This window comes from Grus americana, chromosome 10, assembly GCF_028858705.1.
Source record: "Grus americana isolate bGruAme1 chromosome 10, bGruAme1.mat, whole genome shotgun sequence".
Classification (NCBI taxonomy): Eukaryota; Metazoa; Chordata; class Aves; order Gruiformes; family Gruidae; genus Grus; species Grus americana.
In genome coordinates, this window is record NC_072861.1 from 22,131,853 (window position 1) to 22,192,800 (window position 60,948).

Genomic DNA, 60,948 nt, shown 5'->3' on the forward strand with positions numbered 1-60,948 from the left:
AGAGATGGGACCTGTGGTTTTCTCATTTCATCTGAGTAACGATTCATTAAAGAGCTTATTTCAGCCAGCCCCGTGTTATGCTGTCCGTGTTGTACATGTCCAGGGACTTGGGTTTGGAAACCAGTCCCCAGCCTTGGCCCGAGACGGCGGGAGGCTGGGAGCGGCGAAGCCGGGTGTCTTTGGGGGCTGGAGAAAGGTGTCATTTAGAAGACTGTCTCTTTAGCGGTTTCCCCAGGAACGTGGGGTACGACAGTGGTTGTCAGGAAGGCAGAGCGCGAGAGGCTGAGCAAACCCACAGTGGTTATCCCTATGCATTTTTGATGTTTGTTCAAAACAGCAGCCCAGGAAGATTCCCATAGCGGTGTCCAAGAGAGACCCCAGTGCAAGGCTTCTTGTAGCAAAGCCAAGTTGCAAGTTATTTCTCCCTCCCTTGAACTCCAGCCTTGAACCTGGCCTTGCAGCCTTACCCGCATGGGAAGCTGCCACAAAATAGCCTAGAAAAGTTGTAACAGCCGTGATTCCGTGGTTCATTAGCACTCCAGAAAGCCAGTGCAATTGCACTCAGGCTGTGCCCGTGATGGTTTGGGTCCAGATCCCTGCCAACCCAGCCCAGCTATCTACACCATAGACCCCTCAGACTTGGGGTCTACCATCTTCTCCCCCCAGAGCTCTGCACATGTCCTGCCCCAGAAATCCCTCCCGTCTCTGCTGCCTCCCCAGCCCCACAGCGGCTGTGCTGGGAGCTGACCCAGCTTGCCGGCATCAGTCCTGGAGGGCCACCAGCAACCCCAGCTTTCTTTCCCTGCCTTGCTCCTATAATACTCTTATAGTACTCATCCTATGGGATGACTTTTGCAGACTGAGTACTGGGAGGGGGTCAATTTGCACATAAGAAGTGTATCTGAAGAGCCTTTGAGGAGAGCAGCAAGGTTTGATACAGCTGGGAGGAGACTACATCAGGTGGCTTAGGCTGAAGTAAGCGTATAGTCAAGTCTTCATATAGACACATACCCTCATGTGCTGTTTTCATGGGATTGGAGTTGGGTGTCACTTTTCCCAAGGAACGTGCCATTCTTTTATGCCAGATGCTATACCGAATGCTTCGCGTTGAAGTGTGTTGTACTGCCAGATGTGTGAGTGGCATTCAGGAAGGAGATCCCTAAAATTCTTCTGATGGTAATACCAGCATGGGCATCCTTCACACAAAGCTACGGCTTAGCCATTTGCTATTTAAATATCTCTCCCTTGGAATGAAGATGGAGGAGCAGTTAAAGAAATGTAAATAGTTTTTAAGAAAAAGAGCTAGTCAATAGTAAATGTTCTTAGCTTTTTTTTTTACAGGTCTAATCCCGAGCATGTTCAGAGCACTCTTGAACTCTTCCTGACTTGTAGAGCCGTGGCAAAATCTGCAAACCAAAGGGCTGCTTTCTGTGCAGCCAGTGTAAAGGTGCAACACAGAGAAAACAAAGGCAAGGCAGTCTCAGACTCTGCATAGCACATGATTCTCTAATAAAAAATGCTTGGCCTCTTCTCAGGAATAACATGGCCATGCTTGTAGCTCCAAAAGAAGCCTTGAATGATATTAATACATTCATTAGAACAAGTTCAAAGAAAATCATCTTAATTAGCTTGCCTGGCTGAAACTGAGGTTCATTAATCTAAAGTAGATTAACCTGATGGTAATGCCATTAAAGCTGGCTGGGATATTAATGAAATATATGCAGTTGCAGAGAGCCCAAATGTCCTCCTGCCAGTCGCGGACTGATAAAACTGCCGACGTTTTCTGCAGTTCAGGCTGTTTTAAGGAAGACCTGCTTATTTTACAGCCGCCGCCCTACTTCTGTAGCTCAGCCATGGCATCGCTTTTGGGACACGTTAAAAGGGGGAGAGCATCCCACAGAGAAACTCGGGAAAACAACTCACTTTAGCCTTTTGTGCAAAAAACTTGCTAGAGCAGAGCGTGCACGTGCATGTTTGGAACAGGTAGGGATTTGCCCATGCAGGGAGCATGCAGGCTTTTTATAAGGCAGACTGTAGTGCAGGACTTTTAGAAAATTTGACCTGCTTTTCAGATATATGTTGGTGCACAGTACACAGTAAGTATCTAAAAGCTTCCAGAAACCCAGTGAAGACCCAGAGGGCTTAAAATGGCCTTCTACTTCTCCCCAGGCTCCAGTATTCTTAATCTCAACTCTTTTTAGTCTTTGACACATCATTAAAGTGACAGTTCAAGAACAGCTCTGAGATCAAAGGCCTGCAGAGCTTCTATCATGTTGCAACGCTTTCGGCAACTCTTTCTCCAGGCCTGCTTCTTAACTCCCTCCCTCCAGCCAGGAGGTTGGATCGCTTTTGCTGAAGGCCAGCAGCAGCTGGGAGCGCTGCCTACGTCCCATCCTGGCCCCTTGGTCTTCTCAGGGCTCTGCCTCTCTGCTGGGTCGCTCCGGGTTTCGCTGGACCAAGGCTCAGCCTGGCTGCTAAATATGGAGTATTCGCTAATTCAGATTTATGTGCGCTACCGAAACAACTTCAGGTTTGGGCATGGCCGTAATCAAATATATACAAATCCAAAATGCAAATAGGGAGGATTTGCAAAATCAGCTCTGATCTGGAGTGCCAAGAGAAGACATGGGATGGAGTAGGAGATGGGGAAGTGGGGAGATCAGGGAGATCTCCCAACTCTTCCCTTGGCGTGTCGTGCTGCTGCAGGGAAACCTGTGTATCTCCGGGAGAGGCTCCCGGGTGTTGCCACGTGTACCTTCGCCGTGCCTACACATTTCGTGCTGTAATGTGCCCAGTGTCCAGCATGCGGTACCGCCTGTGCCGAGCAAAGGAAGCCCAGGCATCCCTAATTTTCTATATACATATCCCAGCCTGCCTAAGTGTTGAGTAAGTTTTGCAGCTTCATTGATATACACTTGTAGAAAGCTTTGTGATCCAGAAGTGAAATGAAATATATATGCACATGCTGTTGTTCTTAGGACAAGATGTAAGGACATTCCTTCTTCTGCAGCGGCTCAGACATGGATTTTCAGACACGGAGGACTGAGCTCTGCCAACCTCACCTCACTCCATTGCCTCTCCCTAATGCTGAATATTCAGTGACTAAGTGTCTTTCTCTTGTTCACCGTAAAATGCTGGGTTGGCGCACAGCTTATTTACAAGGTAACACAGTGTGATGCATCATAAAGACACTTTTGAAGAATTTCTGTTATTAAAAACTGCCCATGGAAAGAATTAGGTCAGGTGTTTACAAGTCAAAGCTTTGGGGATAATTAGGTGGAAGGCAGCAACCTTAGAAAGGAGGGTTATTTTCCAGCCCTCCAAGAAGCATGTAGTAATGCGTATGTTAGCAGCAACCTCTCATCAGTGAGTTTCCCACCTCCTTACTGCAGAATCTCTTACAGCCATTGCTTTGGGGATGGGGAAGAAAGCAGGGCTTAGAAAAGTCTCCAAAAATGCAGAACCCCCTGAGCAAACCTGTTGATGCCTGGGCTTTCTATAAACAGCCGTCAAAGTCCTCTTAAGGGGGCTTCTTGTAAATACAAGCTCTAGCTTGCTACTGCTGCGCTGCAAGGGCGAATTCTATACTACCTTTGAGGGAAGAAAGTTGTTTTCTTTTTTTTTTCCTAAAAAAAAAAAAAGGCCACTTGTTCCTGGTGGCAGAGCGTGTGTGTGGAGAGGAGGGACGGGACAGGGCGCTGGCTGTTTGTGCACTTCAAGCAGAGCGACCTCCTTGAACCCCACCATGCACAATGATGCTTTCCATGGAAAGTCTGGCAGTATTACCTTTGGCAAGGGCTGAGGGAATATTTTTGGAAGCTTTAAAATGCTCTGTGGAACACGCTTCATTTTTGTTCATATACAGTATCTTTATATTTATTCAATAAAAAAAGGTTTCTGTTTTGCTGCAATTGGCTGCCTGACCCTTCCCCTTCAGCTCTTCTCCAGCAGCGCCCAGGGTGTCGGAAAGGCTGATCCTCCTGGGACGAGAAAAAGATCAGGCCTAAACCATCAGCCCCTGCCATATTGTACTGGTTAAAACTCAGTTGCCCCCCTCTCCTAAAAGTTTGTTTAAAGTGGTAAGAATATAACCTGTTCAAAGTGAGACCTCCAAGGGCCTGGTTCCCATTTGCATTTAAGCATTTGTGCGGTGCTGGAGCAGGGTAAAGGGGCCCTCTGTCCTAAATGGGAATCAGACCGCACATCTGCGTTTTTCAAAGTGTCCTTCCTTTCTGCGAGCAAAGCCAGGAAACGTCTCTTGAATGGGAAAGGGACAATTAAAAAAAAAAAAAAAAAAAAGTTGCAAATCAAGGTTCGCAGGGCCTGATGGTGCATGGCGGATAAGTGTCCGGGCCGGCTCCCTGGGATCTCACCCTGGACTACCCCGCAGAGAGGTTGAGGTGTAAAACAGAGGAGGCATTAAACCCAGTTTTAGCTTTGGGGTTGCATTTGGTAGCTGGAAGGAACAGGCTATGAGCAGGAATGTGGGAAGGCGAATGGATATTAGGGCATCCTAAGAGGAGTTTTCATAACTTTTTATTTCACTAGATTCAAGAAATAAACGCGATCTGCTGGCTCTCCCTCCCTTGGGTCAGCTGTGATGGCCAAACCAGAGCGATACCAGGAGGGGAAGGTACCCAGTGCCACCAGCCTGAGCACCCCGAAGCAGGTTGGGAACAGAGCAGGACACGTGGGGAGGCCATACGCTGGCCGGGCTCCGACCTGGCTCACGCTGCTCTGCACCAGGGATTTTTTTCCATGTGTTTTGGTGACAGCAGATGCAGGCAAAGACAGGACTCTTAGCAATTGCTTTAGAATTAGCTCTTCTTTTATGTTTTAAGTATATTTGGCAGTGCTTTAGGAAGCAAGGGAAGCATTTGTGTCCCTGTGATACAGATAGCAACAGGACGGGATCGCAGAGCCGGCTGAGTCACCATCACGGCCAGATGCAGAACCCGCTGTTCCTGGCTCCCGGGCCGGCAGGGTGCATGTACCTGCACGCTTTCCTTTTCCCGAGGGGTGGGAATTGAGCAAATTGCACCCCGTGTGACAGCCACAAACCCTCTGAGCTCAGAGGGGGGTCAGGAGGAGGCTCCTGCCTGCCGAGCCTGCCACCCATGTGCTTTCCAGCCACGCTCCTGGCTGAGACGGGCTGGAGCTGGGGCTGCCTGCCCTTCCCCGAGCCGCAGCACGCTTCGCGCCGCTCTGCCTGATTTGTCTAGACTGGGTGAGAACTTGGCCTCATGCAAAGAGTTTACAACCTGGATGACGGGCGAGTCTGGTCTTGACTGTGGTTTGTAGCCGTACAAGCAAAGGAGACTGGCTGTCTCTTCTGCAGAGGCCTGTAATCTTCAGCAGGCGGGTAATCGCCCTTTGCAGATGATAGCACAAACAGATTTGTGAGGGGTGATCACCGGCGTACAGGTGACGTGGCTCTGCTGCTGTCCTTGGGGCGGCATCACGGGGTCTGTGGGCTAAAAAGCACCTTGGAAAATCCACTCGTCCATCCCCATCACAGGGCAGAACTTGAATCTGGCTGATGTGGCTCTGATATGTTCTTGCAAATATCCTGTGATGGAAATGATAATCCTTTTTATAATTGTCTTAATATCTATCCTGAACCTTCCTTGCTGTAGTTTTCCTTGTCCTGCCTATCCTGGACCCGGAGGAGGGAGTACCCAAATGAGATGAGTACAAGCATCTCCTCTGTGCCTGTGCCAGTATTGAGTTTGCAGGTTAAAATCACCAGAGTGATGTCTTCATAAAATTCAGTTATAATGGGAGAAATCTCTTCCGCTTCACCAAGTTTCAGCCCCAAAAGAAAGTGTGAGGATGAGTTAAACCCCAGAGAATTGGGATCTCTAGTAAAAACAAACACGAACAGCCTCTTAGCTATTGCAACTCCACTATCAAAACCCCTTTTCAGAAAATGTTTAGTTAAAGATTTAGTTTGGAACAAACATTGTTAAAGCATGACCATCGGGCTGCTTATTGGAGCCAGATGTTGATTATAAAGACATTTGGGTCCATTCAGTGATTTTGCATGCCCTGATAGGCTGGGGCGAGCAGAAGGATTTGGAAAGCAGTGACTCAGATCCTCAACTTGCCCAAAAATGCACAGCCCCACTGAAAGTGCCTCACCCTGTGCCATTACAGGGAGATATTCCATAGCGGCCAGCATCCTTTTTTGTCTTTCTTTTTAAGATTTATATATATTTTGTAGGAATGACTAGCCTCTCTCAAGTTGTCCTTCTCAATTTTTCTGTTAATCCTGCATACTTCTTGAACGGTCTTTCAGGAATACTTCTCCCTGAGGGCTGACTTTCTTAACAATTAAAAAATGAGTATCTGTTGACCTAATCCTGCAAGCTGCCTGGGTGTGACCATCCCACGTTAGCGAGTGGAATGGTGCCCTCAGAAGACGTCCAGAAATCTGACCCCTATTTCTAAACCAAAGGCCAGCAGAGCCAAGTGTCCTGCAAGCTACGTGCTGGTTTGGCCAAATCCACGTGCTGAAAAAAATCAAAACCAACAAAAGCTGATTTTATTACTTCTTTTAGAACCGTTTCTTCCATTTTTACTTCTTGAACGCTGATTACTGGCTGCTTTGTGAATGGAAAGCCGGACGGAGATGCTCAGTGAGAGAACAACAAATGTGAGAGTGGGCCAAAAGTGTGCTTCATTTCCTCCAGACCAGGCTCGCCTGTGCTTTTGGGGCCTGATCCTCGAGGGAAATGGGGTTTGGAGCACGTCAGGGTGCTGTGGGCTTGGCTGAGGTGTGGGCTGGGAAGTAGCCACGCAAGGCAAGCTCAAGGGGCTGCAAGCAGGCTGAAGACCCCCCAGGGATGTTGGACCTTCCCCAGGAACAGATCTTTGTCGGGGGACAGTGCTTGTGTGGAGGGGAGCAGCAGCCCCAGCAGCTGGGGACATGTGTGACACATGGAGGACCCTGGTGTTTTCAAGGCTGAAGGATCTGCATCCCTGGGGAGTCAGCCTGACTCTGGCGGGGCCGAGCTTTCCCAAGCTCCATTGGTGCTCTGCAGGGGAGGAGGTGGGTGCCAGCAGGAGGTGGAGGTACAACCGGGCTTCATTGGAGCTGGGTGACAGCTGGAGTTTATTGCAGGAAGGGTTCCGATGTGCAAAACCGTGGGGTTTTTTCCATCCTGGGCTTTCTTGAGATTAGAAGAGGAGAGTAGAATGAGGGGGAAAAAGTAGAGAATAGCAGGACAGATCCTCACAGCCTCTTCTCCTGCCCAAGTGGCCTAGCATTTGGGGCTTGCACCCATTCACACTTGGAGCACATCTTCTGCAGACTGCCCTGAGACGCAAACCAAATGTGGCAATGGGGAAGAACTGTGGGATTTGCTTCAGAAGTGTGCTCTGTAAGTAAAACACCATTGCAGGAGATCCCTGCTCTCCCTCCTCTCCTGCCTCGGAGGGCACAGGATGGACGCTGCTGCGTCCCCAGAGCCAATAGCGATTTGCTGCAGGTAGGTCTTGGGCTTAGTGTTGCTGGAAGGCACAAAAGCCTTTGTGGAAAACATCATGGGATGACCAGGGTGAAAAATTAACTCTGTAAGTAATGTGAAAAAGGAGTCTACGTTGTCACAAAACCATGAGTTTCCTTCTAGTAGCACATCAGCTATTGAAATGTTGCTTTCACTCTTTTACATGGCTTCTTTGCCTCTAGTCAGGAGTGTTTTACAGAGGTGTGTAGCTCCAACTCCTCCAGCAGATAGACGCTAGTGTCCACCCATGGTTGAATGACTGATGCTGTTTACTGGAAGGCTTGGTTCCTTAGAGTTAAGCTTGACAACGCAGCATGCCTAGACAACACGGCAAACTTCGCTCAGTGGGACAATTGTCCAGGGCTCATAAGACTTTCCACTGCCTTGACATTCTGTGACGTGACTCAGAGTTGTAAACATTGGCACCAGCTGCTCTTCTCACTGAAACCATAAACCCATTAAGGGAAATTTGTTTTCTAAAAATAATCTGATCAATGAAAGGACTCTCTCAGCGTCCCCAGCCCCTCTTCCCCGCCTGCCTCGTAATGACTTCCTTCGTAAATACGTTCGGTTAGAGGACCATGATGCCTCTTACCAGTCTCCCCATTGACCCACCTTCAGTCCTCCTAGTGAAGATATTTAAGGCTTAGCGTAGGGCCTTATTAAAAGATATTTAGGTCTTTGGAGTGTAGCAGGGAGAAAGGAAAGGCATGACTGCAGCACAGTTCTTGTAGGGAGAGGCAAACATGGCCCTGGTGCATGGGAAGATTTACAGTTTCTGCGTCATATTTATAATATTGATGCCTACAGATGGTCAGCACTGTGCAGCTGGTGAAGCCAGCCTGGAGGTTTGGCAGGTGTTTTTTAATGAATCCTGTGGCATTACACGCCCTGGATCAACTCTGCTTTTCTTTTACTGGATCACAAAAGGGAGCCTCAAGTCATCCTTCATGGTTTAAAGGAATCGAAGGATCATCTCCATATTGTTTCAGATGTCAGCGCAATCTGGATGAAGGCGCGTTGAGCTGGGAGTCAGGCGGCTCTGTTTTCTAGTCCAGGCTCTTCACTTTGTACTCTGGTCCTCTGTCTGCTCTCTAGCTGTCAAGTGAGGATTGGGCTAATGCGAGGCCATCTGGCAGGCAAAGGCGGATTGGTTGGCTAATACTGTGGAATGCCAAATATTACTGTGTGCATGCTAGTAATTTTGGAAAGCCAGCAATAGTGAATCTATAATTTGCTCTTTGCTTAAGTAATACTCCACTCTGTTCATGCAGTGTTGCAGAAGGCTCTGTTCAGATACTGCCGTGATTGGATTGTGCAAGAATCTACTAGAAAAAAACAATGCTGAATTCTGCACCAAGGTGCATGGCATGAACAGCTACAATTGAAGTTGGATCTGGCTTTGAACATCCCTCAGCATGGATGCTGGTCTCAGATGCCTCCACCTTCATGACAGCTGATGAGGTGATGTTCTGGAAGGGGGGAGCTTTTCTGGTCTTGAAAGGCTGTGACTTTGTGTGTCTGGTGTGAGCAGGAGCGGACTAGAACCCTCAATGTCCATGATGACTCTCATGGACCACCCAGCTCCCCAGCCCTTCCCAGGCTTGCAGCTGTGCTCTTCCCAAAAAAACAGTATTACCAGTTCAATGACTAACCTTACTCCTGGAGTTCTGGGTCACAAATCTTATCACTTACCTTTCAAATGCATTGATATAGTTTCAGAGTAATACATTTATGGTCCAATCTGCTATAGATAGAAGGAAAGGGCAAGGTGCATTTGGCAGCAGCAGAGCTGGTTAGTTATAGCAGCGTGTTTTGTGTTCAGTGGGAACCCATGTAAAGATGACCTGCACTGCTGACCCACCGCCCGCCTCAAGGGGTAACACTCGGAGATCCCCCTGTCTACTGGATGTCGGCTGAATACGGTCATGCTACTGCTTGTGCAACCCTGCTCTGTCTCAGCAGCATCTTAGTGGTCCATCACAGAGAAAAGCTAAGGAAAAAAAATGGAAGACAAGCTGGTATAAGCCATCTTTGTCTTCTTCCTTGCTCCTCCTAATGTCATTTCCTTTCTCTGAATCTGCCCCTAACTTCTGCTGAAGGATCAATACCCTTTTAAATAAATGGAAAGCGATCACCTTGAGCCAGAATCCATGCAGTCATCTGTTGCTGGCTGCAAAGCAGTGCCATGCCATCATTGTTTTCTCCATTATCAAGTACCATCCCCCAAAGGTCAATTGGTGTTTCATTCAGAAAGTCCTGAATTTCATTACTTTTGGTGCTGACCATGTTATTTGCAAACTGCAAGCGTGAACCTGTGTGATCTTACCATTAAATGGAGATGTTGAAATAACACAGAGCAAAACTACTGGCTGAGAGGAGAGGTGCCAGCAATATATTTGTGACCACAATAGAAAGAAACCTATCACAGGATTAATTCCTGGTGCCGTGGGCTGATCTTTTCACGGGGAGGCTTGCAAGATGGCTCTCAGACTTCATTTGGCTTGGCACACACGCCTAGTAACTGGACAGATCTTCTCACCTTTTATCTGATCATGCTGCCCTGTACTTTGCTACTTGGGGGTTTATTATTTTAATAAACCTGCTCGGTTTTGCCTAAGGCTAGCTTTGAAGCAAGCTCCATCCCTGTAATTGGGGTCTGTGGTAGTTTGGGAGTTTTTTCGTGCTATGCTGTTGTTCAACAGACGCCTGCAGCTCACTCATGTTATGCTGAAGACCTCAGTTGAACCGAGGTGCAGTTTTTCTCTTCCTGTACAGGGTCAGGTGAGCCTACCTCCAGTCCAGGAAGGTGAGCACACCTGGGGTGTCAATGCACGCTCCCGTGGGTCCCATCAGCTACCCGTGGGTGCCGTCTCCCAGGCGAGCACCCTGGGACAGACAGGGAGTTGCCGCACGGGTGCTGCCTTCTTCAAAGCACGTCCCGGCGTGACTGGGAGAGGTGGGAGGTTGGTAGGCAAGCGAGGGAGGCTGTCCAGGACAGGACGGGGTGGGGAGGAAGAGAGCTTCTATCACTGCAGCACGAAGGCTGTGCTCCCCCCATATCCTTCCCCACAGATAAAGGACTCATACTTTGGGGAAGGGGAACGGTGTCTGCAGCCAAGCAGGAAGGAAGGAAAGAGAGAATATGGAAAGAATAGGGGAGTTTCCAAGAGGAAGATGGGAAAGGAAGGGATGTCTTCAGCAGGGGAGAGGAGGAGCTGGAAGATACGAGGGTTTGGAGCGGGGTGGCCTTAGGCCAGTGGAGATAACCCAGCGTTGGGCATGAAGGGACGACAGGAGGAGCACAGGACCCCTGAAGCGGGTGCGGAGAGAGGCCCCAAAGCAGCATCAATGAGGTCCCCTCAAATCCCTGTTTATCTTCCTGGAAGTTTCCATTGAAAGCCCTGGCCAGGTCCCTCCACGCCATTCTTTTGCAGTAGGACAAGCACCGTGTGGGGGTGACCTTCACCATCCCCAAAACCATCCCTTGGGGGAGGCAGGGGGGCAAGGTGCACCCCGAAAGCCAGGCACCCAACCAGCCAGGAATGTGGGTGCAGTCCCGACACGTAAAGGGATCGTTTCCACATGAGTTTTACCACTGCTGTGGCACTGACGCTGTCCTGATCCCAAGTCTTGCCAAAAATAATTAGTTTATTTTTAATGAGTGCTGAGATTCTTGCACAATCAAATCAAAGGGACTTTAAGATAAAGTTAAAAAGTTACTAAATTAAGAAACTAGGGCTTGTGATCGGTGGAGATCTTTGGAAAGCTGACATAAATGCACGCTGGGGGTTTAAAAACAGAAGAGAAATAAAAAATAACTAATATTTTTATTTTTTATTCTGCTGCTGCTGTTAGTAATAGCAGAAATCATAGCACGAGCATTTTAACTCCTGCTTTTTAACACATGCCATGGTTTGGGAACGGCCTGAAGAGTGATCTTTGAACTCCAGGAGCTGGCAGCGCTACCCGTGCCGGGACCAGGCTGGCTCCTGGCGAGGCAGCAGGCAGGGTGCAGCTCCCAGACCGTGCCTCTGCCTCTTGTTTGATGCTACTGCGAGATTTCAGTTGTGCTTTGCCGTGAACAGCCGCAGCCCTTTCTTTTCTAAACATGTGTGCTTTGAAAGGGAAAAGGTTGTTGCCAGCATGTCTGACTCCTTCGTCCTGACAACATCCGACCATCCATGTTATCAAGCCTTAGTGGGACCTATCAAGAGACATAGTTAAACAAGCTCCTGTTTATCTGAGGGAAGCTGTATTAATTGCGCAGTGGGATAAAGAACTGGCCGGCACCAGGCAAATCTCTCACTGGCATGGGAAAGGGACAGCAGGCCTCTGCTTAACAATGGGCTGCAGCAAAAGAAAGTCGCTTAGTGCTGGAGGCTTTTTTTCTTTGCAGACTTCAGTATTTTTTTTAACAGCTCTTACTCCCGTGTTTTGTTTGCCCATTTTTAAAATAAGAAAACAGTAACGGCTCTGCTGGCTTTCGGCTGAGCGGTTCCCTTGGAAGCGCCGTCGCAGGAATTGCTGTCGCTGCGGGCTGGGGCTCAGGTGCTGTGACCCCTCCATCCTGTTCCCTGCGCCTGGCGTCTCCCGTTCGCCGACTGCCGCCGTTGGTGGCGACAGCCACGTCTCACCGTAATCCACCCTGGGATTGCTTTGGGCAGCAAGCTGCTGAGTTTCCAGCCAGCCGTCCTCAAAGGCTGTGGCACAGCGCTGCTCAGTGAGCCCCTGAGAAAGCGTGTTTGGGGCTTGCTCAGTGCCGGAGGGGCTCGAGGATGGTGCTGGGTGTTGGGTTTCCTGTAGGGGTGCAGAACAGGCTGGGGAGCAGTGTTCGCTGCGGGCCATGGGGATGGCTCCATGGTCCAAGGGGATCTTCTCAGTGGGGAGTCCTTAGAGAAGATGCTGGCTTTCCTGAGGGAACAAGACCTGACAGCACTGTTGTTACCGCTGTCTCAGAGCAAGTACAAAAGGAAGCTTTGCAGCTAAAGCCCATCAAATAATCAAACGGTGAGGAGTGAATAAGAGCGCTGCGTTCAGCGTGGTTTGTGGGCTCGTGTTGTTCATTGGATACCTAGAAAACTGAGATGGGAATCGTTCCAAATCCCCTTGTTTCACAGGTTTAAACTTGAAAATCAGTACTCAAAATAGTGGTTTGCTGTTTTTTTTTTTTTAAAATAAAACCAACTAACCCTCACAGTTGGAGAAGCATAACAGCACTGGGTGAGCTGCATGGGCAGTGCTGCCGCACGCCAGCCGCGCCACAAGCTCGGAGCTATTGATTAATACTCACAACAAGCCTCTTGCAAACGGCCAAGAGGAATGGAAATGACCCGCCTCACCCAGCCAAAGGGAGAATTTCTCCCTGATGGCAGAAACTGGCTCAGTTTGGGCATGATTTGCTTATCAGATAAAGGAGCTGCATTAGCCTGCAGAGCCTAACTGGGCTGCCCGTCGGGGAGGGAGAGAAGCCTCGGCCATGCTGTGCCACGGAGGCAGGCGAGTGACTGCACCGGCACTGGAAAGCAGCATGGACCCTGGATCGTGTCTTCTTGTGAAGAACCAGGTTATTGTTGATTGCCAGCTTTTGTCTGATGATGCTTTGCTCAAAGCAAGATGTAAGAAAGGGGAAACTACCAAATGAATCACATCCCTTTTCTAATCTTATTTTCTCCTGGGGGTGGATTTGGGCATGCTCCAAAGCCACAGCCTAATTTAAATCAGGAGAAAGGTGGCTGTGAAGAGCGGAGAAGCAAGAAAGCTGGGAAAAACAGACAGAAATATTTGTCCTTCCATGAATGAATGTCTGTCCTGATGGGAAATGGCCACATCTGGTGATAGAAAACAGAGGTTTCTTCTAGACTCTAATCGCTTGCTTTTTATCTGGGATTCACGAGCCATTTTAAATACTGTGTTGTGATGTGACTGGAGGCTTAAGAGGGGGAATGGTTCCTGGCTTCCCCGCGTCTGCTGCCCTTCCTAGGGGATGCTGACAAATGTCTTGGGGAGATAGCGAGCAGCTTGCAGGAAGGAGCCTCTTCAAAGTCTTCTCTCCCTTATCTCCCCGCTGGAGTTGTTTTGACAGCAGCTAGTTAGAGACAGGAGCCCTTGCTGGGATGAAGTCAAGATTGCAAGAAAAAAAACAAACCCGAGAGACTGCATCGGCAGCACACGCTATAACTCTAATTTGGAGTGGGCAGATGGAGACTGTGTGATTGCTGCTAGGCCAGGAAAGCTCAGCCAGTCTAAATAGTACTGGAGGTAACATGAAAGGTCATGCCTGGTGTAGTTCAGCAGTTTTGTGCTGCTAACGCTCAAATTCATGTTTCAGCTCTGAACAGACTCCTAGGTTCATGGTGGTTTTTGTGATAGCGACAACAGCAGCCCCTTGCTTTTCCTTGCCCTGCTGGCTTGGTGAACGGCTCGGGGATCTCATCTGGTTTCCTTGCTCCATGCCATTTGCAGACGTGTGTTAGCTAGCCCCCGTGCGTGTCCCTGGCTCGCCTCTCTGCACCGTTGAGCTCCCTCAGAGGTCTCACACTGGCTTCTTTCCCCACCTCCTCTGCCAAGTGCAATGTGCCTGACCCTTCCAGCTTGCTACTGAAATCACTGACAGTAAGATCCCACGGAGGGAGGCTGGCTCAGGGGTGGAGGGGGTCTGCGCTTTCGACAAGCTGCACAGCGCTCACACAGCCCATCAGTCCCGGGGACGATGCTGGGAGCACACAGCAGCCCATCGAGATGCCCCTCACTTGGCTGTGCCAAGGGCTTGCAGCCATGTAAACATGCCCCCAAATTTTACTGTGGCTTTCCAATCGCATTTGCTGACCAAAGCCACGCTTGCGAGCAAAGCCAATGCGTGCCAGTCCTAAAGAAATCCAGTTTTGATAAATGGTAGCCAAAAGAAGTTTGCTCTGGTGGCTCTGCCGCTTCTCCCACCACCATCTCTGCCAGGTCTTCAACACGCAGGTGAAAGGCACTTTGGCAAAAAGGACCCGTGCCAGGCAGGAACGAGGCTTCATCCCGATGTGTTGTAACCACCTGGGCCCTGCCCCGACGCCCATCTGTCCAGCCATTTCCATTTCTCGGTGCAGTTAAAAAAATAAAACTGCGCCTCTCTTTTTAAAGCTTTTGGCAATATTTTTAGCCCCTCAAGCTATGTAAGCACAGCTCCATGACACAAAGAGATAAGCTAAGTATTTAGGAACACAGATGGGATCTGGGATGTGGCCCAGCTAGTCTTGTACCCTCTCTCTGACAGTAGCCGGCAGGAAATGAATCAGAAATTTTTGCAAAAATGGCTGGAAGGATGATAAACCTCTCTCCCCACATGCCGTCTCGTGGACTATTTCGCTGTGCATCCCAGTGCAGCTCCCACCCCTTGCCTCTGCGTAAGACCGCCGTCCTGGCTCCTGCGGAGCTCTGAACCTATGCGAGAAGTCCTGCTGTTATGGTGCACGCTGCAGGACTGCTGGAGGCAGCCGGTTCACCCACCTTGCCACGTCAGCTCAGCCCAGAGCGCTGGTAGGTGTGCAAGCCCCGGCCGTTCGTACCTTGGAAGCTACCGTGGCTCTCACAAGGCTATTGCTCACTAAGCTCCGTCCAGAGAGGTTTCAAGTGCAAAACTATCAGTGGGAGTAAACTTGTTCCGCAGAGGTGGTTGAAGACCCTTTGTAATGGACAAAAAACCCGCCGTTCACAAAATCCCTGTGATTTTTTTACTTGGTCCCAAAATGTCAGCCAGTGGCACTGAATTTGTTGTTCTTGCCGGAGCAGTTTGTATCTATTCATACTGACATGCAAAAAACCCTGTCAGCTGCAATCACAGACAGCTCTCCCTCATGCCTCCTTTGGCCCAAGCGACTCTGCCCAAGAAATTCTTCAAATAATATCATTTCTACATTCTTCAGTAAGAGCTACATCCTGCGGGGCCTCTGGAGCCCCCCGTTTCAGAGCCCTCATCACCCGCTGCCTGGCAAACACCTCGCCTGGACTCTCCGCTTTGCTACGGAGGCGGTGGGATTGGGCAAAGCTGCTGAGGACTTTGATGGTCTGCTGAAAGCCCAGGCCTTCGGGTTCAATGCCTCTGGAGTGCCTTTTAGCAATTAGCGTGCATCAGAAAACCGAGCGTGCAAACAGAAGGTTTGCATTCAAAAAGGAAAAGGCTATTCAATTTTTGGCCAGTTTAAAGTAGCATTGGAGCATCCTTGATGTGTCTATAAATAACGAATTATTATTTAAGGGAACCTTTGCATTAGTGGTTACTATGGCAATGAATCATTCGGTCTCTGCTGGTGCCAGATTGAACATTATTGTCTAACGTTCGTCCAAACAATATTCAGTCATGGTGCAGTTAGTTAAAGACTTAGCAGATGTTCTAAAGTAAATTCTATTCAGAGCTGTGCGCCCTGGCAAAATGCCATTTTCTAGTATCTATGCTGAATATGTAAAGACTACTGAATTTTTCTATTTTAAAAAAAAAAAAAGTTTGTTAATTGTCTGTACCAAGCCTGTCTAATTAATTGCACATGGATCTGCCCTAATGTGCAGGCAGAACTGTAAGTGAATCCATTCTGCCACTATTTCCAAAAGTATAATAAGTGCATGTAAAAGCTGTAATCACTGGCTGTAATGGCTTCCTAGTTGCAGGCTGTTTTGTAGACTATGAAAATATGCTGTGTGGAAATAAACCATTTGTGCATTGGACTGAATTAAAACCAAATGCTTGAACTTCTAATTAAAATTTTTCTTCAAGTCGGGGAAAGGAAAGGCTTAATTACCACCAAAATGCTCTCCTTTTCTTCCTTTCTTTTCTTTTTTTTTTTTTTTCCCCCGTGTTGTTGTTCATAATTTACCTGTGTCCAATAGTTTTTGGTGAATCTTGCATTACTGCCCAAGCAGTCCCTGAAAGCCAGGTTAGCTTTCCAGGATACCTGCCCATGTGGTCCTCATTGGCTCTGCTTTCAAAGTTTACTGCAAACACATGGATTGCTGCCTACACATTCCAGATGCTAAGTAAGCTTCAGGAAAATGAGAGGAAAAAAAAAAAAAAAGAGGGAGAAGTGCGCGTGGGGTGGAGGGGGAATAAACAGAGTTAAAGAGAGATACCGGTTCCTGGCAGAGACAAAGATGTGAACTTCCATCTTGCATAAATGGCAGCGCTGGAATCAGTCGGGTTTGTTATTTCTCCCTATCTTGTACGCCGTATAATAGAGGGCTTTTTTTGAACTTTAACATTTGGACTTCTTAACAGACTGTTCTTTAGTGTGGTTTGGGAAGGACAAAAGAAGACTTTTGTTGATTTGGCATAAATTATACAGTGGGTATTTTTGGCATAAATGTTGGAGTTTGATGCTTTTTGTTGGTTTGGCAAAATATACCTTGAAATCACAAAAATATGCTTCTAATTACAGAATGTATGTTGCAGTGATGTGGGACAGTGAAGTAAGGAACCTTTCAGTATTTATATTAACTGAATCAAAAAATTAACCTCTTCCTGTTGAATGTTTACAGCTGGAACCCAGTCAAAGAATCTGAGGCTGGAGCTAGTAATGCCTAATACGTTTCTGCCTCAACAGCAAAGATAAGTAATTCATTATTCAGACGCTAAGCATTCAGCAGGCCAGTCCCAGCAATTAGGGCTTAGACTTGCTCGAGAGGAGAACTGGCAGGTACCGTGGGCCCCAAATTTAAGCTGCGTGGTGATGTTTTATGAAACCCTACATGACTAGAAATCTTGCAGGGAAATAAAAGGGCGAAAATGCAAGGAAAAATGGGTTCTTGTTTGGACTGAAACCTCCTCCCGCCACGTTTGTCACTCAAGCATTTCGGCAGCCTGCTCGAGTTTGACAGGCAGAAAGCAAAGCTGTTTTCACTGCCCAGGTAGAGCAGAAAGCAAACAAACAGCTTTCACAGTTCAAGCAAAGCCTGGTTTGCTCAAAGATCTTCTCAGTGCCCACGGTCCTTCAGCAATAAAAAGCAGGAAAAAAATGTTTTACCAACTCGAACAGGACTCGGTTCTCCATCCAGCATCGCCCAGCCCAGCTGGATGTCCCTCTGCGAGCTGTCCCACGCCGGTCCTCTCCTGCGCTCTTCATCTGAGCAGGGTGGCAGAGCGCTGACTCTGCCTCGCCGTCCTTGATAAGGATCGTTCCGCAGAGGAGTCAATGACCCTAATTAACAGCGTATGTAATGTTTTGCCTGAAGAGCTTCCTGTGAGTGGCTCTCCCAACATGTCTGTCTTGTTCAGAGATGCTCTTTCTGGAATTACCATTAAATTGCAGTGCTGCGTAATTGCTCCAAACGGTTGTAAATCTCATTTAACCCTTCTCGCTGCACAGGTTATGGAATGTGAGCGCCGCAGAGCATTTCCAAGCTATTGGATCTGAGTGCGCTCTTTATATAGCAAGAAAGACTTTTCTGTGGGCTTTTTTTAAATGTATATATATTTCTTCTCAAGGGCTTTTTATTAAGCCAGGCAGAAAGTACTGAGTAGAAGTGCAAGAACAACTAACTAATTTAGTGCACCCTAGACAACTCTGAAGGAGATTGCAAAGGTTTACTTGACAAAACAGGCACCAAACATGTCAACATTTGGGAATGTTACAGAGAGACTATTATGGTTTCAGGCCCTTCAAACACCCGCAGTAGGAAACTACCTCGCCCTGCAGCATATAGGCAGCAAAATGCAAAAACAATGGCTGTGAAACCCGCTCTGGCTGTATATGTGCAACCTCGACTTCAGCAAATCATATCAGCTCTCACGTCATAAAATATAGAAAGGAATAAATGCTTTCCCCTTCCCGTTTCTTTAGGAATGGTTATACAATTCCTGTGGTAAAATCTGCTTTGCTGTGCTGGTTGCTAAGATAATACGATCGTGTTTTGAACAGGGGGGGAAGCAGTCTTTTTATTACTGTATATAATGGCTTTTCCTGTTTCTTGGTCATTATAGTTATTCTTTTTCTTTTCTTTTTTTTTTTTTTCCCACGTTTCTCAGTCCTTCTGAGAGACATCAAGAAAAGACTGAGTTTTCTAAGGTACTTGATGGCAGGAAGAACAGGAGTCTGTGGAAAATCAGTGGGATGCATGCAAGTAAATTATTGCCACTCTGGAAAATTTGTCCCCTCAAAACACCTGAGAAGTTGGTGGTAGTGGTAATTTTTGTTATTCTTGCCCTTTTCTTAAAAAAAAAAGAAAGGAGTGCCATAAGGAGCTATCATATGTGGGCCAAAAAATACCAGTTTTGCCCATGATATTCACTGGTGATGGTTCGGTCAGAGAGAGGTTGGGTTCTCCCAAAAACACTGGTTCCCCATTCTCAGGCAGCTTTTTGTATGATGGTGGGCAGGGGATGGCGTCTCTCCGGGTGTCTCTTGCCTTACCTACAACATGGAGATAAGGAAATTACAGGATACTGAAAGGACTCGATGAGCTGGAGCTTTAATGTGCTCTATATGGGGCACGGACTATTTATTCCTAATAATCAACCAGCACCTTTTAAAAGTCTCAGTTCACTTTCCCCTTAAGGTTCTTCCTGTATATTCTTAATTTTTTCTCAAATTAATATGAGGAACAGTCTTGCGGGGACGGCAAAACAATGAAATGGAGAACGTGGCCAGCTGTCAGAGGACTGGGGAGCAGAGGTTTCTGAGGGGACCTCTGCTCAGCTACCATCAGCCAAGCCTTTGTCACACCAAGAACAGGTTGACCACCACTCCCTGTCCTGGTGCACGATGTGGCAGCCTGCTTTGCCAGTGTGGGATCTCTCATGGCACACGACAGAAGCTCTCGTGCATGGATAATGGGGTTCTTGTGTTTGACAGCTGAAATTTCAGGCTTTGGCTTCATATAATTGCCATCAGTGCGAGCAATTGATGGCACAAGAGAGGGACCTCAGCTCTCCACCGATTTCTCCACTTGGGATGATTTCTCACGGAGATCTGAAGAGAAAAACACTATACATTTCCCATTCTTTGAAGAGAGACCTTTAACTTCCGTGGATAAAATAATGTGTAAAACAATGTTTGGGAAAACTTCCAGGGGGCTCGTTTGGGCTTTACAAAGGAACCCTCCGCATTTGAATCCTGATGGGAAGATAAGATAATTCTCCAGCACTGTTTAGTTATCACATGCGGTATAAACAGCCATCCTCTCTTCATCTCCTGAGAATGCAGAGCTATTTGGGAAATAGTGTTACGAACAATTAGAGTAACTGGAATAAACTCCACATTCCCCAGGAGATCATGGACTCTGTCCTCATCTCTGCTTGATGGCTGTCAGTAGGGCTTGTGGATCTGAAGGTTGCTATTCATCTCTTCAGGGTGATTTGCTGAGGTCTCTAGATGATTTCAGTCTTTTAAAGTAACCCAAACTTTAATTATATGAGCAGTCATTCCCATTAGATCTTTCCTTGATTTCTGCCTGTTCCCCAGAAGATTGTGAGTGCCGTTGCTGTGCTGAGACAAGAGCTGGGAGGTCTGCGGCAGCAGGTCGGGATAATTCATCACACGCCAGGACGGGCGAGAAGGAGCGCTTAAGAGGGATGACGGACCCCACGCTTGCTGCTCAGTTCACAGCAGTGACATAGCCGCAACAGCCACCTCGGCAAAAGCAGCTTAAGCCTCTGCTTGGCTCGACACTTCCAGCGTGTGCTGTCCCAGAAGCTGCTGGTAGGGCAGCATGACATGGATAACAGGAGGAGCAGGGACATGGCTGTGGATTCTCCTTCATGGGATTTGGCTTTTCTGGCCCATGCAGCAGGGTTGGGAGGGGAGGGAGCGGTGCTGGTCTTCAGAGCTGCGGCATTTTGCTTTCCTGTAGCACCGAGCCTGGGACAAATCAGTCATCTCGTTTCTTTGCATCACGGTTTGGATGGGATTTTAAAGGGAAAACCTTGCTCTGTGGAAGCAGCCGCAGTCAGCAGTAACAGTGATATGCCCTACCCTTTATCTAGAACTTTTTACTAATGAGTTTTAAAGTACTTCACAGAGAGGTCAGAGGTATTATCCTCATTTAACGAGAGGGGAACTATTACTCATTTTGCTCTTGACATTTCTCTCTTGCTCTTTTGTTACCAAGCCCCTATAACAGCAGAGATCCCTTCCACTCAAATTTATCTGCAGGGAAGGATGCTGGAGCAGTGACAAAATGACAGTGTTGGTTGGAGACCTGTGACTGTAGCAGAGCAGTGGTTAAGTCAGCCAAAGGAATGTTTTGCCAGTTTGTCTCTGTTATTTTTTGTTTGTTTGTGTGTTCAGCAGAGCACTCTGTTATCTTCCGCCCGTCCTGACGCCATGCTTTTCCTGTTTAAAATTCCTACTTCTGATTTTCCCTTTGGGTTTTTTTTTTTCTTTTTTGCTTCCCCAATTGTTCTAGTTTTATGTTCCCAGCACCAATCGCCAAACGATATCTAACGAAAGCATTTGAGGACATGAGGATTTGGTGCCTCTGCCTCCTTCTAATATGTATTCCCTGTGCAATTCTGGTTTCACCTCTCTCACTTGCAAGACTGGCTGAATATTTCTCTGTCTCATTAACTGAATTTTACCTGATAATTCCTCTTTGTAAAGGAACCTCATAATGCAAACACACTGAAAGAAAATTGGTGTCACAAATGATATCTTGCACTAGACAATAAAACTGGGGGGGAGAAGCACAAGTTCTTTTCTCTGGTGCCTCATGCAACAGACGCTTGTCACACCATGGGTACGGTGCAATGTGCTGCGTGGTGCTTCAAGCGGGCTTGGCTCAGGGATGGGTTGTGTGTCAGACCGTGCCTTTACGTGGGGATGGACCAACATGCTTCGAAGTTGTTAGGAGGCTCTTCTGACATAAGCTCTCTCGAAGTTAGGAGAAAACTTTTTTCAGGTATATCACTGCATGACTCTTGTTGCTGATAAGTGCATCGAATGCTTTTGAAGGCTTTCGAGCACGCTTTCAAACTCTGCCAGTGAAATACAGGAGGCATTGAGACTTGGTGCTATGCACATATTATACAGTTGGTGTTTTCAGGGCTAATCTTTGTGTCACTTTTTGTACGGAAAAGTAGAAACTCTGTAAAGGGCCAAAACATCCAAAAATGTCCAATGCTGAAGGCTTTGCAGAACCCTGAGACCATGAGAACATCATGTAGAAGGCACATGAGAGACATGGGCATGGCAGAGAGCTTCTGGGTTGGTGTCACACATTTCTTCAGAGTAACTCACCCAAGCTGTGTACCAGAATACCGAGTCCTCCCTCCATCAGTGCTTGGGGACTGCAGCCTGCAGACACTGGGCAAAAAAGAGCCGGTTCCTGAGTTTCTAGCATGCTCTTCATCCCAGAAGATAGAGAAGGACTCTGGAGAAGCTGCTGTGATTACAGCGTTATGGATCTTCATTGCAGCCCAGCACGGGAAGGACGTTATTGCGTATGGAGTCTGCATGGATCGTGCAGAGGGAAAGGATGGGTACTTTCAGTATTTTCTTAGTTGATAAATCTTGATTTTTTAATAATAAGCTTGTGACTCATTTCACACATCATTTTTGTTTTAAAACAGAAAAATATTTTAAAAAGGAAATATTCGGTAAATGTATTTTCTAGTCTAGAGAGGTTGAATTTAGAGGGTTACTCAGAATCTGCAATACCAACTGTGGACACGAAGTTATAGCACTCAGAGGTTTTGTAGAAATGCCTGGCTGTCAGAGGCAGTAATGGGGCACCTTTTATGTAGTTTTGATGATGCCTGTGACAAATTGGGGCTATTTTGTCGGGAACGGTACGACAGAATTACAAGATAGTGTGAAAGAATCAAAAAGTCAACTGTCTGCAAATGAGGCAAAGCAGAAGCAATATCGCTTTATTGAGGATTGAAATAACCTAGGTTCATCAAAAAGATGAGTTACCGTGGTTTGGATCTCTGTGCTATGAATACCAGCAGGAATGCTAAGGAAGCAGTTCTGAGCCTCTCACACACACACAAATACCCTCAGTATTTTGTAAAGATGTTCTTTTGTCCTTCTCTGCATGGGAAAATGCGCTTTCCACCCCGACATAAATTACTGTGCAAACTGCAGCTTACGGTTCAGAAGTCTGCATTTTTAGTGGCGCGCTGTGCAGATCATTTTGGCAACAGCTCTGAGCAAACACACAAGAAAAAAGCACTTTGGGTGAGCGGTGAAGAAGCAAACAACCTGAATTCACTGTAATGAACTTTTTTTTGAAGTCCCAAAGAACGTTGTCGTGGCAGGGACTATTTTAAAATACATTCTGGGAATACAGAGTTTGGAGAAACAAAAATTCCCCCAGCAAAACCCAAACCCAACGCCTTAGACAACAGCAGAAATCCAGAAGCTACTCACACTTGTTCCCAGATCATTAATTGATGCTGGGGAGTAACAACGGGAAGGAATCATGATCCCCTAACCCAGACAACCCCAGATTTTTCAGGCTCCCTTAAAGGATCCTGTTCCAGTATGGTCCCTGATTTGTGGCGTTAAGCTTTTTATAGTTTTGCTTATCCTAGCATTTAAGGTATTTTCAAACTTTCATACACTTTAATTTGTTACATTTGGAATGAGACGCTGCATTTAGCACATAAAAAGGGTATTTTCCTTGGAGATGTGATGAACAGTTCAGTGAGGAGGAACTTCTGACCATGGCGACCTGCCATCCCACAGGTAGAGCAAAGCACAGCAATGCACGTGGCACAGCAGTCCCACCAAAAGTCTTATGTGGACAGAGAACTCCTGGGACCGTTGGCAGAGCTGAGCCCTTCACTGCCAAAAAGCTCCAATCTGCTCGGTCCCTTGGAGCCACCGGGCTGGGAAGCATTTCCAGCCGGGTTCAGGAGACCTCACCACTTAGCTTGGATCTCATCCATTCCTCACTGAGCTGCACAGAATGGAGGAGGAAGCCCAAAGATCTTCTTGGAGGATAAATCTAGCAAAAGATCAAGTTCAGAGCCCATTTCATCAGGTGGATAGCTGACCTCAGCCAAGGACGGGTACCAACCAAACCAGCAATGCTCGGTAACAAGGGACAGTGCAGCTAAAATGGTAGAGAAGGAGTTGGGAACAATGCTTGGTGTCCTGCACCCATCACCAGAGAATCTGGCACACACTGGCACAGGAATATGGAGTTGCAGAAAAGTTAATAAACTTATTTTTTAAGTGTTTGACTTTCCCCTCTTTCTAATTGATTCTGTGTCAGGTCAGACCCTGGGCTGGGGCAATGTGTTTGAATTTACCTCTCTGTAACATCCCGTTACACCTAGTGTTGTCTCTGATGGAAGGATCCAATCCGCTATTTTGGAACAGCAGAACTATTTCAGAGGGACAAATCCCAAGTGAATCTGGGAGGTGTTGTGGAGGAACACTGTTTTACCCACTCTGCTGCCAAGTGTCCCATGCTTCAGCGCTACTCTTCTGCTGAGACAATTGCCATAGAAAGTTCAACAGTGAGAAGATCGTTTGCTGCAGGGAAAGAGTCCAAACTTGGGCAATAAACAAAATTCATTGCACGGTTCTGCACTTCTGTGGATTCATCCAACGCTTATTTAGGCATTTCATTGCATGGGATGCCTGAAGTAGAAATGTAGTTGCTCTTGGCTCCCTCTGTAGTGGAGGAATGCAGGTGAACACCTCCAGGGATTCATTAAGATCTTAGGGAGTAATTAAGGAATTAGGCAGTGCCCACTGGAGATGCATACAGCTCTCCACTTACTGTGGAGGGAGCCTAAGGTGACCAGACTCATAAGCTTGTGAAATGTCTGTGTTAGGTGGGTTGAGTCTTGGCTTGGGACTCACTTACATACCCTTTCCAAGTTGTGCATCATCATAAAAAAAGAAAATGCAAGTTTGTGGTTTGTGTATTTCTCCCACTTTATAGGTTACTGTATAATTCTTCAGGTGGATCACAACAAACAAATAACCAAATAAATCACTGTATTAGAGTGCAAGGCCTTTCTCTCAAGGGTTATTCTACGATGACCAGTTTTTCCCCTACACTGAAGAAAACTGCATGTTCAGGTGCAACAGTCAACTTTGAGGAGCGTCTTTGCCTGTGTCTCATCAGCCCTTGAGGTGATACCACAGGGATTTGACACCAGCAGAGAGGTGGCAAGAGGAAGCCACTAGCCCAAGGCTTCCTGGACAGGCTCCTGGGATCTTCTGCAAGGTGGCAAGGTGACAGCTTCAGCCTGAGCTGGAATTGAAGTTGGGCTGCCTACAGATCAAGATGGATGGGAGCTGCAAGGTGTCAGGGTGGTCCTGAGCTCCAGAGTTTCAGTATTGCACTGTTTGTTGGGTAAAGCAGCCTGCCGAGATCCAGAACCAGATATTTGCTTCTCGCCTCATGACTCTCCAAAATTCTATTATTGTGAGCTCTTTTCAGGAGAAATCCGTCATCAGGACAACTTGCAGAGAAAGCCATCACACCTTTCAGTAAAGTGTTCATTATCATACTTGGTGAACACAATGACAGAGATTGCAAAAACAAACAAACAAGAAAACGAACCTTTAAAGTGGGACAGGGAGTGGTGGCTCTTGAGAAATGATCTTTCATAAGATCAAGAGGTTGCTGCATAAAAATGCATCCTTCCCTATACTACCATTAAAATGCAATGCACCTCAGGCCAAAAAAACAATCTGTGCAGCTATTTTTAGGAAGTGTGTTGGTTTGGGAAAGTCTCAGAGGAATTCCCTTGCTCTCTGTCCTATCTAAAAAAAAAATAAATTGTGGGTCCGCATTCCAGTTCTGTACAAGTGTAGCATTGGGGATGAGGTCAAAATCAGTCATTTCCCGTTTTCTTGATTTGCATTTTCCATCTAGAAAACCAGTAAATAAATACAAATATGTATCAGATGACCTATACTCATGAAAATGCCTTCTGAAGATTTTGTGGTAGATCAGCCCATAGGTACACAAGGATTTGGGGTGAGGATTTGGATGAGGATCTTGCTGAACGAGCACAGAGCAAGGGGCCACTTCTACCTCTGGTAGAACTTGTTCACTCTCAGTTAAAAGGTTTTGGGGACAGGACTGGAGCGGTTCAGCCCTGTTCATACTAGCAAAAGTTTTGCTACAGGTTAGATGTAACATGAACCCTTGAAGTTTGGTCTTTAAACAGAATTTTTACTCAAGGAAGAGCTGGCTCTCAGATAGCACCGGGGACCGTATCTTTTATCCAGGCTCTACAGGACTATCCCATTCTGGGTCCGTTTGGCAAGTGTAAAAACAGGAAACGTTACACACGGGTGAACATCCACGCGCTTTGTTCCGTCTATCTGCAAAATGTTAGCTAGTGCTTATGGTATCATTTTGGATGAAAAGTTCTCCTTGACATTTAATTATTATCAGAATTAGTCATTAGTACTGTCGTCATTACAAGGAGTTTCGCCACTGATGTAGTAGGACCGGACCTTGGAGCCAGAGTTAGGTCAGCACTTCTCATGTGATTGTAGGAAGGTGTTTGTCTTCGGGATGTAGCATGAGAAAAATATTGTGTGGGGGACAATTTTAATTGAGGAAATGTATCGATCCCCAAACTTCTTCTAGGCTCCTTTCTGAGAGCTTGTTGACCTTACGGGAGTGTCCGAGAGCCCATCTTTACTGAAGGGCTAGAGATATTAGACCCAGGATCCAGTCTTTATTCTTGCTGAGCTATTAGAATGGGAATTTGTTGCCCAACTCTTGGTTGTGAAACATGAAATCCAGAAAAAGCACTTTCAAAGGGTGCTGAAAAAACTGGGTTTTTTCCCAAATCCTCCACATTTCCACAATTGCTTACTCGCATGTGATTTCTCCCTTATGAATTTAGGGGCGTTATCATGTTGGTAACACACGCAGGAGCATCTTAGCCCATGGCCGTGCTCAGCTGGCTGGTTGCAGCAGCGTCCTGCGCTGGTGGGTTTGACGCCGAGCACCGTAGAGCCTCTTTTCTTTCAGCAATCGCTGCTTCGCACAGCAACCCGGGGACGGTGGCTCTTGCTAAGCCTGCGGAAGGCCTCGTGCAGGGGCACGATGCTCTGCCCGTACGAGCAGCCCTCTTCCATGCTGGCCGGACCCAGGAGTGCCTCCAGCCCTGCCAGCCCAGGGACTCGGCAGGAGATGATGCCCGGTGTCAAGGCAAGAGTCCAGCATGTCCCTTTGGGAATCGGGCGCTCCTGGCACCCCCTGATCTCCTTCCCCTGCCCCAGGCGCTGACTGTCCCGGCTGAGATACCAGAGATTGGGTGGATTATCTACTGGCTGTTTCCAGACTGCTGTTTGTTTGGAGAAATCATATCGGAGATAAGATGTTAAAATACAGATAATTAAGTTTCCTTGATATGAGTGTAGTTCTGAATTGAGATTTAAATAGCCTGCTTTGAATTATGCCTTACATGCCTCTCCGTGGCTTTGCGTTGGGTCTCTGCTGAAGGAGACGAGGGGGAGAGTCTTGCATTGTTGACATTTGCTCTACAAAAACATTTCCAGCTCTTCTTAGGGCCTTTTTCAGCAAAAGAAACCAGTTCAGCCACTTCCCCATGAACATTACATTCTTTACACAGCCCAAGAGCAGACTGTACTGGCAGGCTGGCTGTGATTCATTCCTTTGCCTTTCTCTCATTAACACCTCTTTGTCTCACACCGGGGAAATTTGGGAGGTTTCATCTCGAACAGAGGGCAAATTGAACAGCGAGGACGAGACCCTCCTTAACAATGTGCAAACCCCTTACACACCAACGTAAAAGAAAATAGAAAAGCCTTCCAAACCTGAGGGCCCTGCTGTCAATTAATGGCAGATGTGAAATGTAATAAACTTTTTAAACAGCATTGATTGATGCCGGATTCTGTTTACTCTGTTGCTCCAGCAATAAACGCTCTGTCACGCCAGCTCCTCCATCGCGTGGTCCGGGCTATCGTGGAGATGCAGAGTTTGTGAGCAGAGGGAGGTGCTGGCAATTCAGGACCTGCTCCTTCCCTCTCCAAAATGCACTGTGTCGTAAGTGGGAGACACAGTTTGGGGAGATGAATAAGCAATGGAAAAATGAGTTCAAAGCAGAAAAGTTTAGACCATCAACCAGTAGCAATTATCCCCAATCTGAGACCAAGCTGTCTCAGACTAATTTGAGTTTTCTTAAGATATTAGTCTTCTGGTTTGAATCATATTTCTGAAGCTGGGTAAGAGGCATCTGAAGACTGGGTAACTTTTAAACCCAGGGCACATTAACACCGCAGCCACCGGCAGTCTCTGCTGAGCAGCTCAGCGTGGTTATGGTGTGACCTTCATTCAGAAGAGCCGGAGACCAGGGCAAAGGACTCACCATCTTTCTAACCTTGGTGCCTGCGTGTGGTTAGCGTCAGTGCAGAGGTCTGGGGCTGCCCGGAGTCTTCGAACATGCCAGGGCCGATGCTGACAGTCAGCAAACGTCTTCGTCTGCTTGGAAGGGCACCAGGTCAGGGAAGTTTTTTGTAGGGGAAGACATCGCCCCATGCTCTGTTTTCCGCCTCCGTTTCAGGCTGTCCGGCTGATTACGGGGAGATTACTTGGAGCAGAGGCAGACCAGCGCTTATCCACTCTGTTTTATCGTTAGGCAGAAGCTTTCTTTTCATTGTCATTAAAAAAGTGTGTGCGTATGTGTGTGCGGGCAAAATACTGCGTGAGGCTGATGGACTTCTCTGTGTAGCTTTGAAATTCGAGTGGGCTCCTCTAGGCTATGTTTACACTACAGCACAATTTGTGTGTGTGAAAGAGCCTCTACTTCTATTTCAGCAACATTACAAGGATGGAAGTAATACCCTGTGACAGCCTCTGCCCCCACTCTGCCGACACGTTTCTGGAGTGTTTGTTCAAGAGGGAGTCCTGGCTACACGACACGGTGCAAGCGTGTCCTGAGCGGATGGGGAAACCATCCGAAAAAGCAGCTCCTGCCCCAAACTGACACGCAAAACCCCTTTTGTGGTCATTGCCCTGCCAGAGCCTTGGGTTGCCGAAGGCTCTGAATCCCTTCCTACTTATTTCTCTCCAAAAAGTGTCATTGTGTCACTTGGCCACTCAAACATTGGTCACATCACACCATCGCAGACATCGGGGATCTTGGGGCAGGAATGTCACAGCAATTCTAGGCACCTGCCTGCTTCCCTGGAATATCTTAACAGGGGGAAGAGAGTTTACTTGATAAAAACGAGCTATTATCTCAAGCAGACCTTTATAGTACTATAAAGCAATTTCTACACTTTCAAAACTGACGCGTCGGTTGTGAAATGGAAGTACCGTAATGGTGTCAGGGAGACCTGAAAACACAGGTATAACCATCCTGACGCCACCAACAATTTTGCTAATGGTCAGTTGTGCAAGCTTCTGCAGAGAGAGACAAAATTGCATCTGTCTCCAAATCAGAGCTATCTGAAAATCTCTGCCTCCTCCACCTCCCTGAAAGAGCATGGTTAAATGTGTGATTAAATAAATTTAAAATTAATCGGAAGTATTTGAACTCACTTGAAAAAAAAATCACTGAGAGATCCAGATCCCATTGAAATTTTATCCTTAAGAGAGAAAAAGAAGAGAAATTCCATGAATGCCATGAAAGGTTTGGGCATTACAAAGTGTTTGATATGGGGAACCACATGATGGGCAACGGTGTAAAAACCTAAGATGGATGGACAGCTTGAAATCCATTTACATGTGCGACCAGACATGGAAGTCAGTTCACGTTCAACAGTGACTGCCTTCCCATTCTTCTTACTTTTACAGTAATGGATTTGAGAGCTTCCAAGTGTCCTGCACTATTGATTGGAGAGTTTAATGAGCTTTAAATTACCGAAGGGATTTATGGGTCAGGTGCCTTCAGCAGAGGAATTGTTCGTAGACACTGCAACTGGGGTTCAAAAGCTGCTCCTGAAGCCACCCAAGCAGGACGCCTGAGTCTCTGGCTGCCAAGCGCCCGAGTGCCCTTGCCTTGCCCTACTTATCTGAAGAGGCTGTCAGCATGTTCTATAACTAGTGGAAACCACTTTAGAGCTGGAGCCAGACACCGAGGTGCCGGGGTCCACATTTCATTTCTGTGCATGGGAAAGTTCGGAAGCAGATACGGCCAGATCCTTCTCCCAGCAACATTTTTCTGCCTATCTAGTTCTCAGCCCTGAGCTGGCACGTCTGAAGATTGACATAGGCCCTGCTGTTTGTAGATACTATTTTTTTTTCTAGGAAAGCGAAAAATGTGGCCATGAAAAATTGTTGCAAAAGGTTAAGCTGTAGCAGTTTTTAGTGCAATCTGAGAATTTTAATCGTACTTTTGCGAAGAATTTAAGCTCCACTGTGGGAAACGAGTCCTGGCGCTGTCTATAGCACAAAATCTAGCTAAACTTCACTTGTGGGATGTTTGAAATTCATGCCATTAACAGACCCATTCGGTGTAATGACATCCAAGAAACATATTGGAAAGTTGTTCTAAACTTGTTCCTTTTCAACTGAGTAATTAAACATGCTGTTCATTAAGAAGTGGCACTAATGAAGCTTGGTTTCGTTGGGATTTGTAGTCTCAGTCTCTTGCATACTTCCCTATCATAATCCTACCTGTGCTGGATTATTTCCCAAGGTCTGCCCATCTCAGTCCCTGCCGCTCCCTTGCACACTCGTGTGCAAACAGGCAGCAGAAGGTGCTAATCACTGCCCGTGTGCTCCCGGCCACCCTTTGGGGACACGAATCTGCCTCTTGTCCCACGCTGCAGGGCAGCTGCTTGAGGTCTCAAGGTCTCTGTTCCTCTCAGTTATGGGAAAGTGGGCTCAGAAGGTGTGCGAGGAGGGACCGAGCGCCTTGCGGACAGACATGCAGGGTGATGGTTTCTTTAGCAGGCAAGCTGAAAGCTCGCTCAGTCGTAGGTATGCCCAGTTACACTGCGGGCTCGGTGGGAAGAGCTTTCCCTTCTCTCTGCTAAACTGAGAGCGCTTGTCTCGCTGAAAGCCTTGCAAAGCCAACCTCATCCTGCTGCCCCAGGCAGCGAGCAGGCAGGTGAAGGTGCCAGTTTTATGGCAGGGACACATTCCCAGACTGAGTGCTGCGTAATTTCTCACATCCTCGGAGCCCTCCCGTCTCGGCGCCCCGAGGTTCCCATGGAAGCCAAGGGCAGTTTGTCATTGACTCCACAACAAACAAACCTTGGTCAGTGGGCTCGACACGACAGGTTATGCTGTCACTTGAAGTAACCAAGATGTATGTTCAAAACGGCTGCCCTGCATTAAAGAATCAGAAACGTAGCAGCGTTAGCATCCTAACTGCTCTTTCTGGATTCAGGAATAGGATAAACCCATCTCTAGGTCTTGCTCCTGGGACACTGATGCTGAGTTTCTTCCTTCATTTCCTTAAAACTTTTCTTTCATCACAACCTTGGGCAAGTCAATTATTTTCGCTTTGTTTTCCCAAGTGTAAGCGGAACGCGCTTTGGAAGGGTGTTGTTGAGGTGGTTACTACAGGGCTTCAGAGGTACACGGCTGGTGCGGTAACAAGATCCCACCAGGAGTGTTCTGTGAGCAAGTGGTCCTACACACAAGTGATCACAAGATCTCACCTAAAGACAGAATAAAAGAACTTTGAGCCATGTAAGCCTCGCAAGTGCAGACATTTGGAGTTTCTTTGTCAGGCGAAGCAATATTATTTTAAGGGAAGGAGAATGTTTTCCTAGGGACAGGTTATGCTCCTTAAGAAACACTTCAGATATTATTACTCCACACAGATTCCTGGTTGGGGAAAAACAGAGTTTAAAACCAGCCAGAACTGTTAAAATTTATGGTATCAAAATATATTCTGTCAAAATATTTATACCATAAACTAGCATCATTAACTGTCCCCCTCATACTGCTCTTGGGAAAGGAGGGAGAGGAATCTGAGATGTCTGATGCGTAAATTCTGGTTTATTGCCTGGCATAGCAACAAATGTGGCTTTAGAGTTTGAATGAATATAGATCTGAAGGAATTCTTGTTGTTGAACAGCGCTTCTGTGGGCTAAAGGGGTGTTTCCTAAGTGACATCCTTCCAGAGGCACCTCCACGCATACTTACCGTCCCAACCCACATGCCAGCACGTTATGAGCCTACAATTACCCTTCAGGAGTTGAGCAAGCAGATTCTGCTCCCACCGAGTTGCGTGGCAGCAGAAAGGGACCTGGGAGGTTTGCATGTGAAAATACGAGGCTGAAATATGTTTGTGCTGAGACCCTGATGCTCTCACCTTCATGGCTTTGCCTTGCCTTTCGTGTCAAGTCGTGCAAAATTTGCGTAAAGCTGTGTAAAGCCAGATACGGATCCTCGATACCAGTTTCCGGCACACCCGTGAAACGTCCTCTCCACCTTTTCTGTCCTACACCGTTGAATTAGAACGTCCCAGGGATAAGGCCATTGTTTTAGAGGCCCCCTCAGTGCGCCTGCCCAATGTGAACGGTGTTGCGCTGACGGAGGGCCAGGCACCCTGCACCCTGCCCCCTGCACCCTGGGCGTGCAGGCTCATAGTTCCCTTCCTGTGGGCTGCAGCAGGTCTGCAACAAAGCAACAACTGACCTCCAGTTCCCACCGCCACTCAGCATCAGCAACGAACTTTTTGCTACCAAATCACTCTAGGGAAAGCAACCAGTACTGCAGTCTTTCATAAAAATTAAATGTTTTGCTTCCTGGAATTATTACTGTCTTATCACTTACCTATTAATTACCAGCGCTTTTGGATGGAAAGCAGCAGATAGATGTGAGTGCGTTACACAGATGATTTAAGACGCAGGGTTACAGTGTCACCTTCTTTTATTATTTCACAGAAGTTTGGGTCTAACGTAAGGATTGTTAATATTTGTGTTCGTTTGACCGTGAATGCCTGGAAGAAAAGAAAAAAAGGCATCTATGAGTTAGTTTATCTTGGCAAAGGCACTCCGATACATACAATGCATCTTTAGTTTTTGTAACAACTTGAAAAACAGCCTGGAAATGGTGATGTCTGGAGACTGTGGTGAAGTACTTCCCAGGGTGAGAACCCCCACTGGGGAGTGGGTGTTGCACTGGACCCTATTTCCAACGGAGGTGCTGGAGCGGGGTCCTGGGCTGCGTTCCCAAGCCTCTGCCAACCCCAACTCACGAGATTCCCTTAAAAATCCATCAAATGCATATTCTTTTAAATTGTAACAAGGGAGTTCTTTTTCTCTGCCTTGTCCCTTTTGCATTATTGGGGTTCCTGGGTTTTATGCTTTTCTCTGTAACCGTGAAGGCTAGAAAATTACTTCTGAAAAAAAATGAAAGTCGAGATTCTGGTATATTCACGGGTCTCCCAGGACTAAGACCTTACAAAAACCATCAACTATGAGGATACGTTTGGCAATGGCAAGATTTTTATGTCCAAGTGTTTGTGCAAGTGAAAGCCCAGATTTTCATTTGTCTGAAAATTATATGGTGTGATAAGGAAACAAAGTGCATGAAATATATGGCCAAGAAAAAGCAGCTTGCAATTTCAAAGATAGGGTGAAAGCCCCGTAAAAATGTGTTCCATTAAGTAAATGAAATGATGATCTTCTACCTAATGCAGGGGGTGATTCAGACCTTTCTATTTTCTGGGATATAAGCACTTGAGGAGATACTTTTCTAGCATGGAGATGTACAGTGCAGGTGTGCAAGAGGTACCTGTCAAAGCAAAAAAAAACCTTCTCTAAATAGCTCAGACCAGTGTCTGCACAAGTGGGTGATCCGGGCAAGTTCATCCATGTTATTAAATGAAAGGAAAAAAAAAAAATCTGATGTTTCTTTAAAGGGCAGATGAAATCCTGCAAATTTTAAGGTATTATTGCATTTTTTGCTTGCAATCCCACAGCCGCTGGGGATGTGCAGGGACCGTGCCAGCAGAGACATCGCGCTCCAGCACCACTGTGTTCCTGCGGGTCGGAGCAAGTCTGTAGCTCATCGGAGGTGACAGCAACGACTACGTGTCTCACCAGAAAATGCCATCACCAGAGTGATTAACCTCAGAAATACTCGGAGACGGGCTTTTTGTCAAAGGACAAAGGTAGTTCCAGAGCTGAGGAGAGACAACTCATAAATAGAGCTGATGGAAAATCGCACTGAGCGTTGCTCTCCGGGCTTCAGGCCAAGAGGCGGTGGGCCTGGCTCTCGGCTATCTTGTTTGACCATTTACACCAGTCCTGTGGGGATAAATGAAGCCACTGAGGTTTGATAGCACGCTGCAAACATTTTGTTCTGATTTTGCAACGTGTCAGCCTTTAAAGACACCAGTGTGTGGAGTGCAGGGTGGTGGAAATACATCTTTGCAACACGCAGAGCCGTGGTTCCCAAACGGCAGCTGCCGGTGACCCCGGAGGCCATGGGAAGGAGCCTGCAGCTCATCTGCAAACTGCCATCAACCAAAAAAGTTACCTCCCTGTCCCACTGCTCTCCCTTAGGGGCTGGCCGGGGCGTGCAGTTGTCTGCAAGAGGCTCCTGATGCTCCACAGGTTTGGGAACCATTGGGCAAAGCATCGGGCAGGGGATTTGGGAACCATCGGGAACAAATTGTTCCCTTGGGGTGGCAGCGGCCGTGCCGTGAACAGCCCCAGCACAAGACTGGGCAAGGGAGTTGTTCGGAGGAGTCTCTACTAACAGCTCTGCCTCTCCTTTTATAGCACACTTATTCACCCCCGTGGCCATCTCCTTCAGGCTGTGAAGGCCCTGCCTGCTCCTTTATGATAGAATAAGCCTGGGATACACTAAGGACAAGCCTAGGGATGAGCCTAGGATAAGCCTTTGCTATGACATGACGATGGGGGCTCACCAAGCCGCTGCCCGCAGTGCCTATGCCTGCCTCTGCCTTCACACTGCGCTCCCATCGCTCCGTCTCCGATACAGGCAGAGGAAATCCCCATGTTCGATGTTCTCGGAGCCAGGAGTCCAAGATGGGCTCCAAAACCCGAGTCAGCAGCTCGGTCCAAGCCTGGCCCTACACATTGCCAGGCAGGACAGTCACCCAAACACGCCTGTCCGCTGGCAGTCATCGCTGCCAGATCCCAGAGCCCCTTTGCAGAGGTGTGAGGGAGCAGGTTTGGCTGGCATGGAGGAAAGGAGAAGCGTGCTGGGATTTCACTGTTACTGATACGCAAGGCCAAACTCTTTTTTTTTTTTTTTTTTTTTTTCCCCCCTCAAAAATGTATATAATGGTTTATGCAGGCAGGGTTTGAATGTCCTCAGGCAGCAGATGTGTCAGTAGTTAGTGATCGCTTGTTACTTTCTGGCACCGTAACAGGAGCGGTGCCAAGGCTTTGGTTGTGAAATCTAAACCCACGTGAGCCAAGTGTCACCGATGTGAGAATGAGGTCAGGTTCAGGAAACCTGCAGAGCACAGGGGCTCGAACCCAAGGACGTCTCGGCCAGCCCCGAGCTGCTCAAGACTAGGTTTCAACTTGCCCCCATTTCCGAACCATTCTGCTTTCGGTGATTGATATAAGCCTGTTTTTTTCAGCTGAGACTACACCTAGGTTTTAAGAAGAGCTGTAAAAAAAATGCCAAGCATGTGTGAAGCAGGGGATCCCAGAGAAGCTGTCTCGGATAATGGCAGCGCTGTAGGCATACCGGCAGGAGATAAACTGACCTGGTGGAGCATGGTCAGGGCTGTGCTGGGGGTGCAGCATCACCTTGCTATGACTGTGCTCAGGAGGCAACCTGCTAGGACCCCCCCAAAATGTGTGAGTAAGTTCCTTTCAGTGTGGACGCAGGTTGTAAGAGGCTTCTCCTGCAACTAGGAACATTTGTCCCTCTGTGCCTGTGGGATGGTGGTGTTAAGAGGAAAGCAACTTGCCTTGAAAAGCTCTGGTTGTGGGCTGAGCTCCCATTTTTCTTATGAAGAGGCTTAGTGGTACCAAGACAGCCCTTTGCAGGCTGATCTATTTTCTGAGAGGATGTTTGAGCATAGATAAGAGTGTTTCCAAAGCTATTTGTGTTCCAGCCAAAGGGCGCTGGAATGGGAGCAGACCTGCATTTTATCTCCCAGTGGGAAATGAGTAAAATTACTTTTCTGGAGGGACAGGGTGAGACTGGATATTGAATAGCCCATCCCTCTGAATTACCAGTCGAGCTAGCTGAAGGATGGACTTCACTGGCCAGGCTTTGTGTTCTCCTTTGCCTAAACTGTCCCAAAGATGAATCAATAAAGTTTCATGTCCAATTGAGCTAAGCACAGATCACAGATCAAGGTCTGAACGGCTCATTGGGGTGTTGGGATGCAGCAGGCATCAACAAAGTCACTGTAATATGAAAAAATCCTCTGAACATTCACCCAGGGTTTTTGCTCGATCAAAATCAGATTTTTAGGGAGGACTGGCCTCCTTTCTCTGTTATTATTTTCCCTTCTCCGTACAAAAGGAATCGGGAAACTGTGTGGCAGTGCGGGACACTGGCAGGGTTTCTAGCTCGCCTGCAGAAGGAGCAGGGTGTGGGAGGAACCAAAACCTTTATATATTAAGTAGGATGAACCAACCAGCCTCCAAAAACTTTTATTTTCAGAAGCACTTAAGGTAATTGTGTGTCCAGATCTCCGGCTGGGGGGATGTGAGCATCTGATTCCAGCTTGGAGAGCTGAGCCATGTGAAGGCTGCAAATCTGATTCTCCTTCCAGACTCCTAGGCTTTAGTGGCAGGCAGGATTTGGCCTTATCCAGTCATCCAAAATACATCTGCTTGTCTCAAGTGAAATCTAATTTAGCACTTTTTTGAGATTTGGCCATCGTTAATTATGCCTGCAATTAATGGCATAATGTAGGCTCTGAGAGCTGATGAACTCTCTCGGTCTGCTGCAGAGTCAGAGCTTGGCTTTGAAAAATGTTTTGCGATGCCATTCTTACAGAAGATGTTTTACCGGGCTCTTTATTTAGGACAAGTCCTAATGGGCATTTGGCTTAAAAAAGAACTAATAGTTACACAGGCTATTTAAACACGACCTGAGTGATTATCGATTGGCCATGTGTGTTAAACAAAACTATATACTTCTGCAAAATTGAAATGAAATTTAATCACGCAGCCAAACCAAGGCACCAAGAAGCAGTGTAACACCAAGCTAGGAGAAAGCTGGTAGCAGTTATTTGCTGTCTTGTTATGAACTCTGGTTTGTTACTTTAAAAATCTCCCTCTCGCTTGATTTTTCTAGTGTGATCTTACAAAGCATAACCCTCCTACTCCTCTTGGAAAAGCAGGAAAGCATATTAAGAGCACTGATAAAAGGTAAACAAACCAGGAGACACAAAGTTTCTTGATATGCTCTAATTGAGCTAGTTTCCTTACTTCGGCTTTGAAAAGGAACAGCCATAAGGCATTCTTGAGAGAGCCAAGTGAACTGTTGTTATCTCAAAAAGGTCTCCTTAATGTCTCGCTCGTGGGGGCTCCAAGTCTGCTCCGGCCATTGCCTGGAAGTCTAAGAAAAGAAGTCTACTGGCCTCTGTGATAAAGCACCCATTTTTAGGCCTTGGGAAGGATGGGGTTGTTGACAGTTCATTCCTGTGAAAATTCAGTGCGGTCCAGTCTCCTGATTGTAAATGGAAGGAATATATGGCAGCACTAATGCAAAAGGTATGTGATTAGATAGTCCCGTCTGCTATCTGCCCCAGCTTTCTGCTGATAGGCAGCTCTCGCTGGTGCTAAATGGGAGCCATCAGAGTTGCCAGACTGACGCCAGGCCCTTCATCAACTGCCTCGCAGATAAGGGGAGAAGGCTGCAATCTTCACGTAACACAATGTTTCCCCAGTGGGTGAACTTGAGTATTCCTGGCTGCATCTTTCACAGACATCTTGTGGAGCCAGTGAGGGGATAATATGTAGTTTCATACTGTAAGGAGTCCAGAAGTTCAGCGTAAGAGATCCTGTCACAGCCACACGCAGCTCGTTGTTATCTGCCCGGGCTTTAACCTTCTCTTGAACAAGACTAGATACGATGCCAGCAGAAGAAGACATACCCCCTTGGACGGTGCCGGCGCTCCAGGCTCTGAGCTGCCCCGCATTCCTCGGCCGGCAGAAGCCTGCCCAGCCACGGCACACCCCGTGTGATAACTTGTCTCAAACCTCGTGCTTGTGGTAGAGGCAAAAATAGAAAAAAATGATCTGCTGTGAAGGACCCACTTGGGCTCCATGGGGTTGCTCCGAGAAAGCGTTGGCAGGGTCCCCATCGGCAGACTGGTGCAGGCTCTGCCTTTGCAGGTGGGCAGCCTCCAGTCACTAATGGTCTGAGCCCTGGAAGGCCATCGCAGGGCAGAGGGAAGATGGCTTCAGCACGTTTACAACGACGTCTCCAAGTTGCATGTTGCTCCAGTTTGTTCTCTGAACTTTGTGTATCATTATATGGTGGGAGTGGGCCAGTTTCTTCCTTACCTTAGACTTTGTGTAGCGGTCTTAGGGTTTGGTCCCCAAACCTGTTGTGGAGATGCGAAGAGATGCTCTTCTATGGGCCTCCCACCCGTATAATACCCAAGTCTTTGGAGATGTGAGCCAGAAAAATCAGCTATCTCAGCCTGCATGGCCACTCCTTATTTCTCCTACTGCTTGGGAACTGGAATAAGTGGCACAGCCTCTCTCTGCCCTTTACATGGGGCATGGAGCAAGCGGAGGGGGATGCTTCTGGTGCCACAGGTGTCTCTGCAGGCTTCCAGGGATTCAGGTAGGCACAGCAGAGGGTCTTCCACCATGAGCTTCACCAGATCCTCTTGGTATGTAGACAGCTCCAGTGAAATACCCTTCTAAAGGCTTTTCCATGTGGCCGTTAGGACTTGGGCAGTACACGAAGGCCTTCGTAAAGCCTGCAAACCCTCCCCAATGAGACGTATTGCAATTAGGATCTCAGGTACACTAGTTCCAGTTAAATAGCACAGAACACGATTTGAAGACACCTCTATGTTATACCATCAAATGCCACATTTCTAGGAACGTTGAAAGCACTAGGTAGACCTGAAAGCTACACAGACAACTGCATTTCCTCCTTAAGCCTTATCTTTTTCCACACCCTAGAAAAATCTTAGAGCTTATTCATTCATTAAAACAGAAGGGAACTTTCCTCTAATCTTTTCCCGGTGACTCATACGCTCTGTCAGAGCTGCCATCGGAGGCGTGACCAGAGCGTGTGTACGTTGACCCAGGTTTTCTCTGGTCTTTGGTGTGCCCCAAACAGTGTTGTCACGGCAGGGTGGATTTCCACACTGGCTACCTGGCCACGTGCATGCCAAGCATTGGGGTAACGCTCGCAGCCGGTCCTGGGGCTAAAATATGAGTTAGTTAGGTTTAAAGCAGGCGTGTGCATGCCTCCTTTTGGTACAAATCATCTCTCGATCAGAAGGCAGCCATCCCCGCAGCCAAACCTGGTGTGACAGCCAGCCAGGCACCTCGCAAGGGATGGTGAGCACAGTGGTGTGCTTGATCAGAGCTATGTGTGGGCTCGCGTTAGTCATTGTTTGCAAGTATTTGAGTGATGGCCAGGACTGATAGAAATGTCTACAAAGCCTTGAAGATTCGTAACTATTGGCGCAGAAGAACCTCCTACTGAAAATCCTTAACCTTAAATCCTTAAATCCAGGAGTCAGGCCTTAATTGGCAGCTGCTTGCTGCAGGCACCCGGGGCAGGGCTGCGAGCGGTTCCCCGTCGATCTGCCGGGAGGTCCCGCTGCAGCCCAGCCTCTTGGCGAGAAGTTCAGACAAGCCACATAGTCGGACGTTACAAGTGGTAGGTGTGAAACTCAGCTTAACTGAACGGATCTGCAAATAGGGAGAAAAATAAGGGGTGACATTTGCAGCAAACATTGCACTTGGTAAATAACATGTCTCGGCTCATTACACTGCATTTATTTGGTGCTTGTTTTGTTCTTCTCTCGCTACGTGCTTTTCTTCCTCTGTCTTTTTTTAAAGCTGTCTTGTACTCATTTTTATTGTGTTTTCCATGGAGTAACTGTACACCAGCAGTTTTGTAGTAATATTACTGTGAGAGTTCACACTGAGTTTGTTTCTGATTTCTTTTAGCTTGCCAATTTAACAAGCTCTGTGAAGCTGGAGAGAAGTCTAAGTGGTTTCTTAAAATGTACAACTCAGGTTTGATGCATTGTTTAATATCAAAAAGAAATGAGCATCATTTTGGGGGACTGATGGATGGCACTAGCTCTAACATCCAATGCACGGATCTCTGGGTCTGGTGCATCACCTCCTCCAGGCAGAGGAGAAGAGCCAAAACAGTGTCCAGAAAGGAAAAACAAATAAAAATGCACTTCTTGCATGCCTGCTGGGAGCCTGTATATCTGCACGTGTTAGGCCAGGTTTTAGAAGCAACTTTAGAGTTTCAACTTTCATTTTCACACCTGAAAGAAGCAGGATGACACATGCTTACCGGAGAAAGCTGTCTCATCAGACGTTACAACCACCCGTATGTTATGGACATCCTGTCCAGTGCTGATGCAGTGGAGTGTGGGCTGTTCCTTTCTGGGAGCAAATTTGAAAGCCAAGTTCAAACACGCAGACCACTGTTTATTTCAGTGAATCATGCATGCTTAGGACCTGATCCTGCTAGCTCCGGAACATCTCCTGGGAGATCTTGAGAGCTCTCACTGATAATGCAATTATCCCTTTTCAACTGGAAGGCTAAGGCAGCAGCTCTGTTGCTTGGAGAATTGCAAGAGAGGTCTCAGTGGTTTGGGTTCTGCTTATGAAAACCCATTAGGGGCTAGCTCACCCCATTAATTGCCCAAGTAGCATCTTACAGCGTGCATGGATGTGCACAAACAAGTGGCTACATGAACAACAGATGCAGTTAAACACATACATAGGTGCACAGCCATGGGTTGTTTCTGCTTGTTTGCTTGCTGCTTATATCACAGGAAGAGTTTAAGGAGCTGACTTCAAGACCATCACCATTTGCAGCAGCAGAACCCACCCACGCAGGAGATGACCACAGCCACAGCATTACATTTTCTCCCATCACGTTGTCTGCTTCCAGCCTGGTGGAAAGCTCAGAGCTGCCAGTGGCAGGACTCTCAGGGATTTCTATGGATTTTGAATCCAGCCCTGATTTACTGTAAATCGTTCATCACCTTTTTCTTTTTATTCAGACATAGCAGATCTTGGCACTAATCATTAGGCAAGATCTGATAAACCCAGCACAGGCAGAGTCCCTTATGAAGCGAATGAAGCGCGTACCTGTATCCAGGAGGTTTTATCTCTTTCTTTCACCGCACCTCCTGTTAGTTGCTTGGCAACTAGAATAATATTATTGCACACACACATGTTATATTAGGTATTACCTGCAGTTAGAATTTATTTATCATTTTCATTTAGCAGAGTCAAACCCTGCCATTTTGAAGACTGCACTAGTTGCCGTACGGAGCAGCTGCCAAAAAGGAGGTAGTTCACAGCATTAAAGGAATGAGTCACATTCTTACACGCTCGACAGGATTAGACATTTCACTCCTTAATGCTTAAATGGAAGGTCATTAAAACAACCCTGTGGTTTGGGGAGGATAGCAATTCCATAATATGCTTATTTTGGTGGCAAGTGAAAAGGTTGGTTTGAATCTAAATTGGTTCACACTGTATCATCGCAGAACGGAGCAGCACTGGCTCTGTTTTGTATCGGAGGGTGCAGTTGGTCTTTGTTGTCTCTGTTCTTGCTTCGTGGTGGCCAAGCAAGAAAAGCGGAGACTTCACTGACACTATTTATGATTTATACCATGGTCCTGGCAGGGTTTTTCCTGGAGCTCAGAAGCTGGTGGTGCCACAGGCAGACAGGCGAGAGCCCCTGCCCCGAGGGCACGCAGTCCAGGGCTCAGACAAAATCAGGGATGTGGGAAACGCTGGGGAGAGGTCCAGGCTCAAGGGAGATTGTTTTACGTACGGTCAGTGGTCACTGTGTTTTCCAGAGAGAGCTTTTAGAAACCCGTTGGTACTCCCCCACACCTCTGGAGGAAAAGCCTTTTTTTGTTAATTATGATGATAAAAATAATTTGCTCCGTGAGCAGCAGAAATAAAGAAGCTCTGGTTTCCCCCATGTTTTCACCTTGTGATTGGATTTCTGGTAACAAAGAAAACGCAGCCTCCAATTCAAGCTTTTTCTGACATAGTATTTCTATCCTGCCAGTGGTTCTTCGGTGTCGCATCTTCTGAGCTTGTAGTTTGGCCTTTCCCCAGCAGCCATGCTCAGAGACTGTCCTCCTCCCGGCTGCGACGTTCATGGAGCCCGTTACATGTGGTACAGCTGAGCTTGCCACCCCGCTGCTAAACCAGATGGTGATTGACCCGTGATTTTAAAAGTTCCTGCCATGGTTGTGGAGAACATGTGCACATATGCACGCATCTGCTGAGAACAACGACATAAGCTTTTCTTTTCTTAGAGGACCAGGTTAAAACAGGAGAAATGCTGTATATTGGATACGGCCATGTAAAGTATTATCTCCCAGTCTCCCAACTGGAGCCCGGAGAAGGGCTTGGAGCGGCAGTTGTGGGGCTGGCTGACCTGACGGTTGAGCAGGACATGGAAAGCACGTGCTGAAAGCAGCGGCCGCTTAGGGCTGGGTGCTGTTACAGGGTACAAAGCATCTGCAGCAGTTTGAGGAAAACCACCGTGAAAATCGTTTTCACAGCTAAACATCCCCATATATCTGAAATATGTCAGTCTGTGTCTCTATCGCGGACGCCGACTGTTGCTTCAGTCTGATGGAGCTATGAGCAATTCATAAAACCAAAGGCCTTTTGCCAGGGAGCCAGCCTTCTCATGGAGTGGTTGAAGCTGAGGGATAGATGATGAAACGTGTTTCTCTTTAATCTGCCTGGATTAGGTATGTTTCATTGCTCGCTGGGAAGAAACTTCAACAGGATAAGTGATGTTAACAGCAACTAATCTGATGGTGCCAAAGCAAGTTCCTACAGATCAGTCACATGAAGCTGGTGGAAGAAGCAAAGCCTCACGCTGCGGTGAGCGAGGGGAACGTTTTCCCAGTCTGTCAGCTGAAATACGTGAACAATATGTTCTGAAGGTCAAGGGCAAGTACAAATGATCATGGTGAAGGTGCCAGCCCTGATCCGTGCGCAAACAATGATTTCATTTAAGAATAGGGAAGAGAATAGAGGTGACCTACCACAGTGTTGGTTATGGGGCTTTTAATGCCAAGGAGAGTCAGTTATTATATCGAAATGAAGCTGCTAGGCTTTCTTGATGGTGGAGATAGTAGAAGAAAGCGAAACCTGTAGTTATTTGGGGATTTTGAATGGAAGACGTGTCGTTTCAAAAATTACCGATTTCTAGGCTCGAGTCTATTTTGGGAGGGGGGGAGGGGGAAAGATGCTGGTTTTAGGGACTGTGAGTGCTTGAACGCTTGGCTTGCACCGTTTCTTGTTTCACCAAGTTGTCTATTAATTTTACAAGTTTTAAAAAGGAAAAGGACTAAACCCCTCTGTTCTTTCAGATCTCCATACCAGAATGGCACGTGTGCTCGGTGTTTAACCTTCTCTGTTGGCCTTACAACTGTGTGTCACTTTTACATGCATCCCATTCCAAAACTGGTGCTAGATTCTGCTTTTGGCTTCTCTAGCACAGATCCAGAGCGACTCCATTGGCTTTAGGTATCACTTGGAGCAAGATCTGGCACACAGTCTTCTTCCTCTTCTGTTCCCTTGGGAGATCTGGTCCTGTCTGTAGGTTGGATGTTGTACTTGCCTTCATATAGTGTAAACATCATCTCATGCACTACCAAAGTAGCTCTTAGCTTCTTCCTGTGATGCCTGTATGTTGCCTGCTGCTGGACACCCTTGGTCGTATCAGAGGTGGCTTCAGCCTGAGAGTCTGATCCTGTGCCTGGAGTAAGATTTGAAGTTGAATGGGCAGCACAGGGTACAACTGTGTTTTCATCCAGATTGGCTGCTTGAATTGGACCTTAGACTCCCAAATAACTGAACTGTTTTTCTCTTAAAACCTAAAGCTTATGTTCTGCAGAACCTGATGGAGCCAGCAGAGAAAATGTTGATACCAAAGGACTGTCTTAACCTCCTGCTGAGATTCCTGACTTCCAGCTCTGTGCCTCAACCACAGGGCCCCTCCTTGTCTGCTTTGATATGCCCATTTATTTGTAGACCTCAAGGAAGCTGATGAAAGCCACCAAACAGCATTCAATGTAGAGAAAGCATCTGCTGTGCATACAGACCTCCATTCAACCAAGCGCCAGGACGGGCAGACTGGACCGTTGTGTTAAACAGCTCCTCTGTGCCACCACGGAGATGGTGGCGTTTCAGCGGTGGATAATCACTACATGCGCTTTGGAAGGCTCTCAGGGATGAAAAACCTCTATGCAATTGTAGATTTTTTTTTTTTCCCCCTCTAAGGCCAGCGTTTGGCTTGGACTATCCAAAGCAGTTAAGTTTATTAATAGTCTGTTTCTGGAGCCGAAGTGACTCCATAGAGGGGAGTTATTCTGTGCAAAACAAAACAGGAAAAGAAAACAATGTCCAACTCCTCCATTCTGGAGGGGCGCTCAGAAAGCAGCATTGTTCCACCTTCTCACGTGAAGCAGAGGAGACCTAAGACAGAGCAGCCATTGCGGGAGGAGTGTGATGTGGTCCAGCACAGAGACGCTCTGCGGCAGGAGGGACATAGAGAGAGCATTCAGGAATGAAATGTGACTGCCTCTTTTGAAAATGAGTCTGTTTCTGGCCAAGTCACTGGCTTAAGCATTCAGCAAGAGAATCAAAGGGGGGAACTTCACAGGCAGCAGCACAGTCTGTTATTTGATGGGATCCAAGTGCTCATACCCTTGGAAGGCAGCAGGATACGTGAATGCGATTCCCATCATCGTTAGCGAGGTGTACGCCGCTCAGTGAGACTTGCTCCATCTATAGAAGTGCAGTGCAGCTTTTAAATGTCTCTTAAACCTGAGGTTTTGCATGGATCCTCTATTTGGGAACCAGTTCGCTCTTTTTTCAGCCCTCTGCCATTGGTTTCCATCCTTAATCAGCACCGCTGGTTTTCTCGCCTCACACACAACTAGCAGCTTGCAGACACAGGGAGAAAGTGCAAATCAGGACAGCAGAGGAGATACAGAAGAGCCAGGTGAAGACAGCAGTCGAGGAACAGTCAGATGGACGGCTGTTCTTCCAGGGACTGTGAAGACAAAAGGAAGCCTCTCAGCTCAGGAGAGCCTGGGAAGACGATGTAGTTTCTTTTTGCGACTGATGTTGTGGTTTTTTGATTATGGCTTCCAAGTCTTCTTCCCATCCTGGCTAATAAAGCTATGCAGGCTGAAAAGGACACCGAGAGCGAAAGCAGATTTGCTCCAGCTCTCCACAGTAAGCAACCTGGCGTTGTGAAACACTGGAGACAGTTGTTCATTAGAAAAATAAAGCGTGGAACTTTTCCCATGGCAGGGAGCTCTCCCTAGAAATGTTGTTCATCACGAAAAACCCAACATCATCCGGCTCCTGCCTTTCCCCTCCTCTGACTAAATATAAAATATTCTTCACATGCCTCGTTCCACTGGGATTCTGCAGCGGTTTGAGCATAGCTGGCTTTTTTCACTGCCATATTTCAACATATGCCCCCTACGACAGACAGCAATGTGCCTTTCATCAGTTTTAGCTCTTGGGTTAATTTTGCCTACGGAGGAAGAATAAGCTGTAAACATCCCTCGGACAGGGGCGCTGAAGCCCGAGACGAGCTTGGGGAATTACAGGATTACAAAACGGCATGAATTTTAGTGACAGTGCAAGGTATCCACTTAATGACAACTTCATGTTCCAGCAGTTCCAGTAAGGAAGTTTTATAACAACATTAAATCTGGGATAAAAATGGATTATTGGCAGTTGAAAAATTTTGGGGAAAAGGTTTGTTCTAGTTCTGAATAAAACAAATGGTTTACAATTTTTCTGGGAAATGAGGATTTGAACAGAAATGTTGGTTTGGTTGAATGCATGGTTGGATTTGCTCTCAAAACTTCGTAGCATTTTAAATATAGAATGAAATGACATTTAGAAATGGAGATGATTTCAACTCAAAGTGTCAAAATGCTTCATTTTGAAATGCTTTGAATTTTCTCCTAATAGAAATTCAGCATCCATACCATAAGGAAGTGACCAACCTTGGGCTGGCGCACGTCTGAGACAGCTAATTTTGGACCTTTGACTTAAAATCACTCATCTGGGTGGAGGAGCACATGACCCATCACCAGCGACGTCTGAAGGAGGGCGAACTGGCGCTGGGCACCAGGTAGGCTGCAAGGCAAATGAACTCATTATACCACACGCTCGTCAGCTTGTTTTGCTCCCTTTGAACACCACAAAATTCCTGCTTGTTAGTCACTATTTATACAGTTGCACACAGATTCTTTCTTAAGCATTCTCATATTTTATGAAGTTAGAAAAGACTTTTAAGATGCAAAAATCCTGATGTTTTTAATGAGTTTAACAATAAACAGGCAGAGACGAAAGCGTGCATAGTCCTCGGGTCAAACCCGCACCAAATTTCCACTGGCCTCAGCACAGAGTAGCTTCAAGCCTGCGCTTTCACTTCCAAATCACGCTGGGCTGGTGAAAATAGAGTTTTCACTGATGCTTCACACATAAATGAAGAATTTTGGAGTACTGGGGGCCACTCAGAGCTTGCTAACAGCTCATCGGCGTGTGCTGGGCGCTGCTTTGGTTTATTTTATGCAGAGGAACTCTTTTGTTTGATGTGTCCTGCTGGCGTCCAGCGCAGCGCGGTGCAGAACTGGCAGCAGAAAACTTTCTTCACATGCCTTTACATTTAACCGAGGCAGCTTAATTGTTACTCAATGAAAGCACAAATCTGCAGCAGAAGCATCGCAGCCGCTCCGGGGAGAGGAGCTCAGATTAAAGAGCTGGCAGGGAAAGACCCTTATGCAAGGGCAGAAAGATCATTCAGAAATATTCATAAAACACAAGGCGAATCTTTAAATATTTATTAAAAACAAAGTTTGAATGTTAATTCCCCCTCACACATCACCCGTGAAAGAGATTCTAGAGATGAGGAAATGAAACCACAAAGCCAGTAAGTGATTTGCCCGAGGCCTCAGCCGTAAATCAGGCTCTGAACTTGAGATCAGCGCTCCCTGCTCTCTCCGTCGCCTCTCCTGACTCTGTCACCTCTCCGCGATAAGGCGAAGGCCGTGCCTCTGCCTGAGTTCCCCGAGTGCCACCTGGGAGTGATGCTCATCGAGGTTTCAGACCTGGGTTCTGCAGCGAGAGATGAACCCTGCAGCTACGCAGGGAGCACCAGGGAGCGGCCGTGATCTCATCACTTCTCCCAAATGTTATCGTGCTGAGGTGGAACGACTTGCCTTCTCCAGCTTCTGAGTCTTTTCATGGCCTTATCAATGAAAACACACCTGAATTTAGTTTGGTAGGGCATTCTGAGTAATTAGTGGGGAAGAATGGTTGGTGTTGGCAGTTTTGTGCTGAAAAGGAGTTTTTAAGTCTCTTTTTAGAGTCTTTCTGATTTTGCCCAGCTGTTTTGTGATTTCTAACTTGGGTGACCCAAGTCCTACATGTGCAACCATGGGGCTACCGACGGACTGAGAGCCCCCGGTCCTCCTCCTGGAGACAAACCCAGCTACCTCGATTCCCTTTACAAGTTGGTGGAGCCTTGGCCCCAGCCCCAGAGAGCATCCATGAGCAGCCAGGCTCCCCAAAACCGCCCGGGCGCCGGGGCTGGCTCACCGTCCCCGCACCGTGCTGTGCCGCATAGCGCAGATGTGCCTGCGGAGCCTCGCACCAGATACGCTTCCTCCCGTGGGACTCTCCAGATAACTAGCTTGTGTATTAAAAGTTGTTTACCCCATCCTTAAAGCAGGATGCTTTCCTTATCTGCGAGCAGAGTAAATTCCTCCCAGTGCCTCCACGCCGTCATTCCTGGCCCGCTCCTGACTCCTGAGCTTGCTCAGCGCTGGTGGTGGCTCTGCGTTATCTCCCGTCTGCAGCACAGACAGACCCTGCCTGGAGCAGCCTCCGGGCTCTGCAATACCAAGACCAATGTCTTCAAAGACTGAAAATTACTCTGTAATTTGAATCTTTAACAGCACATGGAAAAATCTACACGAACTGGCCTGTATCGTGTCTCCGAATGGCTTCATAAATATAACACTAAGGAATTCGGATACTCTCGTGTGTGTCCGTGATGGACGTTTGTATTCTAAGAAATGCATCTTCTGCCTTCCCCTATCTCTCTGAAGCAGCCCAAATCCACTGGGCGGCATTTTTTCCTGTCCCTTCCTTACCTTCAACCCCTGTCCCACGTCACCGGCGATGGCACCCACCCCAGAGGGCAGGGTTTAGCCCCCGTCACTAGTTCCCGAGCCAGCGGGCGCCGATGGCTCCTCCTGGGCCGCCACTATTGTTGTCAAACTCCCATTTCCATCTGCCTGAGACGCAGAAGCCACATGTAGAAAGTTAAGATACAAAAAAGCTCCATGGAATGTATTTATCTGAAAACAATAGTGTGTCTGGATGGAAATTCAGTGTTTTACACCAATCATGTGGTTGTTATTAATGTTTTCCAATACACCCAGAGGTACCTTATGTGTTAAGTAAGAGCGGCCTGTACTGTTTTGCTTAAAAAGCAAAATGTGCATCTCTGCACCTAAAACTGCTCTTGTACTTCAGCCCTGTATTGACGCCCAGATGGCTGCCAGAGGAATTTCCCGTTCCCCCAAATCTGCAGTCACGGGGCTTGATTTCAGCCCAAGATGCTGCAGCAAATACTTATGGTCGCGTTTCAACGCTTCTTTTCCATTCCCTTCCTCGAAGCAGGACAGCGTCCTGGAAGTGCGGATTGAGGCCGAACTGTGGCCCTTGCAACCCCGCTCTGCCTTCTGCTGCCCTGGAAGGGCTGAGATGCCGTGCCCAGATCCGGCAGCGCCGGCCAGTGCCGTGGCAGTGCCGGGGATCCACCGGGGACACGCCGGCGGGGATGACGCTCACCAGCAGCGCAAGGTGCTACCACGGGCTCCCGCCGGGTTTTACGCCCCGTGCTTTAACCAGGCAAAGAAGCAAACCCAGCGGAGAGCTGCCGCAAGGAGGAATTGTTTAAAGCGGCTCCGGCACCAAAGGCCGAGCTGGAGGGTTCATTTCCTCAGCCACAGCCTGCCGCAGCCCCAGAAACCCAAGATCCACTGATAGCCATTGAGCAAGGATTTCCATTTTTGGTGCGAGTTCAGACTTAAAATAGCCAGTCTTGAGCGAGGAAGAAACTCTGTTGACAGAACATAGGGAACATTCCTCCAGTGTACTTTTGTAAAGGACTATCTCTGTCTTTAATCTCCAGGCCGTTTCCTGCAGGTCTCCCGGGTCCAGCTTCCCTCTCATTGTTAGTGGCGCTTTTGGAAATGACCTCAGGCAGTTTGCAGTGACTGGCGACCCACGGTCAGAATGACTAACCCAGTCTGTCTCCATCCCCTGGACATGTCCCATTGACTAAATAAATGACGGGCACTGACATGTGAATAGAAACAAAAACAGCCTGACAAGTGAAATCTTAACTCTTTGGTGCAAAGAAACGTCTGGACGGGTGTTCAGCCCGCCGGGGGAGCGGAGGGGAATTGCTGCAAATAGTCCCGGTCCGTGGTAAAAATACAACGAGCCTCCCCGAGCTGCTCAGGACGCATGCAGATTGGGTAGACAAACACCTCTAATATTATTTTTAATTGTTTAAAATTGTTTTCTGAAGCTTTTTATCTCAGCACATCTTTAATTAGGAGAGTGGCTGGGTGTTTACATGGCCATTTGTGCGTCTGGGTTCAGCGTGAATAATTCCACTCAACGTTACAAGCAAGGGTTAACAGCGCGAGCGCCTGTCGCCCTGTATTGTACCCACAACAGGAGCTCTATACCGCGCCATAGGTGAGCTTATAGGTGCTTCCCAACATTCCGGAGCCTGCATGGAGCCCGCCAGCGTAGGCTGCAATCGGCTCTTGGGGGGGGGGTGTAAGCTGTAAGGAGGATGTCTGTATTTCTGCCTCTCCTAAAGGCCACTGGCACTGCCTGCTGTCAGACCCAAGGACCGAATTCCTCATCTGAGCCCCCGCGAACACATTTTGCCAAGCTCCCTCCAGCCCCCACCGCAGCTGAGCGACACCAGAGTTTGAGAACATGCCACGCCATCCCAGCATGATATATTTTTTTTAGGGCCCAGACTAGCTGCCTTTGAAATCTAACAATAGTTTTACCAATAAGAATAGAATTACTGTTAATAAGCTACATTTGTGGATTTTTTTGGTTGGAAAAGCAGGAAAGTATTCTCTTTAATATAATCAAAATGTATTTTAAATGCTGTAATTACAATAATTAATAATGCTGCTTAGCAGTTATTAGCACTCGGTGCATTGTTAGGATGTCTGCATTAGCTAAGGTTTAATAATGAGGTTCATATAAATCCAAAAGAAGAAAATAATGATATGGGGAGTGGTTGTAGTGCTGTGGTCTGATGGCTTCTTGCTTTAATGTAAGTAACAAATAATTCCCTCTGGCTCTCAGCATTTGTGGATAAGGCCATAAAAAAGGAGGGGGGGGGGAAGGAGGAAACCTCAGCTAATAAAAATGCCACCCTTGCTTTACGACTCTGAGAGAAACGTTTGTTGTTTGGCTAATGACGATATTAATAACTTGTGTTGGGATGCTTGATGTCATTCTTTCGTCCTGCGCATTTAACATTCGCATCGAGATCGTGGGGAGCGCGGGCCCGCGTTTGGCAGCGTGCTGGTCCTCGGCGCGAGGCACGGGCGATCCGGTGGGGTCGTTGTCACTAACGCTGACCGGCGTCACAGTTGAGGTGACACGGGAGCAGGGGTGGGCAGCAGCCCTCAGTTGGAAATGGCTTTGGGAGCTATTGGCAGGTCTTGCAGCTGAGACAGGAAAATGATGTCCTAACCTGGATTTGGGGATTATTTTTTTTTTTAATGCAACACAATTTATTATCTTTCCTCCCAAATGACTCTTGTCTTTAGCTGTTGTAGCCCAGCTGCTGCCCCCCACCACGGGGAGGGGTGAAGCTCAATGAAGAGAGAGCCGGTCCCATGAAAAGTGGGACAAGAATTGCCGGGACTCAGTTCCCACAGATCCGAGCCCTCAGCCGAGCTTTTCCGCACTTGCACACGCTCCTCCTCTCTCTCTCGTTGCTTTTTTTTGGTCTCGGTTCACTGCATCTGATCACCGTGCGTTAATCATTATTCACTCACTAGCCGAATAAAAAGAGGCTGAGAGCTAGAACCCACTCACCTTACAAAAAATTTGTTTTCTATCACCTATTGTCACCAGGTATCTGCTCCTGTCAATACTCCGTCCTCTCATTCTCATCTCAAATTATGCCGGGAGAGCCTGATGGACCACAGGAAGCCTTCTGCCGTTTCCGGACAGCAAGACGGATTTGCATCCCTGTGCCAGGTCGGCTCTAGCGTGGGCTGGACTTTGGGTAGGGTGGGTAAGAGCCAGCGCGCAGGGTCAGGCTGTGCGCTCAGGCACGGTCCCAGCTGACCGCCCGCGTGAGAAGGAAAATAAATGGTCAGATTTTGGCTGGGACTTGTCCACTGAAGGGGATAGGAGCTATGCCAGTTTACACCCTCCGAGGGCTTGGCTGCTGGAGGCGGTTGGCACCAAAATCCCAGTGAAAGGATTTAGTGTCATAAACACACGCAAAACTATGGAAAGCCCCAGTCGTGGCTCCAAAGGGCGACAAGGGGTCTCCAGAGGAGACCTGCCCCTCCGGGGCTGCCTGACTCGGTTGGTGTTTCATGCAGGAATGAACCGACGGGTCTGTGCCCACGTGCGGCCGTGCTGGTGGCCAGGACAGCTCTCCAGCGGGGAGACACGCTGCTGGCACCCAGGGAGCCTTAGGGAAGGAGCTGCTGCTTCTGATCGTCTCGTAACAGCCTGAGATGTTGGAGCCAGCAGTTTCCTGGACAGAGACAGCTTCTCAGCGCAGTTCAAGGTACAATAGGACCAACCCCGCGAGGTGCCTGCTCAGAGAGGGGTGTTCTCGTCCCATGGTGTGGCAATGGGACAGAGGAGATTCCCTGGAGACCCAACTGGTTTCCAACCACCATCTCCTTTCCGAGCAAAGCCTGCTCCGTGTGCTGGGTGGCTAAGAAGCAACTGTGCTGCTGCTGCGTCAGACTGTATACTTTTGTGTCCTGGTGTATATTTAAGGATAATTTGCTCTCAGTAACACCCAGCAGTGCCAATGACTTTAGGGTCAGCTCCTTTCCTCCCTAATCCTGCTTTCTATTTCCACATACTTACGCATGAGCAAGCCCTGGAGATCCTGCAGCCAGCTGCCAGCAGAGATGCTCAAAATACAGTTTCAACACAAAAGGAGATGTAGTTTTGGTACTTTAGCAATGATTGCCTCTGGCTACCTTTGGTCCAGGCTTAAAATGGAGCAGACAATATTCTCTTTTTCCCTAATGATTTTCATATCCCCATTTTGAGGTTGCAAGAAATTTGGGGAAGCATCAGACCAGCATGTGCCAGTCCCACAGACATGTCCTGGGACCAGCTTTTTGAAGCCTGTTTTGTTTTTTTTTTCCCCCCTTGCTGCATTCAGCCTCTCTGGCCAATGACTCAGTCACTATTTCTATTCTCTTCCCACTTCTGTTCCTGCTTCTCTAAAGTTTTGGTCAGTGGCAGCAGCTTTTGCTAATGTCTTGTGGCTGCTTCTCTCTGAGTTATTATTGGAGATGACTACGAAATAACAGCGCTGCTCTTTAAGACGCTACTGCACCACTGCAGAAAATATTTACCAAAGATGTGGTAAGCAGCTCTTTACTGGAGTGACTGGCGTCTGCTCTGAAGCGGACCAGACGCCAGTCACTTCAGCAAAGAGCTGCTGCAACAGAACAAATTGCCCAGGGCAGCAGATCTTGGGAAGGGAGAAAAGCCAGCAGCCCAGTCTGTCTGTCTTTGTGTTTTCTAAGGGAGAAAAATTATCTTTTTACAAGCCTGCCCTAGTTGGCTCTGACCAGCTCTTCCCAGAAAATACCATCGTAAATAGAAGAGCAAACTGTTGCATAAACGGACAGGTTGCCATTTATATCTGACCTTTCTCAGATCTGCTTTGATGTCTTCATCAACCTATGCTTCCTTCTCAACCAGCCCCACCGCGTTTTTAGCTCCTGTTTCTAGGAGAGCTCCACTGGACACAACAAACCTCAATTAAAATCCATTTTTGACATATACGTATACTCCCTCTACTTTCTGGACCAGCTCCAAATAGAATAATCCTTTTTTTAATCCTGCCCTCCCAGGGAACTTCCAGTTTTGTGTTTGCAAATTGTATGGGTAAATATGGATAGGGGTAGATATTTTTTTTTAAAGACACCGGGCTTGACATGTTACGCGGTTTGTTGCCAGATCAGCGCAGTGGCAGCGTGCAGCGCTGGACTGTTTTTCTTATTCAGATAGACCCTCTCCAGCTCAAAAATGACAATTCACCAACGCCAAGCCAAAAACAAAGTAAAGGGCAGTTTCAGAACTGGGTGTTATCTGCCTGGAAAGGGCTCCAGAAAGGCAGACTGTCTCCACAGGCCGCTGAATAAATGCTGATAAAAAGGACAAACTCCTGTGCGTTTGTTATGGGTGGTGTGGTTTTTAGCTGTATCCTCTGGTGGATGCGGGCAGTTGTAATTCCCTTCCTATTCGAAGAGAGCATCTGTTCTGTGTGATATTACTTGACTCCTCCAGCCAGACCAGGACAGGAGTTTAATGGCTAGCCCTGCTGTTCTGCCTGCAACTGGGGAAGTAAAGAATGAGGCTGAGGTAGATGCTACGAGTTTCTGTGGGCCTAGAAATCCCCAGACCGCTCTCGTGCAGACGGATGCCTGGACTCATCTCCTGCTGCACCATCCTTGGACTGGCTGAACGTGACTTCTCCTCCCCACCCACTTCTCCATCCTGCACTGGTGCCTCCTCGTGCGAGTCCTGGGAGCCGATCGCTGTGCTCACAATGCGGCGGGATCCACTGGAGGGTGGTCACTCATAACTGACCATGAGGTAGGATGTTCTCCTGGATAAAGCACTAGATTAAGGCTCAGGAGTCAACGTCTTCATCCTCTCCAGCCATATGCCTCATTTTATGAGACCGTCCGTTCAAAAGGACATGGAAAATCACTGTCAATGGCATCAGGAAAGACACCGAAAGGTTTGATGGCAGGTAGATCTTTCCCTGGATCAGCAGGTTCATTCCAGGGAGAAGAATGATGCCTGTCATTCACTGGTGGTCAGGAGATCCATGTCCTGCAGCCATCTAGTGAATCTGTAAAGCAGAGGTAGGGACGCAAGATCCTGTTGCTTGGAGGAATTGTAGCTTTGCTTTCCAACCCCAAGAAATCCTCAGAAAACCACATTCGGAGGAGCAGTGGCCTAAGCACGTCTGTCTTCTCTACAGCTCTCGTTGGGTGCATGCAGCAGTTTAGGAACTTCTGCCCTCAGACATCCTGAAGAGAAGCTCAATGTCAGAGCAGGTTTGGGGCATGACAGCTGGGGAACCACCTCGGAGGACAGTTCTGTCCCCATGGGCCATTTGGATTTGCAGACACCAGGGGCCAAACTGGGACTATCAGCTCTGTTTCACTGAGCATCCAACCAGCAAGACCTACTCATAGCTGCGGGGCACAGTGGTGTTCCCGTGGCTGGGACCAACCTCCTGAGTGAGCAGCACTTCTCAGCACTTGTCAGTCTGAATCCAGTGCGCTCAGCTGGGGAAAAATGGAAAAGAGAGAAATGGTTTTGGGCAGGGGCTTCCTGACTAGTGGGTGCATGTGGGTGCTGTGTGAGTGGTGGAGACCCAGGGCAGCTCCTGTGTCCCAGCACAGTCCTCTTCAGGTGGAGAAGGTTTTCAGTCCTGGACATTCACACGAGCTTTGTTCCCTTCTCTGGCACAGACTCTCCCCGTTACCTTGGGCAAATCACTTTCCCCCAGACAGTAATTAGATCTCTGGGTCCCACCAGACTCCATGGGAGGCAGGCACGGACATTCCTCCAAGGATCCTTTCTGCTGCAAGCCCTCCAGGTGAGTACAAGGGGAAGTCAACAACAATTCCTTACCTCCCCAGAGTGTCGTAAGAAAAAATACAGTGCAGGTAAACTAACGGCGCTTGCATGGGATCAAGACGGAGAGCGTAAGGAGGTGGGACAGGGAGACTCCAGAGGTTTGAGAGTTGGGTTTGATTAGGCAGCTGGAATTGGCTGATAAATCGGATCTCAGCCAATTTGAGAATCTGCCCAGAGGACGGGCTCACGCTGGAGACGGCAGCAGGTGCTGCTGGAGGAGGAATAAAAGTGGCTGACATGAAATTTGCTGAACCTCAGAAGAAGTTTGGCTTGGGTTCAGTTCAAGTCCGATGGCTTCTCCTTTATCCCTGGCTGGTGCGTGCCTGCCCCGTCAGACCTGCCCGAGACACAGCCACGCGCCGGCGGTCGGCACAAAGCCGGATGATGGGCTGGCGAGCCTGGGATACCCAACTGCTGGCGGCACGCACTCGCCGATCGCCTTCCCCGTAACGCCGGCAAAGGGAAGCCTCGGCGTGCTTCATGGAGCTCTTCAGCCCTTTCACCATACGGATAGCTCTGCTTTGCTGAGGTTACGCTGGATTTTTTGCAGGTGTGTGTTTGAGGCTGCTCAGAGAGAAGTGGTCTTCTCGGCCAGGATTTTCAGCTCCAGTGGGAAAGACAGAAGAGGCTCGTCCTTCTCGTTTCACTGTACGCCCTATGACTGACACAGGAGCCAAGGTGTCCCTTTGGCTTGTTCTCCATTGCAAAAATTGCAATTTAGCCTAAACAGCAGATGCAAATGGTTTGGGAATTGTAAGAGGTCTGTGTTCATTGCTGTGATATTTCCTGCTGTTTCTTCTCCATGGGTTGGATCCAGCGGGAAGCTGTGCCCCACCGCAGCTCTCTGCTCAGCATCCTCTGACCTCGCTGAGGCCGGCAGCGAATGACTTCGGGCTGCGAAGCCACCGCCGGTCCAGCCCAGCCAGCTTCTCCCTGGGAGTGAGGCGCACCCTCTGCGATACCCCCCAAAAAATTTCTCTTTTCGCTTTGTACTGCCTGGGGTATGTAATAACAGAACTCATAGCAAGGATACATTTCTAGTTGTTCCGTATTTTCAGACAGAGAAAGTGTGTGAACATTCATCTCTGGCTGAATTGTGAAATGGAAATGGTGAAATCGTGAATGGTCCCACAAAGCAGTGGGACTAAACAAGGTCCCTCTGGCCGTGTTTGGGGAGAGGGGCAGCCCGAGAGAGATGGAAATACAGCTTTTATTAAGGGGAGAACCCACATTTCTCTGTTATAGAGGCTGGCATTAGGTTTGGATGAAGGCAGCCTTCCTGTCCTGCAAAACCTGAGACACCAGTGCTTTCCTTGGGTTGCACCAGGACTTTACTGGGATGGCTTGGGTTTGTTTTCCTACAAAATGAAAGCAGCAGCACAGGGGATGATCCTGTACTCGTGGCACCGTCCTGACGTGTGGTTCAATCCCTGTTCGTCCTGACCCAAACCAGGGAACTGAACCTGATACCCTGCATCTCAGATGGGTGCTCGCATCTCCAGGCTTAAAGTCAGACTCTTTCTCCCTGGAGAACTTCTTAACTATCTATACAAATTGGCCCAGCTCCACCCAGAAAATATTTATAGAAGTGGGGCTGCAATTGCCCGTGGAGCTGGGTCTTCTCCTGGGATGCGAGAGTCGGTGTCCCTGCTCCAAGCAAGGGGCCTGTCCTGGGGCTGGAGCCACCATGGATGGGTGCCGTCACCCTCCGGTGAGGACCTGTTGGGAGACGATTTTACCTTTGTGGGTTTGACTAGAAATCCAGGCTTGAGCCCAAGCAGCACTTCGTGGAAACTGGTAGTTTGCTACCAAAAAAAAAACCCCAAACCAAAAAAACCTTTTAGTTTTGCCGAACTGACATTTTCTGACACAAGAAAACATGTTGTCAAAAAACTTCCCAACCACTCTGCTGGGAACGTGCTCTTTGCCATCAGTCCCCAAGGCTGGAGCGCTGGGGTGTTGAAATGTTACTACAGCCCTGGAAACTGTGAGTCAGCTTGTCCCCACCCACAGCAGATACTCGTGGGAAGGGCCTTGAAAAGCCTGGAAACTCAGCAGCTCTTGCCTTGTGGAGTTTCCATTAACCCATTAGCATTAATTTCAGGTCCGGTGAAATGCAGTATTTGGCAAATTTCTATCGGATTTGGTCCTTTTTTCCCCTGTCCCCTTCCTGATTCTGATAAATTTTGGGGGATATTTAATTTCAACTCATCCCTAAGCAATTTGGCTGCTGCGGCCCCGGTTCACCCCCTGAGCCCCGTGGGACAGCTCGGACCCGTGCAGCAAATGCAGCAGCCGCCGCGGTGCCGCCGGATCCGGTGGGGATTTGGATGGGGCGGCTGGATGGCAAAACTTTCATCCCACTTGGAGGAAAGGTGCCAGTGCCAATTTTGCCAATGCAAACCCTCCCGGTCGTCTCGCTGTGCTGGGATACAAACGGATTGACTTGAGCATCTCCTGGCAGGGACGAGGGTCGTGCAGCGATGTCCCGGCTTCACCGGGAGAAGCCGTAAGGCTGCCCTGCTTGCCACGGGGACGCAGGCAAAGGGTGCATCGGTGCCCGCCATCCCTGCCAGCAGCCGGGGAGCCCGTCTGCCCACGCCGCGGTGGCCGCGGTGCCTTGTCACACGCATCAGGGTCGCCTCGAGCGGGTCGGGGTCTGGGTGCGATGCTGCCGTGCGCGTGCAGGCGCTGCGTGCAAGCCCCGCTGCGGTGGGACGTGCAAACCCACTTTTGGGGCGCGAGGTCGGCGGGATGCGAGCTGTGCTTCCCGCGGGCGAATCCACCGCACTGGAGCTAAGCCCTGTGTTCCAGTGCACGCAACTCAGAGCAGCCCGTGCAAACCACTGACCTCAGGCTATCCCGGAGCCATCTGCAAACTGTGTTTATTGCCGACTGGAAAACACGTGAAGGTAGCAAATCCCATGTCTTCACTCAGCGTACGGCGGTGTGAAACAACCCGTGTGTCCCCCTGACGCCTGCCCTCGCGTATGTCCCAGGAGAGGTGGCAAAGGACGGCTACATCTCGCGCCTGGAGGAGCCGGGATGGGCTTTGCCGTGGCCGCAGCCCACCCGGGGGCACGTGCCGAGGTGGCGGGGTGAGATCACATCCTCTGCACGAAGGGTTTCAAGATGCCAAGGTCTGGGAGCGTGGAGTCCAGCAGTTGTGAAATTCTCCATAAAGGAAAATTCTTGAAACTTTTTTTATTTTTTTAAACTTTGCATTTATCAAAATGCCTTGTTCTGATTTTAGCTTTTTCCATTTTGAAGACGGTCCAAAGTCCTATCACAGTGTGTTACCGCGCAGAATATAACATTTGCAAGAGTAAAATGAAAAGTCGGTTTGAACTGGAAAATCACAGCTATGTCATTAAACCAAATGAAACGGGACATTCTGATGTTGTCAAAACTTTTTTTTTCTCTGGTTCCTTTCAAAATCAGCTTCCAGCAAAACCAGACTGATTTTATGAGGCATTTTAGGTTTTGGCAGAGCCCCTCGCTCTGGTGCAGAAGTTTTGTTGTGGTTTCTCTGGCCGGGCTCATACGCTCTGTGCCTCCGTTCCCAGGCGTGAAATGGGGGTGCAGTGTGTCCCCCAGCCTTCGCTGCCCCTCGGCATTGAGTCAATGGGGTCCCCGTCTCAACCCCGTTTTCAAGGCATTATCTACAAGCTGAGCTGTTAAAACATGATTTAAATGGAAATTACTCATTTTGTGTTTTAACTTCTGCATCCTTCTCTTTGACCAGAAACGTATAAAATACTAGAGATAAAAAAAAAAACCCAGAAAATAATGAGATTATTTTTCCTTACTGAAAACCCAGTGGTCCGTGCCTGCAGTTTGGGCTCTGCTGTCACCTTCCTTTGACCGTGCTGGCGTGGAAGTGGTGCCAGAGCTGGCCCCTCTCCCCCCACCGCGGCTGCAGTTTGGCTTTGGGAAGAGGTTGGTGCCGGTGCCCTCCCGGCCACCCACGGTCCTCCTGGGCCCAAGAGGATTTGGCTTTATATTGTACCTGGGAGATCCACGTCAGATAAGACTGGCAGGCTTTCAAAAGCTTCTCTCCAGCTTTTGTGCCAAGACCTATAGGATGTGTTCCAGAGCATCTCCCAAGAATGTTTGTTATTACGAGAGACTGAAAAAAAAGGAAAAAAAAGAAGGGGGGGAAAAAAGGCACTGAAAGAGCACATTGCTGTTAATTACCAGAAATCCTTTAATAACCAACATTACTATAAATTATATGTGCATTATGACAAGGACAATTGAGCGCTCTGTTTTTCTTGCCCACGTTAGAGCACCGAACAATGTGCTCTTGTTGCAGGAGCTGAGATGGATGGCACTCTGGATGAAATCGGGACTTCTCCACCGCGTACCTGGGCCCGCAGAGATGGTCGGCACCGCCGGGTCCCATGAAGGCTCCATTGTTCTTCATGCCATATTGCATACGTCATGATTATACAGCGTCGGACAAGCAGTAATACGTTGCTTGCTGAAATAATAACCTATCCTTAGCTTGAACAGTGCTATATTTAAGATTTTATATATATTTAAATGTGGGTAAGTGCACATTTGTGACATATTATAATTTGGATGACAGTTTGTAAATAAGATATTGGAAAGAAGCATCAGCTGCCTTTAGGGAGGTAAATCTCGGGGTCATGCTGGACAAGTCGATCGATGCGGATTTTAAACAAGCGTTGGAACATCTCTGGAGCAGCCTGGGATCCTGCTGGAGTCTGAGATCTAGGAAATCCCGATTTCTGCTTCCACGTCTGAAACTGAATCTTTTTTGCAGCCCTTCCATGCCGTTTAACTTCTCTTTATTCCCTCACGTGAAAAAGGATAACGGCATTTTCCTACCCCAGCTGGATGTTGGCTGACTTTGGTAAATAGCTCCAAACCGTGATAAAGGTATAAAATGTCGCTGCTCTGCAGGTCGGTGAGAGCGCTGGCCTTCATGGGACGTTATTTCCATGCAAAAAGTGAGTCAGTACTCAAATAACATCATCTGTTTTTACTCCCAGTTTGGTTTCTACGTAGGGAGGGAGCCGATCGGAGGAGGACGGTGCTGCCCAGGGCCATCAGTCCCCCTGCGCAGCAGTTGGGAAACCCAAAGGCAGCAGGTCCCTTACAGCACTCGTATGGGTTTTTATACATTGCATTTTTAACAAGGCAAACTCTACATTTCCTAAAAGCCACCCAAAAAGGGCAGAGGAAAAGGAGCTTTGCCCCTGGTGCTACAGGTCAGTAGGGGCAGAAGTAACCCCGAAGTCGAAAGACCCGTTTACATCTTACGTTGGTGCAAACCCCAGTGGCACACACGTATTGATTTCAAATGGCGTATTTTGGAGCCCCTTACGTTACGCTGACGCATGCAAATTAAGTTTGCCGTAAAAAAATCGTAGTAACTTAACCTTAAGTGTATTTAAATCACGTTCTAAGGTGTGTTAGCGCAGGTTTGGGGAAATGCGGGCATCAGCCTTCGGTTATGGCGAGGGCTACCCAGAGATGCCAAAACTGTGAACATTGAGGGTGCCTACCGTTTGTTGGCTGAAATACTTTAATTCTTTTAGTTTTGGGTTTGGGGGTTGTTTCCCCCCCCCCCCCAGCTGGTCAACTGCCGGGAAATCAATTGCCAAGATTTATTTTTGCTCATTAGTAAAGTTTCCCAGTCGGTTCTCAGGCTGATCCTCCAAACAAAGCTCCTTCACTTTCTGTTCTCACAGCAGGTTCCCACCGACTGACACGCCGCGGCTGTCCACGCGTGAGGGGAAAGTCCCGTCTCCCCCCCCCCCACGCTCCGGGGTGCGGGACCGGCTGCAGGAGCCGCTTCTTCCGGAGCGTGTCCCTGCCCCGGCCAAAGGCTGGTGTGCCCGTGGCATCTCCACGCGGGACAGTGGGGCCGCCTGAACTCCTGCTGCGGGCTCAGCAACAAGAATCACCGTTTTAGGGTTTTTTTTTGTTTTTTTTGGGGGGGTTGGGGGGAGGCTCCCATCCCCACACGCAGTTCCCCAGCGGCACGTTCCCTCCGCCGCCGTTCCCACCCGGCCGCGTGGGGCAGGACGCGGCGCCGCCCCCCCCTTCCCCCACGGAGCCGTCGCTCTGCCCCCCCCCGCACCCACCCACCCCCTCGGCGGCGGCCGCGCCGCGGCGCTGCCGGCGCCCGCCCGCCTCCCCCACGGGGCCGCGGCCGGGGCACACCGCCCCCCCCGCCGGCAGCCGCTCCCCGCCGCCCTGGGCCCCCGCGGCGGCGGCGGCGGGCGCAAGGACCCGGCGTGGCGCGGCCGGCGGCGCCCGCGGAATGTCTTTCATTCACGGGCACGCCGCGCCGCGCGGGGAGGGAGGGGGGAGTGGGCGGTGCCGGAGGAGCATCCGGACCAATAGGCGACGGCGGGACCGCGCGTCACGCG

The 60,948-nt window shown here is 48.2% G+C and overlaps 1 long non-coding RNA gene across 3 annotated transcripts; it reads left to right on the top strand.

Moving 5' to 3' along the window:
- The first annotated feature begins 39,071 nt into the window (after window positions 1-39,071).
- LOC129211031 (uncharacterized) lies at window positions 39,072-59,155 on the top strand. Of its 3 annotated transcripts, none has more exons than XR_008578720.1 (4): window positions 39,072-39,185; window positions 45,533-45,695; window positions 50,756-50,881; window positions 58,860-59,155. It is a non-coding gene; the product is annotated as an uncharacterized LOC129211031 (long non-coding RNA). The 3 variants fall into 3 exon arrangements; XR_008578719.1 differs by lacking the exon at window positions 58,860-59,155 and adding an exon at window positions 51,235-52,977; XR_008578718.1 differs by lacking the exon at window positions 58,860-59,155 and having other exon boundaries at window positions 50,756-52,977.
- Window positions 59,156-60,948: the final 1,793 nt, after the last annotated feature.